Raw genomic sequence first — 65,713 nt, forward strand, 5'->3', positions numbered from 1 at the left:
ACCTCTACACCTCCTATATCTACACCCCTGACCTCTACACCTCCTATATCTACACCCCTGACCTCTACACCTCTTATATCTATCCCCCTGACCTCTACACCTCCTATATCTACACCCCTGACCTCTACACCTCCTATATCTACACCCCTGACCTCTACACCTCTTATATCTATCCCCCTGACCTCTACACCTCCTATATCTACACCCCTGACCTCTACACCTCCTATATCTACACCCCTGTCCTCTACACCTCCTATATCTACCCCCCTGACCTCTACACCCCCTATATCTACCCCCCTGACCTCTACACCTCCTATATCTACCCCCCTGACCTCTACACCTCCTATATCTACCCCCCTGACCTCTACACCTCCTATATCTACCCCCCTGACCTCTACACCTCCTATATCTACCCCCCTGACCTCTACACCCCCTATATCTACACCCCTGACCTCTACACCTCCTATATCTACCCCCCTGACCTCTGCCCCTCCTATATCTACCCCCCTGACCTCTACACCCCCTATATCTACCCCCCTGACCTCTACACCCCCTATATCTACCCCCCTGACCTCTACACCCCTATATCTACCCCCCTGACCTCTACACCTCCTATATCTACCCCCTGACCTCTACACCTCCTATATCTACCCCCTGACCTCTACACCTCCCTATATCTACCCCCTGACCTCTACACCTCCTATATCTATCCCCCTGACCTCTACACCTCCTATATCTACACCCCTGACCTCTACACCTCCTATATCTACACCCCTGTCCTCTACACCTCCTATATCTACCCCCCTGACCTCTACACCCCCTATATCTACCCCCCTGACCTCTACACCTCCTATATCTACCCCCCTGACCTCTACACCTCCTATATCTACCCCCCTGACCTCTACACCTCCTATATCTACCCCCCTGACCTCTACACCTCCTATATCTACCCCCCTGACCTCTACACCCCCTATATCTACCCCCCTGACCTCTACACCCCCCTATATCTACCCCCCTGACCTCTACACCCCCTATATCTACCCCCCTGACCTCTACACCCCCTATATCTACCCCCCTGACCTCTACACCTCCTATATCTACCCCCCTGACCTCTACACCTCCTATATCTACCCCCCTGACCTCTACACCTCCTATATCTACCCCCCTGACCTCTACACCCCCCTATATCTACACCCCTGACCTCTACACCTCCTATATCTACCCCCCTGACCTCTGCCCCTCCTATATCTACCCCCCTGACCTCTACACCCCCTATATCTACCCCCCTGACCTCTACACCCCCTATATCTACCCCCCTGACCTCTACACCCCCTATATCTACCCCCCCTGACCTCTACACCTCCTATATCTACCCCCTGACCTCTACACCTCCTATATCTACCCCCTGACCTCTACACCTCCTATATCTACCCCCTGACCTCTACACCTCCTATATCTATCCCCCTGACCTCTACACCTCCTATATCTACACCCCTGACCTCTACACCTCCTATATCTACACCCCTGTCCTCTACACCTCCTATATCTACCCCCCTGACCTCTACACCCCCTATATCTACCCCCCTGACCTCTACACCTCCTATATCTACCCCCCTGACCTCTACACCTCCTATATCTACCCCCCTGACCTCTACACCTCCTATATCTACCCCCCTGACCTCTACACCTCCTATATCTACCCCCCTGACCTCTACACCCCCTATATCTACCCCCCTGACCTCTACACCCCCTATATCTACCCCCCTGACCTCTACACCCCCTATATCTACCCCCCTGACCTCTACACCCCCTATATCTACCCCCCTGACCTCTACACCTCCTATATCTACCCCCTGACCTCTACACCCCCTATATCTACCCCCCTGACCTCTACACCTCCTATATCTACACCCCTGACCTCTACACCTCCTATATCTACACCCCTGACCTCTACACCTCTTATATCTATCCCCCTGACCTCTACACCTCCTATATCTACCCCCTGACCTCTACACCTCCTATATCTACCCCCTGACCTCTACACCTCCTATATCTACCCCCCTGACCTCTACACCCCCTATATCTACCCCCCTGACCTCTACACCCCCTATATCTACCCCCCTGACCTCTACACCTCCTATATCTACCCCCATGACCTCTACACCTCCTATATCTACCCCCTGACCTCTACACCTCCTATATCTACCCCCCTGACCTCTACACCTCCTATATCTACACCCCTGACCTCTACACCTCCTATATCTACCCCCTGACCTCTACACCCCCTATATCTACACCCCTGACCTCTACACCTCTTATATCTATCCCCCTGACCTCTACACCTCCTATATCTACCCCCCTGACCTCTACACCTCCTATATCTATCCCCCTGACCTCTACACCTCCTATATCTACCCCCTGACCTCTACACCCCCTATATCTACCCCCCTGACCTCTACACCTCCTATATCTACCCCCCTGACCTCTACACCCCCTATATCTACCCCCCTGAACTCTACACCCCTATATCTACCCCCCTGACCTCTACACCCCCTATATCTACCCCCCTGACCTCTACACCTCCTATATCTACCCCCTGACCTCTACACCTCCTATATCTACCCCCTGACCTCTACACCTCCTATATCTACCCCCCTGACCTCTACACCCCCTATATCTACCCCCTGACCTCTACACCCCCTATATCTACCCCACTGACCTCTACACCTCCTATATCTACACCCCTGACCTCTACAACCCCTATATCTACCCCCCTGACCTCTACACCTCCTATATCTATCCCCCTGACCTCTACACCCCCTATATCTACACCCCTGACCTCTACACCCCCTATATCTACACCCCTGACCTCTACACCCCCTATATCTACCCCCCTGACCTCTACACCCCCTATATCTATCCCCCTGACCTCTACACCTCCTATATCTATCCCCCTGACCTCTACACCCCCTATATCTACCCCCCTGACCTCTACACCTCCTATATCTACCCCCTGACCTCTACACCCCCTATATCTATCCCCCTGACCTCTACACCTCCTATATCTATCCCCCTGACCTCTACACCCCCTATATCTATCCCCCTGACCTCTACACCCCCTATATCTATCCCCCTGACCTCTACACCTCCTATATCTACCCCCTGACCTCTACACCCCCTATATCTATCCCCCTGACCTCTACACCCCCTATATCTATCCCCCTGACCTCTACACCCCCTATATCTATCCCCCTGACCTCTACACCTCCTATATCTACCCCCTGACCTCTACACCTCCTATATCTACTTCCCTGACCTCTACACCCCCTATATCTACCCCCCTGACCTCTACACCCCCTATATCTACACCCCTGACCTCTACACCCCCTATATCTACCCCCCTGACCTCTACACCCCCTATATCTACCCCTCTGACCTCTACACCCCCTATATCTACCCCCCTGACCTCTACACCCCCTATATCTACACCCCTGACCTCTACACCCCCTATATCTACACCCCTGACCTCTACACCTCCTATATCTACCCCCTGACCTCTACACCTCCTATATCTATCCCCCTGACCTCTACACCCCCTATATCTACACCCCTGACCTCTACACCCCCTATATCTACACCCCTGACCTCTACACCCCCTATATCTACCCCCCTGACCTCTACACCCCCTATATCTACCCCCCTGACCTCTACACCTCCTATATCTATCCCTCTGACCTCTACACCTCCTATATCTATCCCCCTGACCTCTACACCCCCTATATCTATCCCCCTGACCTCTACACCCCCTATATCTACACCCCTGACCTCTACACCTCCTATATCTATCCCCCTGACCTCTACACCTCCTATATCTACACCCCTGACCTCTACACCTCCTATATCTACCCCCTGACCTCTACACCCCCTATATCTACCCCCCTGACCTCTACACCTCCTATATCTACCCCCTGACCTCTACACCTCCTATATCTACACCCCTGACCTCTACACCCCCTATATCTACACCCCTGACCTCTACACCTCCTATATCTACCCCCTGACCTCTACACCTCCTATATCTACACCCCTGACCTCTACACCTCCTATATCTATCCCCCTGACCTCTACACCTCCTATATCTACACCCCTGACCTCTACACCTCCTATATCTACCCCCTGACCTCTACACCCCCTATATCTACCCCCCTGACCTCTACACCTCCTATATCTACCCCCTGACCTCTACACCTCCTATATCTACACCCCTGACCTCTACACCCCCTATATCTACCCCCCTGACCTCTACACCTCCTATATCTACACCCCTGACCTCTACACCCCCTATATCTACACCCCTGACCTCTACACCTCCTATATCTATCCCCCTGACCTCTACACCTCCTATATCTACACCCCTGACCTCTACACCCCCTATATCTACCCCCTGACCTCTACACCCCCTATATCTATCCCCCTGACCTCTACACCCCCTATATCTATCCCCCTGACCTCTACACCCCCTATATCTACCCCCTGACCTCTACACCTCCTATATCTACCCCCCTGACCTCTGCCCCTCCTATATCTACACCCCTGACCTCTGCCCCTCCTATATCTACACCCCTGACCTCTACACCTCCTATATCTACCCCCTGACCTCTACACCCCCTATATCTACCCCCTGACCTCTACACCTCCTATATCTACCCCCCTGACCTCTGCCCCTCCTATATCTACCCCCCTGACCTCTACACCCCCTATATCTACCCCCCTGACCTCTACACCCCCTATATCTACCCCCCTGACCTCTACACCTCCTATATCTACCCCCCTGACCTCTGCCCCTCCTATATCTACCCCCCTGACCTCTACACCCCCTATATCTACCCCCTGACCTCTACACCCCCTATATCTACCCCCCTGACCTCTGCCCCTCCTTTATCTACCCCCCTGACTTCTACACCCCTGACCTCTATAGACTGTGCTTTCTATTAAGGGGTCGGGTCTGGGGTCTTCTTATCTGAGCCTTCTCTTCTATGTACTGATTTCAGGATCTCTCAGGCTGTGACAATGTTGCAGGAGGGTTCTCTTTGCTGGTCTTAGACCTTCTAGTTACTTATTTATTCCCCTTATATATCACCATCATATTCCGCAGCGCTGTACACACAGTATCAGTCCCTGTCCCATATAGGGTTCACAATCTCCCTTTATTATCAGTCTGTCTATAGAGTGTGGGAGAGACCCCCAAACACGGGGAGAACCTACAAAGTACAGGCAGAAGTCGCCTTTGGTTGTTCCCTTCCATCGCTAGCAGGTGCCGGCCTGTTCTGTGCACACTCGGGCATATCAGTGTCACCTTACACCCCCATACCAATGGCGAGGGGCGACAGTCACTGACAGGCTGAATGTATGATGACTTGCCAGGAGGGGGATATAAGGGACAGCCGTGTCCGGCCGCATGTAGGGGAGACTCACAGCCATATTGGGGGCCGCACAAGGTGAAGGAAGGGAAGGAGCTGATTCTTGGCTGTACTTGGCGCCTTGGGCCGCGTCCCTGTCTCAGACATGAGGAGAGATGAGGATGGATGCGCTGTGATGGCGCCGGGCGCAGGGGGACGGAATGTTATATGATAGCGACACGCTGCCCAAAGACACTGACAGCTGTAATTTACTGACATTTGTCACTCGCAGACAAGGAAGGATCAGGGGAGCGGCAGCCAGATTACAGCTCCGAGCGGCCAACGGTGCGAAACGTGCCGGCGACAAACAGGAAGAAGGAGACAACGCCGAAAATCAGGGAAATATACAACAGGAACAAGAGCGCCCCCTACAGGAGGAAGATAACGCGAGGAGAAGCGAGAAAATCTGAAGAAAGAGACGGCAAAACAAAGGAATACTAAAGAGCAAGGAAAGCAATAAGATCATGTAATACACACACCAGCCACCAGAGGTCAGAACTGCAGGAGGATTCCACAGCCTCGCCTTACAGCCTGCAGTAAAGAGAGGACAACAGAACCACATACCGCATATAGACGGCAATATTATATGTATGTATATAGGAGCAGTATTATAGTAGTTATATCTATACACATAGGAGGCAGTATTATAGTAGTTATATTCTTGTACATAGGAGGTAGTATTATAGTAGTTATATTCTTGTACATAGGAGCAGTATTATAGTAGTTATATTCTTGTACATAGGAGTAGTATTATAGTAGTTATATTCTTGTACATAGGAGCAGTATTATAGTAGTTATATTCTTGTACATAGGAGGTAGTATTATAGTAGTTATATTCTTGTACATAGGAGTAGTATTATAGTAGTTATATTCTTGTACATAGGAGTAGTATTATAGTAGTTATATTCTTGTACATAGGAGGTAGTATTATAGTAGTTATATTCTTGTACATAGGAGTAGTATTATAGTAGTTATATTCTTGTACATAGGGGTAGTATTATAGTAGTTATATTCTTGTACATAGGAGTAGTATTATAGTAGTTATATTCTTGTACATAGGAGCAGTATTATAGTAGTTATATTCTTGTACATAGGAGTAGTATTATAGTAGTTATATTCTTGTACATAGGAGTAGTATTATAGTAGTTATATTCTTGTACATAGGAGGTAGTATTATAGTAGTTATATTCTTGTATATAGGAGCAGTATTATAGTAGTTATATTCTTGTACATAGGAGGTAGTATTATAGTAGTTATATTCTTGTACATAGGAGTAGTATTATAGTAGTTATATTCTTGTACATAGGAGGTAGTATTATAGTAGTTATATTCTTGTACATAGGAGTAGTATTATAGTAGTTATATTCTTGTACATAGGAGCAGTATTATAGTAGTTATATTCTTGTACATAGGGGTAGTATTATAGTAGTTATATTCTTGTACATAGGAGTAGTATTATAGTAGTTATATTCTTGTACATAGGAGTAGTATTATAGTAGTTATATTCTTGTACATAGGAGTAGTATTATAGTAGTTATATTCTTGTACATAGGGGCAGTATTATAGTAGTTATATTCTTGTATATAGGAGCAGTATTATAGTAGTTATATTCTTGTATATAGGAGTAGTATTATAGTAGTTATATTCTTGTATATAGGAGTAGTATTATAGTAGTTATATTCTTGTACATAGGAGGTAGTATTATAGTAGTTATATTCTTGTACATAGGAGTAGTATTATAGTAGTTATATTCTTGTACATAGGAGTAGTATTATAGTAGTTATATTCTTGTATATAGGAGCAGTATTATAGTAGTTATATTCTTGTATATAGGAGTAGTATTATAGTAGTTATATTCTTGTATATAGGAGTAGTATTATAGTAGTTATATTCTTGTACATAGGAGTAGTATTATAGTAGTTATATTCTTGTATATAGGAGTAGTATTATAGTAGTTATATTCTTGTACATAGGAGGTAGTATTATAGTAGTTATATTCTTGTACATAGGAGCAGTATTATAGTAGTTATATTCTTGTACATAGGGGGCAGTATTATAGTAGTTATATTCTTGTATATAGGAGCAGTATTATAGTAGTTATATTCTTGTACATAGGAGTAGTATTATAGTAGTTATATTCTTGTACATAGGAGGTAGTATTATAGTAGTTATATTCTTGTACATAGGAGCAGTATTATAGTAGTTATATTCTTGTATATAGGAGTAGTATTATAGTAGTTATATTCTTGTATATAGGAGTAGTATTATAGTAGTTATATTCTTGTACATAGGAGCAGTATTATAGTAGTTATATTCTTGTACATAGGGGGCAGTATTATAGTAGTTATATTCTTGTATATAGGAGCAGTATTATAGTAGTTATATTCTTGTACATAGGAGCAGTATTATAGTAGTTATATTCTTGTACATGGGAGTAGTATTATAGTAGTTATATTCTTGTACATAGGGGGCAGTATTATAGTAGTTATATTCTTGTACATAGGGGGCAGTATTATAGTAGTTATATTCTTGTATATAGGAGCAGTATTATAGTAGTTATATTCTTGTACATAGGAGTAGTATTATAGTAGTTATATTCTTGTACATAGGAGTAGTATTATAGTAGTTATATTCTTGTACATGAGAGTAGTATTATAGTAGTTATATTCTTGTACATAGGAGTAGTATTATAGTAGTTATATTCTTGTACATAGGGGGCAGTATTATAGTAGTTATATTCTTGTATATAGGAGCAGTATTATAGTAGTTATATTCTTGTACATAGGAGTAGTATTATAGTAGTTATATTCTTGTACATAGGAGTAGTATTATAGTAGTTATATTCTTGTACATAGGAGGTAGTATTATAGTAGTTATATTCTTGTACATAGGAGTAGTATTATAGTAGTTATATTCTTGTACATAGGGGGCAGTATTATAGTAGTTATATTCTTGTATATAGGAGCAGTATTATAGTAGTTATATTCTTGTACATAGGAGTAGTATTATAGTAGTTATATTCTTGTACATAGGAGTAGTATTATAGTAGTTATATTCTTGTACATAGGGGGCAGTATTATAGTAGTTATATTCTTGTATATAGGAGCAGTATTATAGTAGTTATATTCTTGTACATGGGAGTAGTATTATAGTAGTTATATTCTTGTACATAGGAGTAGTATTATAGTAGTTATATTCTTGTACATAGTAGTATTATAGTAGTTATATTCTTGTACATAGTAGTATTATAGTAGTTATATTCTTGTACATAGGAGTAGTATTATAGTAGTTATATTCTTGTACATAGTAGTATTATAGTAGTTATATTCTTGTACATAGGAGTAGTATTATAGTAGTTATATTCTTGTACATAGGAGCAGTATTATAGTAGTTATATTCTTGTATATAGGAGGGAGTATTATAGTAGTTATATTCTTGTATATAGGAGGTAGTATTATAGTAGTTATATTCTTGTATATAGGAGTAGTATTATAGTAGTTATATTCTTGTACATAGGAGCAGTATTATAGTAGTTATATTCTTGTACATAGGAGGTAGTATTATAGTAGTTATATTCTTGTACATAGGAGTAGTATTATAGTAGTTATATTCTTGTATATAGGAGCAGTATTATAGTAGTTATATTCTTGTATATAGGAGTAGTATTATAGTAGTTATATTCTTGTACATAGGAGCAGTATTATAGTAGTTATATTCTTGTATATAGGAGCAGTATTATAGTAGTTATATTCTTGTATATATGAGTAGTATTATAGTAGTTATATTCTTGTACATAGGAGCAGTATTATAGTAGTTATATTCTTGTATATAGGAGGTAGTATTATAGTAGTTATATTCTTGTATATAGGAGCAGTATTATAGTAGTTATATTCTTGTATATAGGAGCAGTATTATAGTAGTTATATTCTTGTATATAGGAGTAGTATTATAGTAGTTATATTCTTGTACATAGGAGCAGTATTATAGTAGTTATATTCTTGTACATAGGAGTAGTATTATAGTAGTTATATTCTTGTACATAGGAGCAGTATTATAGTAGTTATATTCTGGTACATAGGAGCAGTATTATAGTAGTTATATTCTTGTACATAGGAGTAGTATTATAGTAGTTATATTCTTGTATATAGGAGTAGTATTATAGTAGTTATATTCTTGTACATAGGAGTAGTATTATAGTAGTTATATTCTTGTACATAGGAGGTAGTATTATAGTAGTTATATTCTTGTACATAGGAGCAGTATTATAGTAGTTATATTCTTGTATATAGGAGTAGTATTATAGTAGTTATATTCTTGTACATAGGAACAGTATTATAGTAGTTATATTCTTGTACATAGTTGCAGTATTATAGTAGTTATATTCTTGTACATAGGAGGTAGTATTATAGTAGTTATATTCTTGTACATAGGAGTAGTATTATAGTAGTTATATTCTTGTATATAGGAGTAGTATTATAGTAGTTATATTCTTGTACATAGTTGCAGTATTATAGTAGTTATATTCTTGTACATAGGAGGTAGTATTATAGTAGTTATATTCTTGTACATAGGAGCAGTATTATAGTAGTTATATTCTTGTACATAGTTGCAGTATTATAGTAGTTATATTCTTGTACATAGGAGCAGTATTATAGTAGTTATATTCTTGTACATAGGAGTAGTATTATAGTAGTTATATTCTTGTACATAGGAGCAGTATTATAGTAGTTATATTCTTGTATATAGGAGTAGTATTATAGTAGTTATATTCTTGTACATAGGAGCAGTATTATAGTAGTTATATTCTTGTACATAGGAGGTAGTATTATAGTAGTTATAATCTTGTATATAGGAGTAGTATTATAGTAGTTATATTCTTGTATATAGGAGTAGTATTATAGTAGTTATATTCTTGTACATAGGAGTAGTATTATAGTAGTTATATTCTTGTACATAGGAGTAGTATTATAGTAGTTATATTCTTGTACATAGGAGTAGTATTATAGTAGCTATATTCTTGTACATAGGAGTAGTATTATAGTAGCTATATTCTTGTACATAGGAGCAGTATTATAGTAGTTATATTCTTGTACATAGGAGTAGTATTATAGTAGTTATATTCTTGTACATAGGAACAGTATTATAGTAGTTATATTCTTGTACATAGGAGGTAGTATTATAGTAGTTATATTCTTGTACATAGGAGTAGTATTATAGTAGTTATATTCTTGTACATAGGAGCAGTATTATAGTAGTTGTATTCTTGTACATAGGAGTAGTATTATAGTAGCTATATTCTTGTACATAGGAGCAGTATTATAGTAGTTATATTCTTGTACATAGGAGTAGTATTATAGTAGTTATATACTTGTACATAGGAGCAGTATTATAGTAGTTGTATTCTTGTACATAGGAGGTAGTATTATAGTAGTTATATTCTTGTATATAGGAGGCAGTATTATAGTAGTTATATTCTTGTACATAGGAGGAGTATTATAGTAGTTATATTCTTGTACATAGGAGTAGTATTATAGTAGTTATATTCTTGTACATAGGAGGTAGTATTATAGTAGTTATATTCTTGTACATAGGAGGTAGTATTATAGTAGTTATATTCTTGTACATAGGAGGTAGTATTATAGTAGTTATATTCTTGTACATAGGAGGTAGTATTATAGTATTTATATTCTTGTACATAGGAGCAGTATTATAGTAGTTATATTCTTGTACATAGGAGTAGTATTATAGTAGTTATATTCTTGTACATAGGAGGTAGTATTATAGTAGTTATATTCTTGTACATAGGAGGTAGTATTATAGTATTTATATTCTTGTACATAGGAGCAGTATTATAGTAGTTATATTCTTGTACATAGGAGTAGTATTATAGTAGTTATATTCTTGTACATAGTAGGTAGTATTATAGTAGTTATATTCTTGTACATAGGAGTAGTATTATAGTAGTTATATTCTTGTACATAGGAGGTAGTATTATAGTAGTTATATTCTTGTACATAGGAGAAGTATTATAGTAGTTATATTCTTGTATATAGGAGTAGTATTATAGTAGTTATATTGTTGTACATAGGAACAGTATTATAGTAGTTATATTCTTGTACATAGTTGCAGTATTATAGTAGTTATATTCTTGTACATAGTTGCAGTATTATAGTAGTTATATTCTTGTACATAGGAGGTAGTATTATAGTAGTTATATTCTTGTATATAGGAGTAGTATTATAGTAGTTATATTCTTGTATATAGGAGTAGTATTATAGTAGTTATATTCTTGTACATAGGAACAGTATTATAGTAGTTATATTCTTGTACATAGGAGCAGTATTATAGTAGTTATATTCTTGTACATAGGAGCAGTATTATAGTAGTTATATTCTTGTACATAGGAGCAGTATTATAGTAGTTATATTCTTGTACATAGGAGGTAGTATTATAGTAGTTATATTCTTGTACATAGGAGTAGTATTATAGTAGTTATATTCTTGTATATAGGAGTAGTATTATAGTAGTTATATTCTTGTACATAGGGGGTAGTATTATAGTAGTTATATTCTTGTACATAGGAGGTAGTATTATAGTAATTATATTCTTGTACATAGGAGGTAGTATTATAGTAGTTATATTCTTGTACATAGGAGTAGTATTATAGTAGTTATATTCTTGTACATAGGAGGTAGTATTATAGTAGTTATATTCTTGTACATAGGAGGTAGTATTATAGTATTTATATTCTTGTACATAGGAGCAGTATTATAGTAGTTATATTCTTGTATATAGGAGCAGTATTATAGTAGTTATATTCTTGTACATAGGAGCAGTATTATAGTAGTTATATTCTTGTATATAGGAGTAGTATTATAGTAGTTATATTCTTGTACATAGGAGCAGTATTATAGTAGTTATATTCTTGTACATAGGAGGTAGTATTATAGTAGTTATATTCTTATACATAGGAACAGTATTATAGTAGTTATATTCTTGTACATAGTTGCAGTATTATAGTAGTTATATTCTTGTACATAGGAACAGTATTATAGTAGTTATATTCTTGTACATAGTTGCAGTATTATAGTAGTTATATTCTTGTACATAGGAGGTAGTATTATAGTAGTTATATTCTTGTACATAGGAGCAGTATTATAGTAGTTATATTCTTGTACATAGGAGGTAGTATTATAGTAGTTATATTCTTGTACATAGGAGTAGTATTATAGTAGTTATATTCTTGTACATAGGAACAGTATTATAGTAGTTATATTCTTGTACATAGTTGCAGTATTATAGTAGTTATATTCTTGTACATAGTTGCAGTATTATAGTAGTTATATTCTTGTACATAGGAGCAGTATTATAGTAGTTATATTCTTGTATATAGGAGCAGTATTATAGTAGTTATATTCTTGTACATAGGAGCAGTATTATAGTAGTTATATTCTTGTATATAGGAGTAGTATTATAGTAGTTATATTCTTGTACATAGTTGCAGTATTATAGTAGTTATATTCTTGTACATAGTTGCAGTATTATAGTAGTTATATTCTTGTACATAGGAGCAGTATTATAGTAGTTATATTCTTGTACATAGGAGCAGTATTATAGTAGTTATATTCTTGTATATAGGAGTAGTATTATAGTAGTTATATTCTTGTATATAGGAGTAGTATTATAGTAGTTATATTCTTGTACATAGGAACAGTATTATAGTAGTTATATTCTTGTACATAGGAGCAGTATTATAGTAGTTATATTCTTGTACATAGGAGGTAGTATTATAGTAGTTATATTCTTGTACATAGGAGTAGTATTATAGTAGTTATATTCTTGTATATAGGAGTAGTATTATAGTAGTTATATTCTTGTACATAGGAGTAGTATTATAGTAGTTATATTCTTGTACATAGGAGCAGTATTATAGTAGTTATATTTTTGTACATAGGAGTAGTATTATAGTAGTTATATTCTTGTACATAGGAGGTAGTATTATAGTAGCTATATTCTTGTACATAGGAGCAGTATTATAGTAGTTATATTCTTGTACATAGTAGTATTATAGTAGCTATATTCTTGTACATAGGAGTAGTATTATAGTAGTTATATTCTTGTACATAGTAGTATTATAGTAGCTATATTCTTGTACATAGGAGTAGTATTATAGTAGTTATATTCTTGTACATAGGAGTAGTATTATAGTAGTTATATTCTTGTATATAGGAGTAGTATTATAGTAGTTATATTCTTGTACATAGGAGCAGTATTATAGTAGTTATATTCTTGTACATAGGAGTAGTATTATAGTAGTTATATTCTTGTACATAGTTGCAGTATTATAGTAATTATATTCTTGTACATAGGAGGTAGTATTATAGTAGTTATATTCTTGTACATAGGAGCAGTATTATAGTAGTTATATTCTTGTACATAGGAGTAGTATTATAGTAGTTATATTCTTGTATATAGGAGGTAGTATTATAGTAGTTATATTCTTGTACATAGGAGCAGTATTATAGTAGTTATATTCTTGTACATAGGAGTAGTATTATAGTAGTTATATTCTTGTATATAGGAGGTAGTATTATAGTAGTTATATTCTTGTACATAGGGGTAGTATTATAGTAGTTATATTCTTGTACATAGGAGTAGTATTATAGTAGTTATATTCTTGTACATAGGAGTAGTATTATAGTAGTTATATTCTTGTACATAGGAGTAGTATTATAGTAGTTATATTCTTGTACATAGGAGGTAGTATTATAGTATTTATATTCTTGTACATAGGAGTAGTATTATAGTAGTTATATTCTTGTACATAGGAGGTAGTATTATAGTAGTTATATTCTTGTACATAGGAACAGTATTATAGTAGTTATATTCTTGTACATAGGAGTAGTATTATAGTAGTTATATTCTTGTATATAGGAGCAGTATTATAGTAGTTATATTCTTGTACATAGGAGTAGTATTATAGTAGTTATATTCTTGTACATAGGAGTAGTATTATAGTAGTTATATTCTTGTACATAGTAGTATTATAGTAGTTATATTCTTGTACATAGGAGCAGTATTATAGTAGTTATATTCTTGTACATAGGAGTAGTATTATAGTAGTTATATTCTTGTATATAGGAGTAGTATTATAGTAGTTATATTCTTGTACATAGGAGTAGTATTATAGTAGTTATATTCTTGTACATAGGAGTAGTATTATAGTAGTTATATTCTTGTATATAGGAGTAGTATTATAGTAGTTATATTCTTGTACATAGGAGTAGTATTATAGTAGTTATATTCTTGTATATAGGAGTAGTATTATAGTAGTTATATTCTTGTACATAGGAGTAGTATTATAGTAGTTATATTCTTGTACATAGGAGCAGTATTATAGTAGTTATATTCTTGTACATAGGAGTAGTATTATAGTAGTTATATTCTTGTACATAGGAGGTAGTATTATAGTAGTTATATTCTTGTACATAGGAGGTAGTATTATAGTAGTTATATTCTTGTACATAGGAGTAGTATTATAGTAGTTATATTCTTGTATATAGGAGGTAGTATTATAGTAGTTATATTCTTGTATATAGGAGTAGTATTATAGTAGTTATATTCTTGTACATAGGAACAGTATTATAGTAGTTATATTCTTGTATATAGGAGTAGTATTATAGTAGTTATATTCTTGTACATAGGAGGTAGTATTATAGTAGTTATATTCTTGTATATAGGAGTAGTATTATAGTAGTTATATTCTTGTACATAGGAACAGTATTCTAGTAGTTATATTCTTGTACATAGTTGCAGTATTATTTCTTTAGTATGTAGGTTCGGTATTATGTTACCATTTAGTTTCTTAGATTTCTGGAGTCTTTCTCTTGTATGTATCTCACTGCTGATATGAGATGTAACTAATATTAAGCCGCAGTTACAATTAATGGTTCTCATTAAGGACGTGGATGTTGCAGAGTTATTTCGTCTTTGGCTTTTCGCCTCGCTCTCGGTTCCGCCACATTAATAATATATAATTATAGACTTCGGATTTCTTGGACTTGTTTCCTTTTCTGCTCTTCTTATCTCTTCAGTCTTCAGGATTACGTGAGATTTCTTTAGTGTAGACTCTGAGTCTGGACACAATTCTGGGAGACTTCGGGGGTTAATGGATGAATTTGTTATTGGACGTGTCTATCGGCTGGTTTGTTGGTTCGGGGTGTTCGCTACTCACTGATCTGCTCCTTATTTATTTCCTTGCGTGATTCTCTTATATGGACACTATGTGGCGGTTACTTGGCACTGTATGGCGGTATTATTAGCACTCTCTTGTAGTATAATATGATGTCTGTAGTATTGCAGTGTTCAGGTATATTGATGTTCTCCTGTGATATGGGGTCTCTGATCTCTTCCTGTCTGGTGACCCTCTGTACACCCTCCTGGCAGTTTCTCTGCAGTTATATAGGGAGACATTTGGTGCACTGTGACATTCACATGTAATTATTCTCATTTGCACATTATAATGACATCTACTTACATAATAGCCGGGTGTGGAGTGAAGGGAGAACGCTGCCTCCACACTGGGGTGTAGCTGAAGGCTCACAGGCGGGGGGCTAAATCTCAGTTTAGGGTCCCCCAACATTACCCCTCACAGTCATCAGCCCCTCCTATCTGTACATTTACACTTCCTTGTCTATCTGGGCTCAGTCTGACATGAAGACTTCTCATTGTGTCTGTGCACACAAGCCTGTCCTCATTCCCACCTCCTGTCAGTGCTCCCCACCCATCATACAGTGACCTGTGGCGGCCCCCCGGCTTCTGGGCGCTATCTCAGATGTGACCACTCTAATACTTCTATGCTGTGATCTCTGCAGTGGTCACTAGAGGGCGCTCTAACACCACAATTCTCCTATACTATGTATCACTGCAGCTCGGAGCTACCTTACTAATATTATACATGTGACAGTATATATATATCGTATCCTACTAATATTCTACATGTGACAGTATATATATATCCTATCCTACTATTATTATACATGTGACAGTTTGGATGTTTGTTCCTCAATCACACATACACCACTGAGTGGATTTGGATGAGATTTGCCCCATAGATACTCTGTAACCTGCAGTAACACATCGGCTACTTTGTATCCCAGGACATGTCATGGCTTCACTACTGTTCTGGATTTATGGTCACATACTATATTACATGTCCCATAGATACTCTGTAACCTGCAGTAACACATCGGCTACTTTGTATCCCAGGACATGTCATGGCTTCACTACTGTTCTGGATTTATGGTCACATACTATATTACATGTCCCATAGATACTCTGTAACCTGGAGTAACACATCGGCTACTTTGTATCCCGGTACATGACATGGCTTCACTACTGTTCTGGATTGATGGTCACATACTATATTACACTGCTCCTGCAGCCGCTTATCTCAGGTCCCAGGTCTGTTATCTCTCTATGTAACACTCAGCTAACCCTCAGTCCATTGTGTACAAGCATCTGCATATTATCTGATCTGCTCCGGGCAGCGCTGACACACTGGAGGGGAAAACACCTTTACTCCACATTGGCAGATTGCTGATATTAAACATGGCGGGAAAAAGAAAATCTAATTTGTCACAAACAAGGAGAGCTATGAAGGAGCCAGAAGTCACAGAGTTCTCCTCAAGCGGAGCTGACGGGGATCATCGGCGCCAACAACACGCTCATTATATGGTGTCCCAGCGAGCTGCTGAGATGACGGAACAATCACAGGCGCAGTGTGAGGAACAAGTTCAGCAGCAGGACAGCTTAAGAGCTACTGGAGCAGGCAAACCATCAACAGCAGCAATTTGCTGAACATAGGCGGATCATCGCTGCCAACAACACGCTCATTATATGGCGTCCCAGCGAGCTGCTGAGATGGCGGAACAATCACAGGCACAGCGCGAAGAACAAGTTCTGCAGCAGGACAGCTTAAGAGCTGCCAGAGCAGGCAAACCATTGGCGGCAGCAATTTGCTGAATATAGGCGGATCATCGACGCCAACAACACACAGACGCAGTCACAGGCAGAGACTAGATGTTCCAGAATATTCTTACTCTTATTTTCTGTTACATTTTGATTGTATGATTATTTATCACTTGTAGGATTTCTATTTATGACTAGAACAATCCCCGGCGGCCTCGCTCGCGTAAAATCTGTTCCATTGTTGGTGATGGTAAAGTCACATTGTCGGCGTCCCGGCGTCATCGCCATTCTCGGCGCTGCAGGAAATTTTTCTTTTGCAATTTTAATTTTTATTATTTTGTCATTTGATCTGCCGTGACTTTGATGTGAACGACGTTTTCTTTCATTTTGATGTTTTTATTGATGTTACATATTGATTATATATTATGTGGTAGAAACTATTACAGCGATTGTATGAACTATTATATTTATACACAAACAGAGAAAACCTTTACCCCCAATAACACCTCAGTGCCCCCCTCCCCCCCTCACTAAACTCTCCCCTCTACAATCTATTCTGAATGCAGCGGCTCATCTATCAGGCTAGACGCTACAGTGAGGCCTCCGGTCCGCGCCGGTCACTACAGCGAGGCCTCCGGTCTGTGTCGGTCACTACAGCGAGGCCTCCGGTCTGTGCCGGTCACTACGGCGAGGCCTCCGGTCTGTGCCGGCCACTACAGCGAGGCCTCCGGTCTGTGCCGGCCACTACAGCGAGGCCTCCGGTCTGTGCCGGTCACTACAGTGAGGCCTCGGGTCTGTGCCGGTCACTACAGCGAGGCCTCCGGTCTGTGCCGGTCACTACAGCGAGGCCTCGGGTCCGTGCCGGTCACTACAGCGAGGCCTCCGGTCTGTGCCGGTCACTACAGCGAGGCCTCCGGTCTGTGCCGGTCACTACAGCGAGGCCTCGGGTCTGTGCCGGTCACTACAGCGAGGCCTCCGGTCCGTGCCGGTCACTACAGCGAGGCCTCCGGTCTGTGCCGGTCACTACAGCGAGGCCTCGGGTCCGTGCCGGTCACTACAGCGAGGCCTCCGGTCCGTGCCGGCCACTACAGCGAGGCCTCCGGTCCGTGCCGGTCACTACAGCGAGGCCTCCGGTCCGCGCCGGTCGCTACAGCGAGGCCTCCGGTCTTTATGTTCAGGATTTTGAGGCGGATACGGGAGGGCCTGTCACTGAGAAACACTGGACACCGATAGAGATGTAATAGGAGGAATCCAGAGCCGCCCTCACACAGTATTAGGGGCCATTCACACAGAGGAAAGCGACGCTGTATTTGGTGCTTTATTTTCAGTGCTGTGGTCTCAGCTTTTTTTTCACTCGTGTAAGTTTCTGCTAGCTGTATGCATGTATGTGCATGTGTGATCCATGTGTCTATGCGTGCAGTAGTTGTGTGTGCTCTGCTCATCCGTGTGTATAGTATGCATCCATCCAAGTGTGTGTGTGTGATGTATATATGGTGTTTGTGAGACACCAGAGGGCCGGGCCCAAGAGCTTACAGTCTATGAGGAGGTGGGGGACACCAGAGGGCCGGGCACGGGAGCTTACAGTCTATGAGGAGGTGGGGGACACCAGAGGGCCGGGCACGGGAGCTTACAGTCTATGAGGAGGTGGGGGACACCAGAGGGCCGGACACAAGAGCTTACAGTCTATGAGGAGGTGGGGGACACCAGAGGGCCGGGCACGGGAGCTTACAGTCTATGAGGAGGTGGGGGACACCAGAGGGCCGGACACAAGAGCTTACAGTCTATGAGGAGGTGGGGGACACCAGAGGGCCGGACACAAGAGCTTACAGTCTATGAGGAGGTGGGGGACACCAGAGGGCCGGGCACGGGAGCTTACAGTCTATGAGGAGGTGGGGGACACCAGAGGGCCGGGCACGGGAGCTTACAGTCTATGAGGAGGTGGGGGACACCAGAGGGCCGGGCACAAGAGCTTACAGTCTATGAGGAGGTGGGGGACACCAGAGGGCCGGGCACAAGAGCTTACAGTCTATGAGGAGGTGGGGGACACCAGAGGGCCGGGCACGGGAGCTTACAGTCTATGAGGAGGTGGGGGACACCAGAGGGCCGGGCACGGGAGCTTACAGTCTATGAGGAGGTGGGGGACACCAGAGGGCCGGACACGGGAGCTTACAGTCTATGAGGAGGTGGGGGACACCAGAGGGCCGGGCACAAGAGCTTACGGTCTATGAGGAGGTGGGGGACACCAGAGGGCCGGGCACGGGAGCTTACAGTCTATGAGGAGGTGGGGGACACCAGAGGGCCGGGCACGGGAGCTTACAGTCTATGAGGAGGTGGGGGACACCAGAGGGCCGGGCACGGGAGCTTACAGTCTATGAGGAGGTGGGGGACACCAGAGGGCCGGGCACGGGAGCTTACAGTCTATGAGGAGGTGGGGGACACCAGAGGGCCGGACACAAGAGCTTACAGTCTATAAAGAGGTGGGGGACACCAGAGGGCCGGACACAAGAGCTTACAGTCTATGAGGAGGTGGGGGACACCAGAGGGCCGGGCACGGGAGCTTACAGTCTATGAGGAGGTGGGGGACACCAGAGGGCCGGACACGGGAGCTTACAGTCTATAAAGAGGTGGGGGACACCAGAGGGCCGGACACAAGAGCTTACAGTCTATGAGGAGGTGGGGGACACCAGAGGGCCGGACACAAGAGCTTACAGTCTATGAGGAGGTGAGGGACACCAGAGGGCCGGGCACGGGAGCTTACAGTCTATGAGGAGGTGGGGGACACCAGAGGGCCGGGCACAAGAGCTTACAGTCTATGAGGAGGTGGGGGACACAAGAGCTTACAGTCTATGAGGAGGTGGGGGACACCAGAGGGCCGGACACAAGAGCTTACAGTCTATGAGGAGGTGGGGGACACCAGAGGGCCGAACACAAGAGCTTACAGTCTATGAGGAGGTGGGGGACACCAGAGGGCCGGGCACGGGAGCTTACAGTCTATGAGGAGGTGAGGGACACCAGAGGGCCGGGCACAAGAGCTTACAGTCTATGAGGAGGTGGGGGACACCAGAGGGCCGGACACAAGAGCTTACAGTCTATGAGGAGGTGGGGGACACCAGAGGGCCGGACACGGGAGCTTACAGTCTATGAGGAGGTGGGGGACACCAGAGGGCCGGACACGGGAGCTTACGGTCTATGAGGAGGTGGGGGACACCAGAGGGCCGGACACGGGAGCTTACAGTCTATGAGGAGGTGGGGGACACCAGAGGGCCGGACACGGGAGCTTACGGTCTATGAGGAGGTGGGGGACACCAGAGGGCCGGGCACGGGAGCTTACAGTCTATGAGGAGGTGGGGGACACCAGAGGGCCGGGCACAAGAGCTTACAGTCTATGAGGAGGTGGGGGACACCAGAGGGCCGGACACAAGAGCTTACAGTCTATAAAGAGGTGGGGGACACCAGAGGGCCGGACACAAGAGCTTACAGTCTATGAGGAGGTGGGGGACACCAGAGGGCCGGGCACGGGAGCTTACAGTCTATGAGGAGGTGGGGGACACCAGAGGGCCGAACACAAGAGCTTACAGTCTATGAGGAGGTGGGGGACACCAGAGGGCCGGGCACGGGAGCTTACAGTCTATGAGGAGGTGGGGGACACCAGAGGGCCGGACACAAGAGCTTACGGTCTATGAGGAGGTGGGGGACACCAGAGGGCCGGACACGGGAGCTTACAGTCTATGAGGAGGTGGGGGACACCAGAGGGCCGGACACAAGAGCTTACAGTCTATGAGGAGGTGGGGGACACCAGAGGGCCGGACACAAGAGCTTACAGTCTATGAGGAGGTGGGGGACACCAGAGGGCCGGACACAAGAGCTTACAGTCTATGAGGAGGTGGGGGACACCAGAGGGCCGGACACAAGAGCTTACAGTCTATGAGGAGGTGGGGGACACCAGAGGGCCGGACACAAGAGCTTACAGTCTATGAGGAGGTGGGGGACACCAGAGGGCCGGGCACGGGAGCTTACAGTCTATGAGGAGGTGGGGGACACCAGAGGGCCGGACACAAGAGCTTACAGTCTATGAGGAGGTGGGGGACACCAGAGGGCCGGGCACGGGAGCTTACAGTCTATGAGGAGGTGGGGGACACCAGAGGGCCGGGCACGGGAGCTTACAGTCTATGAGGAGGTGGGGGACACCAGAGGGCCGGGCACAAGAGCTTACAGTCTATGAGGAGGTGGGGGACACCAGAGGGCCGGGCACGGGAGCTTACAGTCTATGAGGAGGTGAGGGACACCAGAGGGCCGGACACAAGAGCTTACAGTCTATGAGGAGGTGGGGGACACCAGAGGGCCGGGCACAAGAGCTTACAGTCTATGAGGAGGTGGGGGACACCAGAGGGCCGGACACGGGAGCTTACAGTCTATGAGGAGGTGGGGGACACCAGAGGGCCGGGCACAAGAGCTTACAGTCTATGAGGAGGTGGGGGACACCAGAGGGCCGGGCACAAGAGCTTACAGTCTATGAGGAGGTGGGGGACACCAGAGGGCCGGACACGGGAGCTTACGGTCTATGAGGAGGTGGGGGACACCAGAGGGCCGGACACGGGAGCTTACAGTCTATGAGGAGGTGAGGGACACCAGAGGGCCGGGCACGGGAGCTTACAGTCTATGAGGAGGTGGGGGACACCAGAGGGCCGGGCACGGGAGCTTACAGTCTATGAGGAGGTGGGGGACACCAGAGGGCCGGGCACGGGAGCTTACAGTCTATGAGGAGGTGGGGGACACCAGAGGGCCGGACACAAGAGCTTACAGTCTATGAGGAGGTGGGGGACACCAGAGGGCCGGACACAAGAGCTTACAGTCTATGAGGAGGTGGGGGACACCAGAGGGCCGGACACAAGAGCTTACAGTCTATGAGGAGGTGGGGGACACCAGAGGGCCGGGCACGGGAGCTTACAGTCTATGAGGAGGTGAGGGACACCAGAGGGCCGGGCACGGGAGCTTACAGTCTATGAGGAGGTGGGGACACCAGAGGGCCGGACACAAGAGCTTACAGTCTATGAGGAGGTGGGGGACACCAGAGGGCCGGGCACGGGAGCTTACAGTCTATGAGGAGGTGGGGGACACCAGAGGGCCGGACACAAGAGCTTACAGTCTATGAGGAGGTGGGGGACACCAGAGGGCCGGGCACGGGAGCTTACAGTCTATGAGGAGGTGGGGGACACCAGAGGGCCGGGCACGGGAGCTTACAGTCTATGAGGAGGTGGGGGACACCAGAGGGCCGGACACGGGAGCTTACAGTCTATGAGGAGGTGGGGGACACCAGAGGGCCGGACACGGGAGCTTACAGTCTATGAGGAGGTGGGGGACACCAGAGGGCCGGGCACGGGAGCTTACAGTCTATGAGGAGGTGGGGGACACCAGAGGGCCGGGCACAAGAGCTTACAGTCTATGAGGAGGTGGGGGACACCAGAGGGCCGGGCACAAGAGTTTACAGTCTATGAGGAGGTGGGGGACACCAGAGGGCCGGGCACGGGAGCTTACAGTCTATGAGGAGGTGGGGGACACCAGAGGGCCGGGCACGGGAGCTTACAGTCTATGAGGAGGTGGGGACACCAGAGGGCCGGACACAAGAGCTTACAGTCTATGAGGAGGTGGGGGACACCAGAGGGCCGGACACAAGAGCTTACAGTCTATGAGGAGGTGGGGGACACCAGAGGGCCGGGCACGGGAGCTTACAGTCTATGAGGAGGTGGGGGACACCAGAGGGCCGGACACAAGAGCTTACAGTCTATGAGGAGGTGGGGGACACCAGAGGGCCGGACACGGGAGCTTACAGTCTATGAGGAGGTGGGGGACACCAGAGGGCCGGGCACGGGAGCTTACAGTCTATGAGGAGGTGGGGGACACCAGAGGGCCGGGCACGGGAGCTTACAGTCTATGAGGAGGTGGGGACACCAGAGGGCCGGACACAAGAGCTTACAGTCTATGAGGAGGTGGGGGACACCAGAGGGCCGGGCACGGGAGCTTACAGTCTATGAGGAGGTGGGGGACACCAGAGGGCCGGGCACGGGAGCTTACAGTCTATGAGGAGGTGGGGGACACCAGAGGGCCGGACACGGGAGCTTACAGTCTATGAGGAGGTGGGGACACCAGAGGGCCGGACACAAGAGCTTACAGTCTATGAGGAGGTGGGGGACACCAGAGGGCCGGGCACGGGAGCTTACAGTCTATGAGGAGGTGGGGGACACCAGAGGGCCGGGCACGGGAGCTTACAGTCTATGAGGAGGTGGGGGACACCAGAGGGCCGGACACGGGAGCTTACAGTCTATGAGGAGGTGGGGGACACTAGAGGACAATATTCGATGTGTTTAACCCCTTGGTGTTCGGCTGCTTACACGTATACTTAGGGTGGGGGGGTATTTGAATATTACCCGCTCATCTCTAATGGTAAATACTGCCGGGATCAGTAAGTAATGGGACAAGCCCCCAAACACTATCATTATACTGGGGGGATCCAACATGAAAAACACTGACCCTTAGCTTTCCTATGGGGCATACTACTGTGTGCAGGAAATGGGGGGGCTGCACCACTGACAGTATGTATGAGGGGAGGGGTGACAGGATGGGGTCACTTGTACAAGTAGTGGGGTGAGAAGAATGGAGGCGGGAGACACCCCCTGTTACTGGGTCATATAATGAGGGTTTATGGGGGGACATTGGGATATTTCCTGACAGATGATGGTGGTTTTGTCTCATGTACGTGGCCGTGGCCTGAGCACTGAGGTCTAGGACAGGTCCCTGCGCCTTAGGACCCCCCCCATAAACTGTAATGACAGGCGGAGTCCGGGGGATTTCAGCATGAACATTGCTGGGAAACTGCATCCCCGACAGCAGGTGTGAAGTGGGTCCGACCAGTCTCCTGCCCGGGGGAGCTGCAGCCCCTACCCTGAGGACTGTGCATGATGAGGACGAGACGCCAGGACTCTATCACATTCTAGTCTCTTATTTATTGGCCATTTAAACAATTGTGAAGTTGTTACATAGTTACAATGTATAAGAGGGGGCGTGTCCTGCAGAGAGGGCGGAGGCCTTGAGGAGGTGGGAGTGGCCGTCGCCTTCCCCCGCACACTACAACATGGCGGGCTTGGTTTAATAACGGCGGCGTCTTCCTTCTTTTCTGCTGTATGGGCGTTGAGAGCGCACCGCGGCGGGGGAGGAGTCTGAGCACGGTCTTCTTCTGTCCCCTCCCACCATGGACGGATCTACAGGCAGCGATGGCGGTTTGAGGCGTGCTCACACCATGCACTTTGTTTACCCCTCCCCCACACAGACCACACCAGACACTTTAGAGTTAACAGGGCTGCTCTTTATTTCGGACCAGACAGAGGTTGTACAGAGTTCACAGTTGTGGTTGCGGCCGCCCGGCGGTGCAGGATCGGCGCCGCTGCTGTCACTTATTGCCGTGTACAATAAGTAAAGTGCCGACATCTACGCGAAACACAATGCAAATGAAGTGGAGAAAGATTTGGTTAAGAGGCGGAGTCTGTAGTGAGCGCTGATGGAGGGGGCGGAGCTTTACAGGGGGGCGGAGATACAAAGCAACAAATCTATAATTTACAAGTGTCATTTACACGGCCTGTGTATGTACAATATGCTACATGCGGCGGCCCGGACAGCAGCGCAACGGCGGGAGCCCCCCACCCGCCATAGTGTAAAGGCAACAAGACCCCCGACCACAGTAAACAGCTCGTAGGAAAGATGGGGGAGCCGGAGGACTTACAGTAACATGGCTGATGACAGGAGTCTGGGAAAGCTGGGTGCCACGTCCTCTAATCACCTGGGAAAGCTGGGTGGCGAGTGTGTGTGCAGCATTGCCAGCTCCCTCCCACGCCAGCAGGGGCGCCAGTGAGCAGCGCAGGAATTTTGGTCTAGACTTTCCACCAAATCAGCGCCGAACAACGAGACACGGCAACAACAATCAACGTTACCAGCGGCCGACGAGAAACGCGCAATTATATTACATATATACAGGTCAAGGCATAGTCGTCACCCCGCAGCGCCACCTACAGGCCGCAGTTCATAGGAGCAGAAACTCAGACCATGCGGGTACACGCGTCTCTAAAGTGCGTCAAGACAAGTCGTAATCCAGCGGCCAAGCCGCGGTGCAGGCGGCGGACCACACCAGTCATGAGGTACAGAATACTTCCAGTTACGGGATGGGAGGAGCCAACATTCACATTATACATCATGTACAGGGGCCCGGGGCCCCACACACAATCCGATGGGTGAAATGCAGGAGGAGAGACCACAGAGACGCACCACGGACAGCACCGCCAGCACCCGAGCAGAGTGGCGGAGCCAGAACCCTGCGCTGACGGCGACTGAAAAGACGCAAATCAAGTAACGCTATAAATAACGGAGCAGAGAGATTAAATTAAAAACATAAAATCAGAAGAAACGTCCCCGAAAGGCTGAAACTAAAGGCATAAAGGGGAACCCCGCAGGCCAGAGCGTCCAGCGGTGTGTGGTCCTGGCGCAGTGCTGAGTGGAGCCGAGGAGGAAGAGGAAGGTCCTCGGCTAATCCGGAAGAGTCAGCGCCATCACCTCAGACTTCATCTTAAAGTACTGGCTCAGCCGGACAATGGCATACCTGTAGGGGGCGACAGCCGAGAGTCAGACAGCGAAGGGCAGGAATAGTATACAGTCACCACTAGGAGGCTCTCACTACATACAGATTATACAGTCACCACTAGGAGGAGCCACTACATACAGATTATACAGTCACCACTAGGAGGAGCTCACTACATACAGATTATACAGTCACCACTAGGAGGAGCCACTACATACAGATTATACAGTCACCACTAGGGGGAGCCACTACATACAGATTATACAGTCACCACTAGGAGGAGCTCACTACATACAGATTATACAGTCACCACTAGGAGGAGCCACTACATACAGATTATACAGTCACCACTAGGAGGAGCTCTCTACATACAGATTATACAGTCACCACTAGGAGGAGCTCACTACATACAGTATATACAGTCACCACTAGGGGGAGATCACTACATACAGATTATACAGTCACCACTAGGAGGAGCTCACTACATACAGATTATACAGTCACCACTAGGAGGAGCTCACTACATACAGTATATACAGTCACCACTAGGAGGAGCTCACTACATACAGATTATACAGTCACCACCAGGAGGAGCTCACTACATACAGATTATACAGTCACCACTAGGAGGAGCTCACTACATACAGATTATACAGTCACCACTAGAAGGAGCTCACTACATACAGATTATACAGTCACCACTAGGGGGAGCTCAGTACATACAGATTATACAGTCACCACTAGGGGAAGATCACTACATACAGATTATACAGTCACCACTAGGGGGAGCTCACTACATACAGATTATACAGTCACCACTAGGAGGAGCTCACTACATACAGATTATACAGTCACCACTAGGAGAAGCTCACTACATACAGATTATACAGTCACCACTAGAGGGAGCTCACTACATACAGATTATACAGTCACCACTAGGGGGAGCTCACTACATACAGATTATACAGTCACCACTAGGAGGAGCTCACTACATACAGATTATACAGTCACCACTAGGAGGAGCGCAGAATATACAGATTATACAGTCACCACTAGGAGGAGCTCACTACATACAGATTATACAGTCACCACTAGGAGGAGCTCACTACATACAGATTATACAGTCACCACTAGGGGGAGCTCACTACATACAGATTATACAGTCACCACTAGGAGAAGCTCACTACATACAGATTATACAGTCACCACTAGGAGAAGCTCACTACATACAGATTATACAGTCACCACTAGGAGGAGCTCACTACATACAGATAATACAGTCACCACTAGGGGGAGCTCACTACATACAGATTATACAGTCACCACTAGTGGGAGCTCACTACATACAGATTATACAGTCACCACTAGGAGGAGCTCACTACATACAGATTATACAGTCACCACTAGGAGGAGCTCACTACATACAGATTATACAGTCACCACTAGGGGGAGCTCACTACATACAGATTATACAGTCACCACTAGGAGGAGCTCACTACATACAGATAATACAGTCACCACTAGGGGGAGCTCACTACATACAGATTATACAGTCACCACTAGTGGGAGCTCACTACATACAGATTATACAGTCACCACTAGAGGGAGCTCCCTACATACAGATTATACAGTCACCACTAGGGGAGAGCTCACTACATACAGTATATACAGTCACCACTAGGAGGAGCTCACTACATACAGATTATACAGTCACCACTAGGGGGAGCCACTACATACAGATTATACAGTCACCACTAGGGGGAGCTCACTACATACAGATTATACAGTCACCACTAGGAGGAGCCACTACATACAGATTATACAGTCACCACTAGGGGGAGCTCACTACATACAGATTATACAGTCACCACTAGGAGGAGCCACTACATACAGATTATACAGTCAGCACTAGGGGGAGCTCACTACATACAGATTATACAGTCACCACTAGGGGGAGCTCACTACATACAGATTATACAGTCACCACTAGTGGGAGCTCACTACATACAGATTATACAGTCACCACTAGTGGGAGCTCACTACATACAGATTATACAGTCACCACTAGGAGGAGCCACTACATACAGATTATACAGTCACCACTAGGAGGAGCTCACTACATACAGATTATACAGTCACCACTAGGGGGAGCTCACTACATACAGATCATACAGTCACCACTAGGAGGAGCTCACTACATACAGATTATACAGTCACCACTAGGGGGAGCTCACTACATACAGATTATACAGTCACCACTAGGAGGAGCCACTACATACAGATTATACAGTCACCACTAGGGGGAGCTCACTACATACAGATTATACAGTCACCACTAGGGGGAGCTCACTACATACAGATTATACAGTCACCACTAGGAGGAGCCACTACATACAGATTATACAGTCACCACTAGGGGGAGCTCACTACATACAGATTATACAGTCACCACTAGGGGAAGATCACTACATACAGATTATACAGTCACCACTAGGGGGAGCCACTACATACAGATTATACAGTCACCACTAGGGGAAGATCACTACATACAGATTATACAGTCACCACTAGGGGGAGCCACTACATACAGATTATACAGTCACCACTAGGGGAAGATCACTACATACAGATTATACAGTCACCACTAGGGGGAGCTCACTACATACAGATTATACAGTCACCACTAGGAGGAGCCACTACATACAGATTATACAGTCACCACTAGGGGGAGCTCACTACATACAGATTATACAGTCACCACTAGGAGGAGCCACTACATACAGATTATACAGTCACCACTAGGGGGAGCTCACTACATACAGATTATACAGTCACCACTAGGAGGAGCTCACTACATACAGATTATACAGTCACCACTAGGGGAAGATCACTACATACAGATTATACAGTCACCACTAGGGGGAGCTCACTACATACAGATTATACAGTCACCACTAGGGGGAGCCACTACATACAGATTATACAGTCACCACTAGGAGAAGCTCACTACATACAGATTATACAGTCACCACTAGGAGAAGCTCACTATACACAGATTATACAGTCACCACTAGGGGGAGCTCACTACATACAGATTATACAGTCACCACTAGGGGGAGCCACTACATACAGATTATAGTCACCACTAGGAGGCGCTCACTACATACAGATTATACAGTCACCACTACATACAGATTATACAGTCACCACTAGGGGAAGATCACTACATACAGATTATACAGTCACTACTAGGAGAAGCTCACTATATACAGATTATACAGTCACCACTAGGGGGAGCCACTACATACAGATTATACAGTCACCACTAGGGGGAGCTCACTACATACAGATAATACAGTCACCACTAGGGGGAGCTCACTACATACAGATTATACAGTCACCACTAGGGGGAGCTCACTACATACAGATTATACAGTCACCACTAGGAGAAGCTCACTACATACAGATTATACAGTCACCACTAGGAGAAGCTCACTACATACAGATTATACAGTCACCACTAGGAGAAGCTCACTACATACGGATTATACAGTCACCAGTACGGGGAGCTTACTACATACAGATTATACAGTCACCACTAGGAGGAGCTAACTACATACAGATTATACAGTCACCACTAGGGGGAGCTCTCTACATACAGATTATACAGTCACCACTAGGAGAAGCTCACTATATACAGATTATACAGTCACCACTAGGGGGAGCTCACTACATACAGATTATACAGTCACCACTAGGAGAAGCTCACTACATACGGATTATACAGTCACCACTAGGAGGAGCTCACTACATACAGATTATACAGTCACCACTAGGGGGAGCTCACTACATACAGATTATACAGTCACCACTAGGGGGAGCTCACTACGTACAGATTATACAGTCACCACTAGGAGGAGCTCACTACATACAGATTATACAGTCACCACTAGGGGGAGCCACTACATACAGATTATACAGTCACCACTAGGAGGAGCTCACTACATACAGATTATACAGTCACCACTAGGGGGAGCCACTACATACAGATTATACAGTCACCACTAGGGGGAGCTCACTACATACAGATTATACAGTCACCACTAGGAGGAGCCACTACATACAGATTATACAGTCACCACTAGGGGGAGCTCACTACATACAGATTATACAGTCACCACTAGGAGGAGCCACTACATACAGATTATACAGTCACCACTAGGGGGAGCTCACTACATACAGATTATACAGTCACCACTAGGAGGAGCCACTACATACAGATTATACAGTCACCACTAGGGGGAGCTCACTACATACAGATTATACAGTCACCACTAGGAGGAGCCACTACATACAGATTATACAGTCACCACTAGGGGGAGCTCACTACATACAGATTATACAGTCACCACTAGGGGAAGATCACTACATACAGATTATACAGTCACCACTAGGGGGAGCCACTACATACAGATTATACAGTCACCACTAGGAGGAGCTCACTACATACAGATTATACAGTCACCACTAGGGGGAGCTCTCTACATACAGATTATACAGTCACCACTAGGAGAAGCTCACTATATACAGATTATACAGTCACCACTAGGGGGAGCTCACTACATACAGATTATACAGTCACCACTAGGAGGAGCTCACTACATACGGATTATACAGTCACCACTAGGAGGAGCTCACTACATACAGATTATACAGTCACCACTAGGGGGAGCTCACTACATACAGATTATACAGTCACCACTAGGGGGAGCTCACTACGTACAGATTATACAGTCACCACTAGGAGGAGCTCACTACATACAGATTATACAGTCACCACTAGGGGGAGCCACTACATACAGATTATACAGTCACCACTAGGAGGAGCTCACTACATACAGATTATACAGTCACCACTAGGGGGAGCCACTACATACAGATTATACAGTCACCACTAGGGGGAGCTCACTACATACAGATTATACAGTCACCACTAGGAGGAGCCACTACATACAGATTATACAGTCACCACTAGGAGGAGCTCACTACATACAGATTATACAGTCACCACTAGGGGGAGCCACTACATACAGATTATACAGTCACCACTAGGAGGAGCTCACTACATACAGATTATACAGTCACCACTAGGGGGAGCCACTACATACAGATTATACAGTCACCACTAGGGGGAGCTCACTACATACAGATTATGCAGTCACCACTAGGAGGAGCCACTACATACAGATTATACAGTCACCACTAGGGGGAGCTCACTACATACAGATTATACAGTCACCACTAGGAGGAGCCACTACATACAGATTATACAGTCACCACTAGGGGGAGCTCACTACATACAGATTATACAGTCACCACTAGGAGGAGCCACTACATACAGATTATACAGTCACCACTAGGGGGAGCTCACTACATACAGATTATACAGTCACCACTAGGAGGAGCCACTACATACAGATTATACAGTCACCACTAGGGGGAGCTCACTACATACAGATTATACAGTCACCACTAGGGGGAGCTCACTACATACAGATTATACAGTCACCACTAGGGGGAGCTCACTACATACAGATTATACAGTCACCACTAGGGGGAGCCACTACATACAGATTATACAGTCACCACTAGGAGAAGCTCACTATATACAGATTATACAGTCACCACTAGGGGGAGCTCACTACATACAGATTATACAGTCACCACTAGGAGAAGCTCACTACATACGGATTATACAGTCACCACTAGGAGGAGCTCACTACATACAGATTATACAGTCACCACTAGGGGGAGCTCACTACATACAGATTATACAGTCACCACTAGGGGGAGCTCACTACATACAGATTATACAGTCACCACTAGAGGGAGCTCTCTACATACAGATTATACAGTCACCACTAGGGGAGCTCACTACATACAGATTATACAGTCACCACTAGGAGGAGCTCTCTACATACAGATTATACAGTCACCACTAGGAGGAGCTCACTACATACAGATTATACAGTCACCACTAGGAGAAGCTCACTACATACAGATTATACAGTCACCACTAGGGGGAGCTCTCTACATACAGATTATACAGTCACCACTAGGAGAAGCTCACTATATACAGATTATACAGTCACCACTAGGGGGAGCTCACTACATACAGATTATACAGTCACCACTAGGAGGAGCTCACTACATACAGATTATACAGTCACCACTAGGAGGAGCTAACTACATACAGATTATACAGTCACCACTAGGGGGAGCTCTCTACATACAGATTATACAGTCACCACTAGGAGAAGCTCACTATATACAGATTATACAGTCACCACTAGGGGGAGCTCACTACATACAGATTATACAGTCACCACTAGGAGAAGCTCACTACATACAGATTATACAGTCACCACTAGGGGGAGCTCACTACATACAGATTATACAGTCACCACTAGGGGGAGCTCACTACATACAGATTATACAGTCACCACTAGGGGGAGCTCACTACATACAGATTATACAGTCACCACTAGAGGGAGCTCTCTACATACAGATTATACAGTCACCACTAGGAGGAGCTCACTACATACAGATTATACAGTCACCACTAGGAGAAGCTCACTACATACAGATTATACAGTCACCACTAGGGGGAGCTCACTACATACAGATTATACAGTCACCACTAGGGGGAGCTCACTACATACAGATTATACAGTCACCACTAGGAGGAGCTCACTACATACAGATTATACAGTCACCACTAGGAGAAGCTCACTATATACACAGATTATACAGTCACCACTAGGGGAAGCTCACTACATACAGATTATACAGTCACCATTAGGGGGAGCTCACTACATACAGATTATACAGCCACCACTAGGAGGAGCTCACTACATACAGATTATACAGTCACCACTAGGAGGAGCTCACTACATACAGATTATACAGTCACCACTAGAGGGAGCTCACTACATACAGATTATACAGTCACCACTAGGAGAAGCTCACTACATACAGATTATACAGTCACCACTAGGGGGAGCTCACTACATACACATTATACAGTCACCACTAGGGGGAGCTCACTACATACAGATTATACAGTCACCACTAGAGGGAGCTTACTACATACAGATTATACAGTCACCACTAGGGGAGCTCACTACATACAGATTATACAGTCACCACTAGGGGGAGATCACTACATACAGATTATACAGTCACCACTAGGTGGAGCTCACTACATACAGATTATACAGTCACCACTAGAGGGAGCTCACTACATACAGATTATACAGTCACCACTAGGAGGAGCTCACTACATACGGATTATACAGTCACCACTAGGAGGAGCTCACTACATACAGATTATACAGTCACCACTAGGGGGAGCTCACTACATACAGATTATACAGTCACCACTAGGGGGAGCTCACTACGTACAGATTATACAGTCACCACTAGGAGGAGCTCACTACATACAGATTATACAGTCACCACTAGGGGGAGCCACTACATACAGATTATACAGTCACCACTAGGAGGAGCTCACTACATACAGATTATACAGTCACCACTAGGGGGAGCCACTACATACAGATTATACAGTCACCACTAGGGGGAGCTCACTACATACAGATTATACAGTCACCACTAGGAGGAGCCACTACATACAGATTATACAGTCGCCACTAGGAGGAGCTCACTACATACAGATTATACAGTCACCACTAGGGGGAGCCACTACATACAGATTATACAGTCACCACTAGGAGGAGCTCACTACATACAGATTATACAGTCACCACTAGGGGGAGCCACTACATACAGATTATACAGTCACCACTAGGGGGAGCTCACTACATACAGATTATGCAGTCACCACTAGGAGGAGCCACTACATACAGATTATACAGTCACCACTAGGGGGAGCTCACTACATACAGATTATACAGTCACCACTAGGAGGAGCCACTACATACAGATTATACAGTCACCACTAGGGGGAGCTCACTACATACAGATTATACAGTCACCACTAGGAGGAGCCACTACATACAGATTATACAGTCACCACTAGGGGGAGCTCACTACATACAGATTATACAGTCACCACTAGGAGGAGCCACTACATACAGATTATACAGTCACCACTAGGGGGAGCTCACTACATACAGATTATACAGTCACCACTAGGGGGAGCTCACTACATACAGATTATACAGTCACCACTAGGGGGAGCTCACTACATACAGATTATACAGTCACCACTAGGGGGAGCCACTACATACAGATTATACAGTCACCACTAGGAGAAGCTCACTATATACAGATTATACAGTCACCACTAGGGGGAGCTCACTACATACAGATTATACAGTCACCACTAGGAGAAGCTCACTACATACGGATTATACAGTCACCACTAGGAGGAGCTCACTACATACAGATTATACAGTCACCACTAGGGGGAGCTCACTACATACAGATTATACAGTCACCACTAGGGGGAGCTCACTACATACAGATTATACAGTCACCACTAGGGGGAGCTCTCTACATACAGATTATACAGTCACCACTAGGAGAAGCTCACTATATACAGATTATACAGTCACCACTAGGGGGAGCTCACTACATACAGATTATACAGTCACCACTAGGAGGAGCTCACTACATACAGATTATACAGTCACCACTAGAAGGAGCTCACTACATACAGATTATACAGTCACCACTAGGGGGAGCTCAGTACATACAGATTATACAGTCACCACTAGGGGAAGATCGCTACATACAGATTATACAGTCACCACTAGGGGGAGCTCACTACATACAGATTATACAGTCACCACTAGGAGGAGCTCACTACATACAGATTATACAGTCACCACTAGGAGAAGCTCACTACATACAGATTATACAGTCACCACTAGAGGGAGCTCACTACATACAGATTATACAGTCACCACTAGGAGAAGCTCACTACATACAGATTATACAGTCACCACTAGGAGAAGCTCACTACATACAGATTATACAGTCACCACTAGGAGGAGCTCACTACATACAGATAATACAGTCACCACTAGGGGGAGCTCACTACATACAGATTATACAGTCACCACTAGTGGGAGCTCACTACATACAGATTATACAGTCACCACTAGGAGGAGCTCACTACATACAGATTATACAGTCACCACTAGGAGGAGCTCACTACATACAGATTATACAGTCACCACTAGGGGGAGCTCACTACATACAGATTATACAGTCACCACTAGGAGGAGCTCACTACATACAGATAATACAGTCACCACTAGGGGGAGCTCACTACATACAGATTATACAGTCACCACTAGTGGGAGCTCACTACATACAGATTATACAGTCACCACTAGAGGGAGCTCCCTACATACAGATTATACAGTCACCACTAGGGGAGAGCTCACTACATACAGTATATACAGTCACCACTAGGAGGAGCTCACTACATACAGATTATACAGTCACCACTAGGGGGAGCCACTACATACAGATTATACAGTCACCACTAGGGGGAGCTCACTACATACAGATTATACAGTCACCACTAGGAGGAGCCACTACATACAGATTATACAGTCACCACTAGGGGGAGCTCACTACATACAGATTATACAGTCACCACTAGGAGGAGCCACTACATACAGATTATACAGTCAGCACTAGGGGGAGCTCACTACATACAGATTATACAGTCACCACTAGGGGGAGCTCACTACATACAGATTATACAGTCACCACTAGTGGGAGCTCACTACATACAGATTATACAGTCACCACTAGTGGGAGCTCACTACATACAGATTATACAGTCACCACTAGGAGGAGCCACTACATACAGATTATACAGTCACCACTAGGAGGAGCTCACTACATACAGATTATACAGTCACCACTAGGGGGAGCTCACTACATACAGATCATACAGTCACCACTAGGAGGAGCTCACTACATACAGATTATACAGTCACCACTAGGGGGAGCTCACTACATACAGATTATACAGTCACCACTAGGAGGAGCCACTACATACAGATTATACAGTCACCACTAGGGGGAGCTCACTACATACAGATTATACAGTCACCACTAGGAGGAGCCACTACATACAGATTATACAGTCACCACTAGGGGGAGCTCACTACATACAGATTATACAGTCACCACTAGGGGAAGATCACTACATACAGATTATACAGTCACCACTAGGGGGAGCCACTACATACAGATTATACAGTCACCACTAGGGGAAGATCACTACATACAGATTATACAGTCACCACTAGGGGGAGCCACTACATACAGATTATACAGTCACCACTAGGGGAAGATCACTACATACAGATTATACAGTCACCACTAGGGGGAGCTCACTACATACAGATTATACAGTCACCACTAGGAGGAGCCACTACATACAGATTATACAGTCACCACTAGGGGGAGCTCACTACATACAGATTATACAGTCACCACTAGGAGGAGCCACTACATACAGATTATACAGTCACCACTAGGGGGAGCTCACTACATACAGATTATACAGTCACCACTAGGAGGAGCTCACTACATACAGATTATACAGTCACCACTAGGGGAAGATCACTACATACAGATTATACAGTCACCACTAGGGGGAGCTCACTACATACAGATTATACAGTCACCACTAGGGGGAGCCACTACATACAGATTATACAGTCACCACTAGGAGAAGCTCACTACATACAGATTATACAGTCACCACTAGGAGAAGCTCACTATACACAGATTATACAGTCACCACTAGGGGGAGCTCACTACATACAGATTATACAGTCACCACTAGGGGGAGCCACTACATACAGATTATAGTCACCACTAGGAGGCGCTCACTACATACAGATTATACAGTCACCACTAGGGGAAGATCACTACATACAGATTATACAGTCACCACTACATACAGATTATACAGTCACCACTAGGGGAAGATCACTACATACAGATTATACAGTCACTACTAGGAGAAGCTCACTATATACAGATTATACAGTCACCACTAGGGGGAGCCACTACATACAGATTATACAGTCACCACTAGGGGGAGCTCACTACATACAGATAATACAGTCACCACTAGGGGGAGCTCACTACATACAGATTATACAGTCACCACTAGGGGGAGCTCACTACATACAGATTATACAGTCACCACTAGGAGAAGCTCACTACATACAGATTATACAGTCACCACTAGGAGAAGCTCACTACATACAGATTATACAGTCACCACTAGGAGAAGCTCACTACATACGGATTATACAGTCACCACTACGGGGAGCTTACTACATACAGATTATACAGTCACCACTAGGAGGAGCTAACTACATACAGATTATACAGTCACCACTAGGGGGAGCTCTCTACATACAGATTATACAGTCACCACTAGGAGAAGCTCACTATATACAGATTATACAGTCACCACTAGGGGGAGCTCACTACATACAGATTATACAGTCACCACTAGGAGAAGCTCACTACATACGGATTATACAGTCACCACTAGGAGGAGCTCACTACATACAGATTATACAGTCACCACTAGGGGGAGCTCACTACATACAGATTATACAGTCACCACTAGGGGGAGCTCACTACGTACAGATTATACAGTCACCACTAGGAGGAGCTCACTACATACAGATTATACAGTCACCACTAGGGGGAGCCACTACATACAGATTATACAGTCACCACTAGGAGGAGCTCACTACATACAGATTATACAGTCACCACTAGGGGGAGCCACTACATACAGATTATACAGTCACCACTAGGGGGAGCTCACTACATACAGATTATACAGTCACCACTAGGAGGAGCCACTACATACAGATTATACAGTCACCACTAGGGGGAGCTCACTACATACAGATTATACAGTCACCACTAGGAGGAGCCACTACATACAGATTATACAGTCACCACTAGGGGGAGCTCACTACATACAGATTATACAGTCACCACTAGGAGGAGCCACTACATACAGATTATACAGTCACCACTAGGGGGAGCTCACTACATACAGATTATACAGTCACCACTAGGAGGAGCCACTACATACAGATTATACAGTCACCACTAGGGGGAGCTCACTACATACAGATTATACAGTCACCACTAGGGGAAGATCACTACATACAGATTATACAGTCACCACTAGGGGGAGCCACTACATACAGATTATACAGTCACCACTAGGAGGAGCTCACTACATACAGATTATACAGTCACCACTAGGGGGAGCTCTCTACATACAGATTATACAGTCACCACTAGGAGAAGCTCACTATATACAGATTATACAGTCACCACTAGGGGGAGCTCACTACATACAGATTATACAGTCACCACTAGGAGGAGCTCACTACATACGGATTATACAGTCACCACTAGGAGGAGCTCACTACATACAGATTATACAGTCACCACTAGGGGGAGCTCACTACATACAGATTATACAGTCACCACTAGGGGGAGCTTACTACGTACAGATTATACAGTCACCACTAGGAGGAGCTCACTACATACAGATTATACAGTCACCACTAGGGGGAGCCACTACATACAGATTATACAGTCACCACTAGGAGGAGCTCACTACATACAGATTATACAGTCACCACTAGGGGGAGCCACTACATACAGATTATACAGTCACCACTAGGGGGAGCTCACTACATACAGATTATACAGTCACCACTAGGAGGAGCCACTACATACAGATTATACAGTCACCACTAGGAGGAGCTCACTACATACAGATTATACAGTCACCACTAGGGGGAGCCACTACATACAGATTATACAGTCACCACTAGGAGGAGCTCACTACATACAGATTATACAGTCACCACTAGGGGGAGCCACTACATACAGATTATACAGTCACCACTAGGGGGAGCTCACTACATACAGATTATGCAGTCACCACTAGGAGGAGCCACTACATACAGATTATACAGTCACCACTAGGGGGAGCTCACTACATACAGATTATACAGTCACCACTAGGAGGAGCCACTACATACAGATTATACAGTCACCACTAGGGGGAGCTCACTACATACAGATTATACAGTCACCACTAGGAGGAGCCACTACATACAGATTATACAGTCACCACTAGGGGGAGCTCACTACATACAGATTATACAGTCACCACTAGGAGGAGCCACTACATACAGATTATACAGTCACCACTAGGGGGAGCTCACTACATACAGATTATACAGTCACCACTAGGGGGAGCTCACTACATACAGATTATACAGTCACCACTAGGGGGAGCTCACTACATACAGATTATACAGTCACCACTAGGGGGAGCCACTACATACAGATTATACAGTCACCACTAGGAGAAGCTCACTATATACAGATTATACAGTCACCACTAGGGGGAGCTCACTACATACAGATTATACAGTCACCACTAGGAGAAGCTCACTACATACGGATTATACAGTCACCACTAGGAGGAGCTCACTACATACAGATTATACAGTCACCACTAGGGGGAGCTCACTACATACAGATTATACAGTCACCACTAGGGGGAGCTCACTACATACAGATTATACAGTCACCACTAGAGGGAGCTCTCTACATACAGATTATACAGTCACCACTAGGAGGAGCTCACTACATACAGATTATACAGTCACCACTAGGAGAAGCTCACTACATACAGATTATACAGTCACCACTAGGGGGAGCTCTCTACATACAGATTATACAGTCACCACTAGGAGAAGCTCACTATATACAGATTATACAGTCACCACTAGGGGGAGCTCACTACATACAGATTATACAGTCACCACTAGGAGGAGCTCACTACATACAGATTATACAGTCACCACTAGGAGGAGCTAACTACATACAGATTATACAGTCACCACTAGGGGGAGCTCTCTACATACAGATTATACAGTCACCACTAGGAGAAGCTCACTATATACAGATTATACAGTCACCACTAGGGGGAGCTCACTACATACAGATTATACAGTCACCACTAGGAGAAGCTCACTACATACAGATTATACAGTCACCACTAGGGGGAGCTCACTACATACAGATTATACAGTCACCACTAGGGGGAGCTCACTACATACAGATTATACAGTCACCACTAGGGGGAGCTCACTACATACAGATTATACAGTCACCACTAGAGGGAGCTCTCTACATACAGATTATACAGTCACCACTAGGAGGAGCTCACTACATACAGATTATACAGTCACCACTAGGAGAAGCTCACTACATACAGATTATACAGTCACCACTAGGGGGAGCTCACTACATACAGATTATACAGTCACCACTAGGGGGAGCTCACTACATACAGATTATACAGTCACCACTAGGAGGAGCTCACTACATACAGATTATACAGTCACCACTAGGAGAAGCTCACTATATACACAGATTATACAGTCACCACTAGGGGAAGCTCACTACATACAGATTATACAGTCACCATTAGGGGGAGCTCACTACATACAGATTATACAGCCACCACTAGGAGGAGCTCACTACATACAGATTATACAGTCACCACTAGGAGGAGCTCACTACATACAGATTATACAGTCACCACTAGAGGGAGCTCACTACATACAGATTATACAGTCACCACTAGGAGAAGCTCACTACATACAGATTATACAGTCACCACTAGGGGGAGCTCACTACATACAGATTATACAGTCACCACTAGGGGGAGCTCACTACATACAGATTATACAGTCACCACTAGAGGGAGCTTACTACATACAGATTATACAGTCACCACTAGGGGAGCTCACTACATACAGATTATACAGTCACCACTAGGGGGAGATCACTACATACAGATTATACAGTCACCACTAGGTGGAGCTCACTACATACAGATTATACAGTCACCACTAGAGGGAGCTCACTACATACAGATTATACAGTCACCACTAGGAGGAGCTCACTACATACGGATTATACAGTCACCACTAGGAGGAGCTCACTACATACAGATTATACAGTCACCACTAGGGGGAGCTCACTACATACAGATTATACAGTCACCACTAGGGGGAGCTCACTACGTACAGATTATACAGTCACCACTAGGAGGAGCTCACTACATACAGATTATACAGTCACCACTAGGGGGAGCCACTACATACAGATTATACAGTCACCACTAGGAGGAGCTCACTACATACAGATTATACAGTCACCACTAGGGGGAGCCACTACATACAGATTATACAGTCACCACTAGGGGGAGCTCACTACATACAGATTATACAGTCACCACTAGGAGGAGCCACTACATACAGATTATACAGTCACCACTAGGAGGAGCTCACTACATACAGATTATACAGTCACCACTAGGGGGAGCCACTACATACAGATTATACAGTCACCACTAGGAGGAGCTCACTACATACAGATTATACAGTCACCACTAGGGGGAGCCACTACATACAGATTATACAGTCACCACTAGGGGGAGCTCACTACATACAGATTATGCAGTCACCACTAGGAGGAGCCACTACATACAGATTATACAGTCACCACTAGGGGGAGCTCACTACATACAGATTATACAGTCACCACTAGGAGGAGCCACTACATACAGATTATACAGTCACCACTAGGGGGAGCTCACTACATACAGATTATACAGTCACCACTAGGAGGAGCCACTACATACAGATTATACAGTCACCACTAGGGGGAGCTCACTACATACAGATTATACAGTCACCACTAGGAGGAGCCACTACATACAGATTATACAGTCACCACTAGGGGGAGCTCACTACATACAGATTATACAGTCACCACTAGGGGGAGCTCACTACATACAGATTATACAGTCACCACTAGGGGGAGCTCACTACATACAGATTATACAGTCACCACTAGGGGGAGCCACTACATACAGATTATACAGTCACCACTAGGAGAAGCTCACTATATACAGATTATACAGTCACCACTAGGGGGAGCTCACTACATACAGATTATACAGTCACCACTAGGAGAAGCTCACTACATACGGATTATACAGTCACCACTAGGAGGAGCTCACTACATACAGATTATACAGTCACCACTAGGGGGAGCTCACTACATACAGATTATACAGTCACCACTAGGGGGAGCTCACTACATACAGATTATACAGTCACCACTAGGGGGAGCTCTCTACATACAGATTATACAGTCACCACTAGGAGAAGCTCACTATATACAGATTATACAGTCACCACTAGGGGGAGCTCACTACATACAGATTATACAGTCACCACTAGGAGGAGCTCACTACATACAGATTATACAGTCACCACTAGGAGGAGCTAACTACATACAGATTATACAGTCACCACTAGGGGGAGCTCTCTACATACAGATTATACAGTCACCACTAGGAGAAGCTCACTATATACAGATTATACAGTCACCACTAGGGGGAGCTCACTACATACAGATTATACAGTCACCACTAGGAGAAGCTCACTACATACAGATTATACAGTCACCACTAGGGGGAGCTCACTACATACAGATTATACAGTCACCACTAGGGGGAGCTCACTACATACAGATTATACAGTCACCACTAGGGGGAGCTCACTACATACAGATTATACAGTCACCACTAGAGGGAGCTCTCTACATACAGATTATACAGTCACCACTAGGAGGAGCTCACTACATACAGATTATACAGTCACCACTAGGAGAAGCTCACTACATACAGATTATACAGTCACCACTAGGGGGAGCTCACTACATACAGATTATACAGTCACCACTAGGGGGAGCTCACTACATACAGATTATACAGTCACCACTAGGAGGAGCTCACTACATACAGATTATACAGTCACCACTAGGAGAAGCTCACTATATACACAGATTATACAGTCACCACTAGGGGAAGCTCACTACATACAGATTATACAGTCACCATTAGGGGGAGCTCACTACATACAGATTATACAGCCACCACTAGGAGGAGCTCACTACATACAGATTATACAGTCACCACTAGGAGGAGCTCACTACATACAGATTATACAGTCACCACTAGAGGGAGCTCACTACATACAGATTATACAGTCACCACTAGGGGGAGCTCACTACATACAGATTATACAGTCACCACTAGAGGGAGCTTACTACATACAGATTATACAGTCACCACTAGGGGAGCTCACTACATACAGATTATACAGTCACCACTAGGGGGAGATCACTACATACAGATTATACAGTCACCACTAGGTGGAGCTCACTACATACAGATTATACAGTCACCACTAGAGGGAGCTCACTACATACAGATTATACAGTCACCACTAGGAGGAGCGCAGAATATACAGATTATACAGTCACCGCTAGGGGGAGCTCACTACATACAGATTATACAGTCGCCACTAGGGGGAGCTCACTACATACAGATTATACAGTCACCACTAGAGGGAGCTCACTACATACAGATTATACAGTCACCACTAGGGGGAGCTCACTACAGATTATACAGTCACCACTAGGGGGAGCTCACTACATACAGATTATACAGTCACCACTAGGGGAAGATCACTACATACAGATTATACAGTCACCACTAGGAGGAGCTCACTACATACAGATTATACAGTCACCACTAGGAGGAGCTCACTACATACAGATTATACAGTCACCACTAGGGGGAGCTCACTACATACAGATTATACAGTCACCACTAGGAGGAGCTCACTACATACAGATTATACAGTCACCACTAGGAGGAGCTCACTACATACAGATTATACAGTCACCACTAGGAGGAGCTCACTACATACAGATTATACAGTCACCACTAGGGGGAGCCACTACATACAGATTATACAGTCACCACTAGGAGGAGCTCACTACATACAGATTATACAGTCACCACTAGGAGGAGCTCACTACATACAGATTATACAGTCACCACTAGGGGGAGCTCACTACATACAGATTATACAGCCACCACTAGGAGGAGCTCACTACATACAGATTATACAGTCACCACTAGGAGGAGCTCACTACATACAGATTATACAGTCACCACTAGGAGGAGCTCACTACATACAGATTATACAGTCACCACTAGGGGGAGCCACTACATACAGATTATACAGTCACCACTAGGAGGAGCTCACTACATACAGATTATACAGTCACCACTAGGAGGAGCTCACTACATACAGATTATACAGCCACCACTAGGGGGGAGCTCACTACATACAGATTATACAGTCACCACTAGGAGGCGCTCACTACATACAGATTATACAGTCACCACTAGGGGGAGCTCACTACATACAGATTATACAGTCACCACTAGGGGGAGCCACTACATACAGATTATACAGTCACCACTAGGGGGAGCTCACTACATACAGATTATACAGTCACCACTAGGGGGAGCTCACTATATACAGATTATACAGTCACCACTAGGAGGAGCTCACTACATACAGATTATACAGTCACCACTAGGGGGAGCTCACTACATACAGATTATACAGTCACCACTAGGAGGAGCTCACTACATACAGATTATACAGTCACCACTAGAGGGAGCTCACTACATACAGATTATACAGTCACCACTAGGAGGAGCTCACTACATACAGATTATACAGTCACCACTAGGGGGAGCTCACTACATACAGATTATACAGTCACCACTAGGGGGAGCTCACTACATACAGATTATACAGTCACCACTAGGAGGAGCTCACTACATACAGATTATACAGTCACCACTAGGAGGAGCTCACTACATACAGATTATACAGTCACCACTAGGAGGAGCTCAGTACATACAGATTATACAGTCACCACTAGGAGGAGCTCACTACATACAGTATATACAGTCACCTCTAGGGGGAGCTCACTACATACAGATTAGCACCAGACAATACTCACCCCAAGAAGTCAAAGTCAATTTTGGAATATTTCGCTTGTATCAATGCCCAGAGTCCCCAGAAGAAGTGAGAAGCCTGTGAAGGACAGAGACAAGGTGAGACCAGATGGGCAGGGGTACATGGAGACCCCCAGATATATGCGGTAGTGGCTGACACTTACCAGAGCGAACTGATTGACCTGCACATAAAGGCGCTCGACCTCGCTGTCTAACACGTTGGCGCTGATGCCCTTAAACTCCTTGTAGGCCTCTAGATAGGCTCGTAACCAGTGGAGCTGCAGCGCCCTCTCTGGATAGAGGCTGTAATCCACCTCGTTCACCCCTAGAGAGGAGACAGACCTGTCAGCAGCCGCTCCCCATAATCCTATGCAACGCGGGAGGAAGTGAAGTGCGACATACCTGCAAACTCATTGAAGTGGTTCCCGATGTCGTACGCCTGGTAGTTGTATCCGGAATATTCATAGTCAATGAACTGGACGTCATCTAGAGGTAAGAGGAGGGGTCAGCAGTGTGGGGGAGGGGACACAAACACAGAACACGCACCCCATGTAACCTCGGCATCGGTGGGGCCTGGCGCTGTGAACATTACAGGACTGTGATGGCAGATGGAGCAGAGCTGGGGCAGCGCACTGCATCACCCACATAAACAGGCACATGTGTGCAGTTGTCGTGATGTCCACTAGAGGTCACCATAACATCCTACGAACCAAGTAGTCTCGCTTTGTGACCTGCTGTGGAACTAAACACTCACCAGTGCACAGCAGCAAACGGGGACGGGGAGAGAGACTGCAGCACTCCAGAGAGCGGCCCCTCCCCCTAAGTAATAGCGCTTTCTTAAGTCACTGATTGTTGGATTGCCAAGTCCCTGCAGCTCTCACACGCTCCACTAGATGTCAGTACTGCAGGTAGGCCCCTTATAGAGGATGCCCCTCATGGGCAGGGGCCCCAGCTCTACACAGTAATGAGGCCCAGGGTCATGTGACATTCACAGTCCGGCCCCAGCTCGCCAATGCCCCCGATTTCCCGTTTCCCAGACATAGGGTGAGGTAAGTCTACGTTCCGCCCTCATCTTACAGTAAGTTACATTAGAAGTTACGTACAGTTACATAAAACATACAGGAAAGATCTAGAAGAGACTGAGGAGGCCGTTACCGGGAGGCGTTCACTCCTATGTGGGAGGAGCAAGTGAACATGTGATCGACAAACCGCCAGTCAGTGCGTATAAGAAGCACGGAGCGCGCCGCCGCAGGGCAGCACCAAACCTAATCTGCGGCAGATGAAGAGAATTTGGCACTCACATTTCACAACACAAAACTTTATTGGTTAAAAAAAAATCTGAACGTGAAAAAACCCTTCAGCCAAAAGTTTTAAAGTGGAATTCCCCAAACCGGGACTGAACGCCCCGAAATATCACAGGGCGGGGGGCAAGAGATGCCCCAGCTACATCAGGTCTTATACTCCAGTCACAGCCAGAGCAGCACTCAGAAATCTGCTACATAACACTCTAGTCACATCCAAATCAGCAAGTGATATACACCAGCCAGAGCAGCGCTCATAGTTCTGCCGCTACATCAGGTCTTCTATTCCAGACACATGTAAAGCAGAAGAAGGCAACACTCTAGTCACAGTCAAAGCAGCACTCATACCTGTTTTAGCAGGTCATCTACTCCAGAGCAGCGCACAGCATTCTGTACCATCATCTATTATACTCTAGTCACCTCCAGAGCAGCGCACAGCATTCTGTACCATCATCTATTATACTCTAGTCACCTCCAGAGCAGCGCACAGCATTCTGTACCATCATCTATTATACTCTAGTCACCTCCAGAGCAGCGCACAGCATTCTGTACCATCATCTATTATACTCTAGTCACCTCCAGAGCAGCGCACAGCATTCTGTACCATCATCTATTATACTCTAGTCACCTCCAGAGCAGCGCACAGCATTCTGTACCATCATCTATTATACTCTAGTCACCTCCAGAGCAGCGCACAGCATTCTGTACCATCATCTATTATACTCTAGTCACCTCCAGAGCAGCGCACAGCATTCTGTACCATCATCTATTATACTCTAGTCACCTCCAGAGCAGCGCACAGCATTCTGTACCATCATCTATTATACTCTAGTCACCTCCAGAGCAGCGCACAGCATTCTGTACCATCATCTATTATACTCTAGTCACCTCCAGAGCAGCGCACAGCATTCTGTACCACCATCTATTATTCTCTAGTCACCTCCAGAGCAGCGCACAGCATTCTGTACCACCATCTATTATTCTCTAGTCACCTCCAGAGCAGCGCACAGCATTCTGTACCATCATCTATTATTCTCTAGTCACCTCCAGAGCAGCATTGCAGTTGTCGGACTGCAGCGTCTCAGCATTAACCCCTCGGCGTCACACTTTGAGATTCCACTTTAAGACTTTGGCGCTCTTCACTGACCGCGGCCGTATAGAGAGACCGCAGCACAAATACCATAAACAGTACAGACATTATCCAATCACAGGCCATCGCTTCTAGCGCCATCTTAGCCCCTCCCCCACAGTGTAGGGAGCAGCGGCGCCTCCAGGTCTCTGCTCTACTCCCTACACAGGTGGTCAGTCACAGCCCGGAGAGGACAGAAGGGCCACACCAGGTCTGACAGGTAGGGGGCGCCTTTAACTTACAGTGAACATGCACATTTTCCAGAACCATGGGGGGTGGCGGCTGTGCCGATTGACGCGCCATCCGTTACAGTGCGGCCCTTCCTTAGAACTATGTGCATGGTCACTTGTGTCCTTCCTGCCGGTCACCGCATGTACAGGGGACCGGAGCCGAGGTCGGAGGCACCGCCGCTGCTTGCTGTCACCGACACAACAGTTAACCCTTCCTTTACACTGGACCAGTTAGTGACAATCAAGGAGGGGGCGGTTAGTTCAGGGACAGAGTCAGCGGGGGGGGGGGGCATCTATCTCCGCAGTCGCCGCGCCCACACGGAAATGATTCCCTACTTACCAAAGGAAAGCCAAAGCGGCAAGCCGAGGAGTGGCGGGGGCGCCGGGCACTTACCTCTCTTCTCATTGTAGATGATGTTCTTACACAGCAGGTCGTTGTGACACAGGACCACCGGCGAGCCCAGACTGGACAGCGTCGCCTCCATCCACGCCATCTCCTGCTCCAGGACTGAGCGACTGGGGACGTCACGGACAAACCTGGGAGGAGACAACGACGACAAGAAGAAGCGGGCTCAGGAGTCTGACATGTAACCAAGGAAGGAGAGAGCCAGCAATGGCCGAGGAGAATCTACACCACAGCGGAGGAGGAAAGAGCACGCGCCGCGCAGACTCCTCACGCTGGGGTCACACCTGCGTTCGGGTCTCCGTATTCTGCATGCAGAAGTCAGAGCAGGTCCGGCCGTGAGCGGTGGGGAGCGTTTTATGCTCTCCGCCACAAAACCGTTTTCTTTAAATCGGACACAGAGCGCTGCATGTCCGACTGTGTCCAGTTTAAAAAACCCGGTTTCGCGGCGGAGAGCATAAAACGCTCACGGCCGGACAGCGTTCAAACCCATTCAAATGAAAGAGTCCTGCAGGTTTCCGTCTCCCGCCTCTGTTTTGTGCAGGAAACGGAAACCTGCGGAACGGAGAGCGGGCGCAGATGTGAACGAGCCCTCACCTGTCATGGATGACCTTCTCTGGGAAGTCTGTGGGAACCAGGGAGAAGTACGCCCTCATCTTCAGCCACAGGTTAGATTTGGGGATCCAGCCATTGTGCGCGTGGATGGCGTGGATCTTAGCGAGCTGACGGGCTATGAGCCTGCGGGGAAAGAAAGGGAAGATACAATGTAACTGCCTGGATACAACAGGATAGCCTGGATACAATGTAACTGCCCAGATACTACACAACAGGACAGCCTGGATACAACAGGATAGCCTGGATACAATGTAACTGCCCAGATACTACACGACAGGACAGCCTGGATACAATGTAACTGCCCGGATACAGCACTACAGGACAGCCTGGCTACAATGTAACTGCCCGGATACAATGTAACTGCCCAGATACAACACGACAGGACAGCCTGGCTACAATGTAACTGCCCGGATACAATGTAACTGCCCAGATACAACACGACAGGACAGCCTGGATACAATGTAACAGCCTCGATACAATGTAACTGCCCGGATACAACACGACAGGACAGCCTGGCTACAATGTAACTGCCCGGATACAACACAACAGGACAGCCTGGATACAATGTAACTGCCTGGATACAACACTACAGGACAGCCTGGATACAATACTATACGACAGCCTGGATACAATGTAACTGCCTGGATACAACACGACAGGACAGCCTAGACACAATGTAACTGCCTGGATACAATACGACAGGACAGCCTGGATACAATGTAACAGCCTGGATACAATGTAACTGCCCAGATACTACACAACAGGACAGCCTGGATACAACACAACAGGACAGTCCAGATACAATGTAACTGCCTGGATACAACATGACAGGACAGCCTGGCTACAATGTAACTGCCCGGATACAACACAACAGGACAGCCTGGATACAATGTAAGCCTGGATACAATGTAACTGCCCGGATACAACACTACAGGACAGCCTGGCTACAATGTAACTGCCCGGATACAACACAACAGGACAGCCTGAATACAATGTAACTGTCTGGATACAATGCGACAGGGTAGCCTAGACACAATGTAACTGCCTGGATACAGTAAGACAGGACAGCCTGAATACAATGTAACTGTCTGGATACAATACTATACGACAGGACAGTCCGGATACAATGTAACTGCCCGGATACAACACGACAGGACAGCCTGGATACAACACAACAGGACAGCCTGAATACAATGTAACTGTCTGGATACAATACTATACGACAGCCTGAATACAATGTAACTGTCTGGATACAATACTATACGACAGCCTGGATACAATGTAACTGCCCGCATACAACACGACAGGACAGCCTAGACACAATGTAACTGCCTGGATACAGTAAGACAGGACAGCCTGAATACAATGTAATTGTCTGGATACAATACTATACGACAGGACAGTCCGGATACAATGTAACTGCCTGGATACAATACGACAGGACAGCCTAGATACAGTGTCACTGCCTGGATACAATGTCACCGCCTCCTTCTCACACTCCAAGGACACATTCCTAGACATACCGCAGCGTATCACATACAATTCCTGAAAGTGCCGGCACCCCGCAGACCGGGCCTGAGCGGATTACCAGGGCCGATCATGAGCGGATTCCATTAGTAGCCCTCCCTGACAGGCAGCGCCACACGCAGGCAAAGCCTCTTACACCTAATAGTCCTGCGTAAGCAGAGGATGAATTACCTGCAAGATTTACCACTGTCACCTTCAGGAAGGAGAAGGAAGTAACAACCGGACAGACAGGGGGCGCTCAGACACTGCGCGACTAACCCCTCAGCAGCCCTGACTATATCCACCAGTGACCCCGCAGCAGCCCTGACTATATCCACCAGTGACCCCGCAGCAGCCCTGACTATATCCACCAGTGACCCCGCAGCAGCCCTGACTATATCCACCAGTGACCCCGCAGCAGCCCTGACTATATCCACCAGTGACCCCGCAGCAGCCCTGACTATATCCACCAGTGACCCCGCAGCAGCCCTGACTATATCCACCAGTGACCCCTCAGCAGCCCTGACTATATCCACCAGTGACCCCGCAGCAGCCCTGACTATATCCACCAGTGACCCCGCAGCAGCCCTGACTATATCCACCAGTGACCCCGCAGCAGTCCTGACTATATCCCCCAGTGACCCCGCAGCAGCCCTGACTATATCCACCAGTGACCCCGCAGCAGTCCTGACTATATCCCCCAGTGACCCCGCAGCAGCCCTGACTATATCCACCAGTGACCCCGCAGCAGTCCTGACTATATCCCCCAGTGACCCCGCAGCAGCCCTGACTATATCCACCAGTGACCCCGCAGCAGCCCTGACTATATCCACCAGTGACCCCGCAGCAGTCCTGACTATATCCACCAGTGACCCCGCAGCAGTCCTGACTATATCCCCCAGTGACCCCGCAGCAGTCCTGACTATATCCACCAGTGACCCCGCAGCAGCCCTGACTATATCCCCCAGTGACCCCGCAGCAGCCCTGACTATATCCCCCAGTGACCCCGCAGCAGCCCTGACTATATCCACCAGTGACCCCGCAGCAGCCCTGACTATATCCACCAGTGACCCCGCAGCAGCCCTGACTATATCCCCCAGTGACCCCGCAGCAGCCCTGACTATATCCACCAGTGACCCCGCAGCAGCCCTGACTATATCCACCAGTGACCCCGCAGCAGCCCTGACTATATCCCCCAGTGACCCCGCAGCAGCCCTGACTATATCCCCCAGTGACCCCGCAGCAGCCCTCTCCCATACCGGGATATTTTGGGATTGCAGACGTGCTCTGGATCCAGCGCCGCTCCCTGCATGAACTCGTAGCACAGGCCGTTATTGAAGGTGCAGTACAGTTTGGGGGCGCAGCCGTGTGACTGCAGAACCCGGAAACTCTTCACTTCCTCGTCGCGGTCCACAAGCAGCTCTGTCTTATTCCCGTAGATTCGCACCAGGACGACGTCCTCCATCGCGTCTCCCACATAACAGCCAATCAGCTTATTGGTGATCCCATCTGTAAAAACCTGAACGAGAAAGCAAAGCTTAAAGCGACAGAACCCAAAAATACAGACCACGCCCACAAGAATATGGCCGCTGTCAGAACATGCAGTATATATACCTGCCCCCACACACATATACCTGCCCTACACATATACATCTTCCCTACACATACAACTGCCACTACACATATATACCTGCCACTACACATATATATCTGCCACTACACATATATACCTGCCCTACACATACAACTGCCACTACACACATATACCTGCCCCTAAAGCATCACCCAAAACTACAGTGGCTGATAACAGAGAGCAACAGCTGACAGAGAGGCAACAACGTAACATCAAGAACAGATCAGCGCAACAGCCAGAAGACAAGATGTAATAACCAGAGCGCCCCAGGTGGTATATACAGCACCAACACCAGAACTGTGCTACAGGAGGAGAATGGTGAGCGCAGCTCTGGAGTATAATACAGGATAAGTAATGTAATGTATGTACACAGTGACTGTACCAGCAGAATAGTGAGCGCAGCTCTGGAGTATAATACAGGATAAGTAATGTAATGTATGTACACAGTGACTGCACCAGCAGAATAGTGAGCGCAGCTCTGGAGTATAATACAGGATAAGTAATGTAATGTATGTACACAGTGACTGCACCAGCAGAATAGTGAGTGCAGCTCTGGAGTATAATACAGGATAAGTAATGTATGTATACAGTGACTGTACCAGCAGAATAGTGAGCGCAGCTCTGGAGTATAATACAGGATAAGTAATGTAATGTATGTACACAGTGACTGCACCAACAGAATAGTGAGCGCAGCTCTGGAGTATAATACAGGATAAGTAATGTAATGTATGTACACAGTGACTGTACCAGCAGAATAGTGAGCGCAGCTCTGGAGTATAATACAGGATAAGTAATGTAATGTATGTACACAGTGACTGCACCAGCAGAATAGTGAGCGCAGCTCTCGAGTATAATACAGGATAAGTAATGTAATGTATGTACACAGTGACTGTACCAGCAGAATAGTGAGCGCAGCTCTGGAGTATAATATAGGATAAGTAATGTAATGTATGTACACAGTGACTGTACCAGCAGAATAGTGAGCGCAGCTCTGGAGTATAATACAGGATAAGTAATGTATGTATACAGTGACTGTACCAGCAGAATAGTGAGCGCAGCTCTGGAGTATAATACAGGATAAGTAATGTAATGTATGTACACAGTGACTGCACCAACAGAATAGTGAGCGCAGCTCTGGAGTATAATACAGGATAAGTAATGTAATGTATGTACACAGTGACTGCACCAGCAGAATAGTGAGCGCAGCTCTGGAGTATAATACAGGATAAGTAATGTAATGTATGTACACAGTGACTGTACCAGCAGAATAGTGAGCGCAGCTCTGGAGTATAATACAGGATAAGTAATGTAATGTATGTACACAGTGACTGCACCAGCAGAATAGTGAGCGCAGCTCTGGAGTATAATACAGGATAAGTAATGTAATGTATGTACACAGTGACTGCACCAGCAGAATAGTGAGCGCAGCTCTCGAGTATAATACAGGATAAGTAATGTAATGTATGTACACAGTGACTGTACCAGCAGAATAGTGAGCGCAGCTCTGGAGTATAATATAGGATAAGTAATGTAATGTATGTACACAGTGACTGTACCAGCAGAGTAGTGAGCGCAGCTCTGGAGTATAATACAGGATAAGTAATGTAATGTATGTACACAGTGACTGTACCAGCAGAGTAGTGAGCGCAGCTCTGGAGTATAATACAGGATAAGTAATGTAATGTATGTACACAGTGACTGTACCAGCAGAGTAGTGAGCGCAGCTCTGGAGTATAATACAGGATAAGTAATGTAATGTACGTACACAGTGACTGCACCAGCAGAATAGTGAGCGCAGCTCTCGAGTATAATACAGGATAAGTAATGTAATGTACGTACACAGTGACTGTACCAGCAGAATAGTGAGCGCAGCTCTGGAGTATAATACAGGATAAGTAATGTAATGTATGTACACAGTGACTGTACCAGCAGAATAGTGAGCCCAGCTCTGAGGTATAATACAGGATAAGTAATGTAATGTATGTACACAGTGACTGCACCAGCAGAATAGTGAGCGCAGCTCTGAGGTATAATACAGGATAAGTAATGTATGTACACAGTGACTGTACAGCAGAATAGTGAGCGCAGCTCTGGAGTATAATACAGGATAAGTAATGTAATGTATGTACACAGTGACTGTACCAGCAGAATAGTGAGCGCAGCTCTGGAGTATAATACAGGATAAGTAATGTAATGTATGTACACAGTGACTGTACAGCAGAATAGTGAGCGCAGCTCTGGAGTATAATACAGGATAAGTAATGTAATATATGTACACAGTGACTGCACCAGCAGAATAGTGAGCGCAGCTCTGGGGTATAATACAGGATAAGTAATGTAATGTATGTACACAGTGACTGTACCAGCAGAATAGTGAGTGCAGCTCTGGAGTATAATACAGGATAAGTAATGTATGTACACAGTGACTGTACCAGCAGAATAGTGAGCGCAGCTCTGGAGTATAATACAGGATAAGTAATGTAATGTATGTACACAGTGACTGTACCAGCAGAATAGTGAGCGCAGCTCTGGAGTATAATACAGGATAAGTAATGTAATGTATGTACACAGTGACTGCACCAGCAGAATAGTGAGCGCTGCTCTGGAGTATAATACAGGATAAGTACTGTAATGTATGTACACAGTGACTGTACCAGCAGAATAGTGAGCGCAGCTCTGGAGTATAATACAGGATAAGTAATGTAATGTATGTACACAGTGACTGTACCAGCAGAATAGTGAGCGCAGCTCTGGAGTATCATACAGGATAAGTAATGTAATGTATGTACACAGTGACTGCACCAGCAGAATAGTGAGCGCTGCTCTGGAGTATAATACAGGATAAGTAATGTAATGTATGTACACAGTGACCTGTACCAGCAGAATAGTGAGCGCAGCTCTGAGGTATAATACAGGATAAGTAATGTAATGTATGTACACAGTGACTGCACCAGCAGTATAGTGAGCACAGCTCTGGAGTATAATACAGGATAAGTAATGTAATGTATGTACACAGTGACTGTACCAGCAGAATAGTGAGCGCAGCTCTGAGGTATAATACAGGATAAGTAATGTAATGTATGTACACAGTGACTGTACTATAATTACAGGATAAGTAATGTAATGTATGTACACAGTGACTGCACCAGCAGAATAGTGAGCGCAGCTCTGGAGTATAATACAGGATAAGTAATGTAATGTATGTACACAGTGACTGCACCAGCAGAATAGTCAGCGCAGCTCTGGGGTATAATACAGGATAAGTAATGTAATGTATGTACACAGTGACTGCACCAGCAGAATAGTGAGCGCAGCTCTGGAGTATAATACAGGATAAGTAATGTAATGTATGTACACAGTGACTGCACCAGCAGAATAGTGAGCGCAGCTCTGAGGTATAATACAGGATAAGTAATGTAATGTATGTACACAGTGACTGCACCAGCAGAATAGTGAGCGCAGCTCTGGGGTATAATACAGGATAAGTAATGTAATGTATGTACACAGTGACTGCACCAGCAGAATAGTGAGCGCAGCTCTGGAGTATAATACAGGATAAGTAATGTAATGTATGTACACAGTGACTGTACCAGCAGAATAGTGAGCGCAGCTCTGGAGTATAATACAGGATAAGTAATGTAATGTATGTACAACAGTGACTGCACCAGCAGAATAGTGAGCGCAGCTCTGGAGTATAATACAGGATAAGTAATGTAATGTATGTACACAGTGACTGCACCAGCAGAATAGTGAGCGCAGCTCTGGAGTATAATACAGGATAAGTAATGTAATGTATGTACACAGTGACTGCACCAGCAGAATAGTGAGCGCAGCTCTGGAGTATAATACAGGATAAGTAATGTAATGTATGTACACAAGTGACTGCACCAGCAGAATAGTGAGCGCAGCTCTGGAGTATAATACAGGATAAGTAATGTAATGTATGTACACAGTGACTGCACCAGCAGAATAGTGAGCGCAGCTCTGGAGTATAATACAGGATAAGTAATGTAATGTATGTACACAGTGACTGCACCAGCAGAATAGTGAGCGCAGCTCTGGGGTATAATACAGGATAAGTAATGTAATGTATGTACACAGTGACTGCACCAGCAGAATAGTGAGCGCAGCTCTGGAGTATAATACAGGATAAGTAATGTAATGTATGTACACAGTGACTGCACCAGCAGAATAGTGAGCGCAGCTCTGGAGTATAATACAGGATAAGTAATGTAATGTATGTACACAGTGACTGCACCAGCAGAATAGTGAGCGCAGCTCTGGAGTATAATACAGGATAAGTAATGTAATGTATGTACACAGTGACTGTACCAGCAGAATAGTGAGCGCAGCTCTGGAGTATAATACAGGATAAGTAATGTAATGTATGTACACAGTGACTGTACAGCAGTATAGTGAGTGCAGCTCTGGAGTATAATACAGGATAAGTAATGTATGTACACAGTGACTGTACCAGCAGAATAGTGAGCGCAGCTCTGGAGTATAATACAGGATAAGTAATGTAATGTATGTACACAGTGACTGCACCAGCAGAATAGTGAGCGCAGCTCTCGAGTATAATACAGGATAAGTAATGTAATGTATGTACACAGTGACTGTACCAGCAGAATAGTGAGCGCAGCTCTGGAGTATAATATAGGATAAGTAATGTAATGTATGTACACAGTGACTGTACCAGCAGAGTAGTGAGCGCAGCTCTGGAGTATAATACAGGATAAGTAATGTAATGTACGTACACAGTGACTGCACCAGCAGAATAGTGAGCGCAGCTCTCGAGTATAATACAGGATAAGTAATGTAATGTATGTACACAGTGACTGTACCAGCAGAATAGTGAGCGCAGCTCTGGAGTATAATACAGGATAAGTAATGTAATGTATGTACACAGTGACTGTACCAGCAGAGTAGTGAGCGCAGCTCTGGAGTATAATACAGGATAAGTAATGTAATGTATGTACACAGTGACTGCACCAGCAGAATAGTGAGCGCAGCTCTGCAGTATAATACAGGATAAGTAATGTAATGTATGTACACAGTGACTGTACCAGCAAGAATAGTGAGCGCAGCTCTGGAGTATAATACAGGATAAGTAATGTAATGTATGTACACAGTGACTGCACCAGCAGAATAGTGAGCGCAGCTCTGGAGTATAATACTGGATAAGTAATGTAATGTATGTACACAGTGACTGTACCAGCAGAATTGTGAGCGCAGCTCTGAGGTATAATACAGGATAAGTAATGTAATGTATGTACACAGTGACTGCACCAGCAGAATAGTGAGCGCAGCTCTGAGGTATAATACAGGATAAGTAATGTAATGTATGTACACAGTGACTGCACCAGCAGTATAGTGAGCACAGCTCTGGAGTATAATACAGGATAAGTAATGTAATGTATGTACACAGTGACTGTACCAGCAGAATAGTGAGCGCAGCTCTGGAGTATAATACAGGATAAGTAATGTAATGTATGTACACAGTGACGGTAGTAGCAGAATAGTGAGTGCAGCTCTGCAGTATAATACAGGATAAGTAATGTAATGTATGTACACAGTGACCGCACCAGCAGAATAGTGAGCGCAGCTCTGCAGTATAATACAGGATAAGTAATGTAATGTATGTACACAGTGACTGCACCAGCAGAATAGTGAGCGCAGCTCTGGAGTATAATACAGGATAAGTAATGTAATGTATGTACACAGTGACTGCACCAGCAGAATAGTGAGCGCAGCTCTGGGGTATAATACAGGATAAGTAATGTAATGTATGTACACAGTGACTGCAACCAGCAGAATAGTGAGCGCAGCTCTGAGGTATAATACAGGATAAGTAATGTAATGTATGTACACAGTGACTGCACCAGCAGAATAGTGAGCGCAGCTCTGGGGTATAATACAGGATAAGTAATGTAATGTATGTACACAGTGACTGCACCAGCAGAATAGTGAGCGCAGCTCTGGAGTATAATACAGGATAAGTAATGTAATGTATGTACACAGTGACTGTACCAGCAGAATAGTGAGCGCAGCTCTGGAGTATAATACAGGATAAGTAATGTAATGTATGTACACAGTGACTGCACCAGCAGAATAGTGAGCGCAGCTCTGGAGTATAATACAGGATAAGTAATGTAATGTATGTACACAGTGACTGCACCAGCAGAATAGTGAGCGCAGCTCTGGAGTATAATACAGGATAAGTAATGTAATGTATGTACACAGTGACTGCACCAGCAGAATAGTGAGCGCAGCTCTGGAGTATAATACAGGATAAGTAATGTAATGTATGTACACAGTGACTGCACCAGCAGAATAGTGAGCGCAGCTCTGGAGTATAATACAGGATAAGTAATGTAATGTATGTACACAGTGACTGCACCAGCAGAATAGTGAGCGCAGCTCTGGAGTATAATACAGGATAAGTAATGTAATGTATGTACACAGTGACTGTACCAGCAGAATAGTGAGCGCAGCTCTGGAGTATAATACAGGATAAGTAATGTAATGTATGTACACAGTGACTGTACAGCAGTATAGTGAGTGCAGCTCTGGAGTATAATACAGGATAAGTAATGTATGTATACAGTGACTGCACCAGCAGAATAGTGAGCGCAGCTCTGGAGTATAATACAGGATAAGTAATGTAATGTATGTACACAGTGACTGCACCAACAGAATAGTGAGCGCAGCTCTGGAGTATAATACAGGATAAGTAATGTAATGTATGTACACAGTGACTGTACCAGCAGAATAGTGAGCGCAGCTCTGGAGTATAATACAGGATAAGTAATGTAATGTATGTACACAGTGACTGCACCAGCAGAATAGTGAGCGCAAGCTCTGGAGTATAATACAGGATAAGTAATGTAATGTATGTACACAGTGACTGCACCAGCAGAATAGTGAGCGCAGCTCTCGAGTATAATACAGGATAAGTAATGTAATGTATGTACACAGTGACTGTACCAGCAGAATAGTGAGCGCAGCTCTGGAGTATAATATAGGATAAGTAATGTAATGTATGTACACAGTGACTGTACCAGCAGAATAGTGAGCGCAGCTCTGGAGTATAATACAGGATAAGTAATGTAATGTATGTACACAGTGACTGCACCAGCAGAATAGTGAGCGCAGCTCTCGAGTATAATACAGGATAAGTAATGTAATGTATGTACACAGTGACTGTACCAGCAGAATAGTGAGCGCAGCTCTGGAGTATAATACAGGATAAGTAATGTAATGTATGTACACAGTGACTGTACCAGCAGAGTAGTGAGCGCAGCTCTGGAAGTATAATACAGGATAAGTAGTGTAATGTATGTACACCAGTGACTGCACCAGCAGAATAGTGAGCGCAGCTCTGCAGTATAATACAGGATAAGTAATGTAATGTATGTACACAGTGACTGTACCAGCAGAATAGTGAGCGCAGCTCTGGAGTATAATACAGGATAAGTAATGTAATGTATGTACACAGTGACTGTACCAGCAGAATAGTGAGCGCAGCTCTGGAGTATAATACAGGATAAGTAATGTAATGTATGTACACAGTGACTGTACAGCAGTATAGTGAGTGCAGCTCTGGAGTATAATACAGGATAAGTAATGTATGTATACAGTGACTGTACCAGCAGAATAGTGAGCGCAGCTCTGGAGTATAATACAGGATAAGTAATGTAATGTATGTACACAGTGACTGCACCAACAGAATAGTGAGCGCAGCTCTGGAGTATAATACAGGATAAGTAATGTAATGTATGTACACAGTGACTGCACCAGCAGAATAGTGAGCGCAGCTCTGGAGTATAATACAGGATAAGTAATGTAATGTATGTACACAGTGACTGCACCAGCAGAATAGTGAGCGCAGCTCTGGAGTATAATACAGGATAAGTAATGTAATGTATGTACACAGTGACTGCACCAGCAGAATAGTGAGCGCAGCTCTCGAGTATAATACAGGATAAGTAATGTAATGTATGTACACAGTGACTGTACCAGCAGAATAGTGAGCGCAGCTCTGGAGTATAATATAGGATAAGTAATGTAATGTATGTACACAGTGACTGTACCAGCAGAGAAGTGAGCGCAGCTCTGGAGTATAATACAGGATAAGTAATGTAATGTACGTACACAGTGACTGCACCAGCAGAATAGTGAGCGCAGCTCTCGAGTATAATACAGGATAAGTAATGTAATGTATGTACACAGTGACTGTACCAGCAGAATAGTGAGCGCAGCTCTGGAGTATAATACAGGATAAGTAATGTAATGTATGTACACAGTGACTGTACCAGCAGAGTAGTGAGCGCAGCTCTGGAGTATAATACAGGATAAGTAGTGTAATGTATGTACACAGTGACTGCACCAGCAGAATAGTGAGCGCAGCTCTGCAGTATAATACAGGATAAGTAATGTAATGTATGTACACAGTGACTGTACCAGCAGAGTAGTGAGCGCAGCTCTGGAGTATAATACAGGATAAGTAGTGTAATGTATGTACACAGTGACTGCACCAGCAGAATAGTGAGCGCAGCTCTGCAGTATAATACAGGATAAGTAATGTAATGTATGTACACAGTGACTGTACCAGCAGAATAGTGAGTGCAGCTCTGGAGTATAATACAGGATAAGTAATGTAATGTATGTACACAGTGACTGTACAGCAGTATAGTGAGTGCAGCTCTGGAGTATAATACAGGATAAGTAATGTATGTACACAGTGACTGTACCAGCAGAATAGTGAGCGCAGCTCTGGAGTATAATACAGGATAAGTAATGTAATGTACGTACACAGTGACTGCACCAGCAGAATAGTGAGCGCAGCTCTCGAGTATAATACAGGATAAGTAATGTAATGTATGTACACAGTGACTGTACCAGCAGAATAGTGAGCGCAGCTCTGGAGTATAATACAGGATAAGTAATGTAATGTATGTACACAGTGACTGTACCAGCAGAGTAGTGAGCGCAGCTCTGGAGTATAATACAGGATAAGTAATGTAATGTATGTACACAGTGACTGCACCAGCAGAATAGTGAGCGCAGCTCTGCAGTATAATACAGGATAAGTAATGTAATGTATGTACACAGTGACTGTACCAGCAGAATAGTGAGCGCAGCTCTGGAGTATAATACAGGATAAGTAATGTAATGTATGTACACAGTGACTGCACCAGCAGAATAGTGAGCGCAGCTCTGGAGTATAATACTGGATAAAGTAATGTAATGTATGTACACAGTGACTGTACCAGCAGAATTGTGAGCGCAGCTCTGAGGTATAATACAGGATAAGTAATGTAATGTATGTACACAGTGACTGCACCAGCAGAATAGTGAGCGCAGCTCTGAGGTATAATACAGGATAAGTAATGTAATGTATGTACACAGTGACTGCACCAGCAGTATAGTGAGCACAGCTCTGGAGTATAATACAGGATAAGTAATGTAATGTATGTACACAGTGACTGTACCAGCAGAATAGTGAGCGCAGCTCTGGAGTATAATACAGGATAAGTAATGTAATGTATGTACACAGTGACGGTAGTAGCAGAATAGTGAGTGCAGCTCTGCAGTATAATACAGGATAAGTAATGTAATGTATGTACACAGTGACCGCACCAGCAGAATAGTGAGCGCAGCTCTGCAGTATAATACAGGATAAGTAATGTAATGTATGTACACAGTGACTGCACCAGCAGAATAGTGAGCGCAGCTCTGGAGTATAATACAGGATAAGTAATGTAATGTATGTACACAGTGACTGCACCAGCAGAATAGTGAGCGCAGCTCTGGGGTATAATACAGGATAAGTAATGTAATGTATGTACACAGTGACTGCACCAGCAGAATAGTGAGCGCAGCTCTGAGGTATAATACAGGATAAGTAATGTAATGTATGTACACAGTGACTGCACCAGCAGAATAGTGAGCGCAGCTCTGGGGTATAATACAGGATAAGTAATGTAATGTATGTACACAGTGACTGCACCAGCAGAATAGTGAGCGCAGCTCTGGAGTATAATACAGGATAAGTAATGTAATGTATGTACACAGTGACTGTACCAGCAGAATAGTGAGCGCAGCTCTGGAGTATAATACAGGATAAGTAATGTAATGTATGTACACAGTGACTGCACCAGCAGAATAGTGAGCGCAGCTCTGGAGTATAATACAGGATAAGTAATGTAATGTATGTACACAGTGACTGCACCAGCAGAATAGTGAGCGCAGCTCTGGAGTATAATACAGGATAAGTAATGTAATGTATGTACACAGTGACTGCACCAGCAGAATAGTGAGCGCAGCTCTGGAGTATAATACAGGATAAGTAATGTAATGTATGTACACAGTGACTGCACCAGCAGAATAGTGAGCGCAGCTCTGGAGTATAATACAGGATAAGTAATGTAATGTATGTACACAGTGACTGCACCAGCAGAATAGTGAGCGCAGCTCTGGAGTATAATACAGGATAAGTAATGTAATGTATGTACACAGTGACTGTACCAGCAGAATAGTGAGCGCAGCTCTGGAGTATAATACAGGATAAGTAATGTAATGTATGTACACAGTGACTGTACAGCAGTATAGTGAGTGCAGCTCTGGAGTATAATACAGGATAAGTAATGTATGTATACAGTGACTGCACCAGCAGAATAGTGAGCGCAGCTCTGGAGTATAATACAGGATAAGTAATGTAATGTATGTACACAGTGACTGCACCAACAGAATAGTGAGCGCAGCTCTGGAGTATAATACAGGATAAGTAATGTAATGTATGTACACAGTGACTGTACCAGCAGAATAGTGAGCGCAGCTCTGGAGTATAATACAGGATAAGTAATGTAATGTATGTACACAGTGACTGCACCAGCAGAATAGTGAGCGCAGCTCTCGAGTATAATACAGGATAAGTAATGTAATGTATGTACACAGTGACTGTACCAGCAGAATAGTGAGCGCAGCTCTGGAGTATAATATAGGATAAGTAATGTAATGTATGTACACAGTGACTGTACCAGCAGAATAGTGAGCGCAGCTCTGGAGTATAATACAGGATAAGTAATGTAATGTATGTACACAGTGACTGCACCAGCAGAATAGTGAGCGCAGCTCTCGAGTATAATACAGGATAAGTAATGTAATGTATGTACACAGTGACTGTACCAGCAGAATAGTGAGCGCAGCTCTGGAGTATAATACAGGATAAGTAATGTAATGTATGTACACAGTGACTGTACCAGCAGAGTAGTGAGCGCAGCTCTGGAGTATAATACAGGATAAGTAGTGTAATGTATGTACACAGTGACTGCACCAGCAGAATAGTGAGCGCAGCTCTGCAGTATAATACAGGATAAGTAATGTAATGTATGTACACAGTGACTGTACCAGCAGAATAGTGAGCGCAGCTCTGGAGTATAATACAGGATAAGTAATGTAATGTATGTACACAGTGACTGTACCAGCAGAATAGTGAGCGCAGCTCTGGAGTATAATACAGGATAAGTAATGTAATGTATGTACACAGTGACTGTACAGCAGTATAGTGAGTGCAGCTCTGGAGTATAATACAGGATAAGTAATGTATGTATACAGTGACTGTACCAGCAGAATAGTGAGCGCAGCTCTGGAGTATAATACAGGATAAGTAATGTAATGTATGTACACAGTGACTGCACCAACAGAATAGTGAGCGCAGCTCTGGAGTATAATACAGGATAAGTAATGTAATGTATGTACACAGTGACTGCACCAGCAGAATAGTGAGCGCAGCTCTGGAGTATAATACAGGATAAGTAATGTAATGTATGTACACAGTGACTGCACCAGCAGAATAGTGAGCGCAGCTCTGGAGTATAATACAGGATAAGTAATGTAATGTATGTACACAGTGACTGCACCAGCAGAATAGTGAGCGCAGCTCTCGAGTATAATACAGGATAAGTAATGTAATGTATGTACACAGTGACTGTACCAGCAGAATAGTGAGCGCAGCTCTGGAGTATAATATAGGATAAGTAATGTAATGTATGTACACAGTGACTGTACCAGCAGAGAAGTGAGCGCAGCTCTGGAGTATAATACAGGATAAGTAATGTAATGTACGTACACAGTGACTGCACCAGCAGAATAGTGAGCGCAGCTCTCGAGTATAATACAGGATAAGTAATGTAATGTATGTACACAGTGACTGTACCAGCAGAATAGTGAGCGCAGCTCTGGAGTATAATACAGGATAAGTAATGTAATGTATGTACACAGTGACTGTACCAGCAGAGTAGTGAGCGCAGCTCTGGAGTATAATACAGGATAAGTAGTGTAATGTATGTACACAGTGACTGCACCAGCAGAATAGTGAGCGCAGCTCTGCAGTATAATACAGGATAAGTAATGTAATGTATGTACACAGTGACTGTACCAGCAGAGTAGTGAGCGCAGCTCTGGAGTATAATACAGGATAAGTAGTGTAATGTATGTACACAGTGACTGCACCAGCAGAATAGTGAGCGCAGCTCTGCAGTATAATACAGGATAAGTAATGTAATGTATGTACACAGTGACTGTACCAGCAGAATAGTGAGTGCAGCTCTGGAGTATAATACAGGATAAGTAATGTAATATATGTACACAGTGACTGCACCAGCAGAATAGTGAGCGCAGCTCTGCAGTATAATACAGGATAAGTGATGTAATGTATGTACACAGTGACTGTACCAGCAGAATAGTGAGCGCAGCTCTGGAGTATAATACAGGATAAGTAATGTAATATATGTACACAGTGACTGCACCAGCAGAATAGTGAGTGCAGCTCTGGAGTATAATACAGGATAAGTGATGTAATGTATGTACACAGTGACTGTACCAGCAGAATAGTGAGCGCAGCTCTGGAGTATAATACAGGATAAGTAATGTAATATATGTACACAGTGACTGTACCAGCAGAATAGTGAGTGCAGCTCTGGAGTATTTGAGATCATTTAATAATCCCTGGACTGTCTGCCTATTGGGGGTATGGCACTGTTCACACCACACTGAATCATTGTTATACTTATATTGAGGGCTGCGCCTTTATTCACATTGATTGATTAATATCAGGGAACGTTTTTGTTACTTCTCGGCCGTTTGCTGTTGTTTGTCTTGTGTAGGACTTTTGTCAGTGTCTGATAGGGGTTGTAGTCCCGTCACGTTCGGATATTTCTGTGCAGCTACTGCGAAGTAAAAAATATCTTGAGATTTGAGTCAGATCTTTGATGTTTGGCCGGTGTCTTCCTCGTCTTCCTCTTTCACTTCTCAGTCACTACAGAGTCAGAAAGGTGAATCTTAGAAATGACAATGTAACACTTGATATGAGGGAATTCCTCGGCTTCTCTGGAACCTTCGCCCTCCTGATGTGACTTATTATTTGTTACTTCTGATCATTTCCCTCTGAAATAGAAAAAACCCCAGTGAGAAAACTGGTTAATAACTTATATGACTAGCATGTTCTATCCCCTAGGGGCTGTCACTCAGCTTTCTCAGCCTCCTGAATGGCATTTCTGCCTATTTCTTTACCAATATACAAGCACTAGATAACCTATGTACATGGATATTCGGAGCAACGCACAGAAATGAAGCATGTCCTACACCCATCGGCCTCTAGGGGGCGACTGAGCCTGCAGGGTGTCTAAATGTGACACTTGTGCAAGATGTTTTCTTCTTTATGGTTTGCAGATGAGAGATTATCGCAGCAGATAAGAGGAGACGTT

The 65,713-nt window shown here is 44.8% G+C and overlaps 1 protein-coding gene across 1 annotated transcript; it reads right to left on the reverse strand.

Moving 5' to 3' along the window:
• Nucleotides 1-24,767: 24,767 nt before the first annotated feature.
• Nucleotides 24,768-51,854, reverse strand: ETNK1 (ethanolamine kinase 1). Its single transcript, XM_075275494.1, has 7 exons — nt 51,571-51,854; nt 48,788-48,928; nt 48,182-48,324; nt 45,530-45,613; nt 45,292-45,452; nt 45,133-45,206; nt 24,768-26,073 (listed from the first exon to the last, which is right to left on the reverse strand). Exons 1-7 carry the CDS (start codon nt 51,774-51,776, stop codon nt 26,001-26,003), a joined length of 882 nt encoding a protein of 293 aa, XP_075131595.1. The 5' UTR covers nt 51,777-51,854; the 3' UTR covers nt 24,768-26,000.
• Between the last annotated feature and the right edge of the window lie 13,859 nt (nt 51,855-65,713).

The sequence above is a fragment of the Leptodactylus fuscus genome, chromosome 5 (assembly GCF_031893055.1).
Source record: "Leptodactylus fuscus isolate aLepFus1 chromosome 5, aLepFus1.hap2, whole genome shotgun sequence".
Lineage (NCBI taxonomy): Eukaryota > Metazoa > Chordata > Amphibia > Anura > Leptodactylidae > Leptodactylus > Leptodactylus fuscus.

Coding starts and splice junctions, on each gene's coding strand:
- ETNK1 (XM_075275494.1), bottom strand. CDS start 51,776: ATGGAGGACGTCGTCCTGGTGCGAATCTACGGGAATAAGACAGAGCTG. Junction 48,325..48,787: donor GAGAAGGTCATCCATGACAG/GTGAGGGCTCGT, acceptor GTCTCCTCCCAG/GTTTGTCCGTGACGTCCCCA. Junction 45,453..45,529: donor CCACTTCAATGAGTTTGCAG/GTATGTCGCACT, acceptor TCTCCTCTCTAG/GGGTGAACGAGGTGGATTAC.